Consider the following 72089-nt stretch of genomic DNA (forward strand, 5'->3'; position numbering starts at 1 on the left):
GTTTTCCATAGTAGCAAGTGACAATAAATTTCGGCATGTAATACAAAATTTTCCTTACGGATTTCCACTTACCAAGAGCGCTTACTCCCCAACAATGGCGCCAGAAAAGAGTCTTGATGACCCACAAGTATAGGTAATCAATTGTAGTCCTTTTGATAAGTAAGAGTGCTGAAACCAATGAGGAGCATAAGGAAATGACAAGTGGTTTTCAGCAAGGTATTTTCTGCAAGCACTGAAATTGTCGGTAACATGTAGTTTGATAGCAAGATAATTTGTAACGGACAAGTAACGATAACGGTAAATAAAGTTCAGCAAGGTAGCCCAATCCTTTTAGTAGCAATGGACAAGCCAAAACAGTCTCTTATAATAAGCAAAGTGTTCTTGAGGGTACACGGGAATTTCATCTAGTCACTTCATCATGTTGGTTTGATTCGCGTTCGCAACTTTGATAATTTGATATGTGGGTTGACTGGTGCTTGGATGCTGTTCTTACTTGAACAAGCCTCCCACTTATGATTAACCCCCTCGCAAGAATCCGCAACTATGAGAAAAGTATTAAGATAAAATCTAACCATAGCATTAAACATATGGATCCAAATCGGTCCCTTACGAAGTAGCGCATAAACTAGGGTTTAAGCTTCTGTCACTCTAGCAGCCCATCATCTAATTACTACTCCACAATGCATTCCCTTAGTCCCAAAGATGGTGAAGTGTCATGTAGTCGACGTTCACATGATACCACTTAGGGAATCACAATATACATATCATCAAAATATTGACACATATCAAATTCACATGATTACTTGCAACATGACTTCTCCCGTGACCTCAAGAACAAAAGTAACTACTGACAAATGATATTCATGCTCAAGGTCGGAGGGGTATTAAATAGCATAATTGATCTGAACATATAATCTTCCACAAAATAAACCATATAGTAATCAACTACAAGATGTAATCAACACTACTAGTCACCCACAGGTACCTATCTGAGGTTCCGGTACAAAGATTGAACACAAGAGATGAACTAGGGTTTGAGATGAGATGGTGTTATTGAAGATGTTGATGGAGATTGGCCTCCCAAGGATGAGAGTGTTGTTGGTGATGATGATGGCTTCAATTTCCCCCTCCGGGAGGGAAGTTCCCCCAGCGAAATCGCTCCACCGGAGGGCAAAAGTGCTCCTGCCCAAGTTTCGGCTCGAGACGGGGGCGCTCCAGCCCGAAAGTCGTCTCCTTATTTTTTCTAGGTCAAAATACCTTATATACCAAAAGATGGGCATCGAAGGTGGGCTGGGATACCCACCACCCACCAGGGCGTGCCTGGGGGGACTGGCGCGCCCTGGTGTCTCATGGGCACCAGGCAACCCCCTCTAGTAACACTTTTCTCTAGTATTTATTAGTTATTCCAAAATAATTCTCGTAAAATTTTAGCTCATTTGGAGAAGTGTGGAATAGTAACTTTGACGTAGCTTTTCCTGGTCCAGAATTCTAGCTGCCGGCATTCTCCCTCTTTGTGTAAACCTTGCATATTATGAGAGTAAAGGCACTATAATTACTCCATAAAACATTATTATGCATAAAAACATTATAAATAACATTAGTAAAACATGATGCAAAATGTACGTATCAACTTCCCCAAGCTTAGACCTCGCTTGTCCTCAAGCGAAAGCCGATATCGAAAATCATGTCCACATGTTGAGAGAGAGAGAGGTGTCGATGATAACAAAATACAGACATAGTAGCATCATGCATATTATTATAACAGCAACAAACTTTATCATAAAGCTCTTTCATATAACTTCTCATGAACAAGTAACAATTCATCACAACATTGAAGTAAAAAGCATAAACTTTATTGAAAACCAACAAACTATGTTCTTAGTCAATTTGACGACAATTCATCATATTTTCAGGCAAAGTCACGTATCGGAGCCTTTTGGCAATTCCAGATACTCAACCATCATTTAATCTTCTATGATTGTTAACACTCACAACATACAAGCAAAAAGTTTCAACCGGACACATAGAAAGATAGGGGCTTATAGTTTTTCCTCCCAACTTATTCACCTCAAGGGTGATGTCAACAATAATAACTCATGCTCACCAATATCCAACTGGATATATGTGCCTAGATCTTTCCCCACCACATGATGCTTACCACAGAGAAAATAAAAAGGAACAGAGAAGAATACTTTGACTCTTGAATAAAAGTAAATACATATAAGTAAAAGATAGGCCCTTCGCTGAGGGAAGCAGAGGTTTTTATTCGCTTTTTGGTTTGTATGCACAGTCTCTTAATGCAAAAGAACGTCACATTATACTGCCCCTTATGATAGCAACCTTTATTATGCAGTCCATCGCTTTTATTACTTTGCCATCACAAGTTCGTACAATGCTTAATTTCTCTTACACTAAATGATCAAACACATTTGGAAACAATTTTTATTGCCTTATTGCACCGATGACAACTTACTTGAAGGATCTTGCTCAATCCATAGGTAGGTATGGTGGACTCTGAAAACAAGAGTTTGGGTTTAAGGTTTTCGGATGCAGAAGTAGTATGTCTACTTAGTGCGGAATTTTGGCTAGCAAAGATATTGGGCAAGCACCACATGTTGAAGGATCTATGACAATATAACTTCTATGTGAATATGAACAAACATAAATCATTACATTGTCTTCCTTGTCCAACATCAACAATTGGCATAAGATATTTAGTGGGGGCTCACAATCATAAAATATGTCCAAGATAGTGTATTTTCATGTGAATCTTCCCTTCCCTTATTAATTCTTTCATCAGTTGCATCATTAACCAATGCTATTGGAACACCCATTATGCGGCTATATCTCCCACGTGTCGGAGCACGACTTAGAGGCATAACTGCATTGTAGGCAATGTCGCAAGAGGGGTAATCTTTACACATCCCATGTACTGAATAAGAAAGAGGTTCATAGTTGGCTTACAATCGCCACTTCACACAATAACATAAATAGCATGACAATCATCCAGATACAATCAAGGTCCGACTACGGAACCAAAATAAAGAAAACCCCAAATGCATAATGTCCCCGATTGCCCCAACTGGGCTCCACTACTGATCATCTGGAAAGGAAACATAGTATCGTCCTAAGTCCTCATCAAACTCCCACTTGAGCTCAGTCGCATCTCCTGGAATGGTATCATCGGTCCCTGCATCTGGTTTTGGAAGTAATCTGTGAGTCACGGGGACTCACTAATCTCACACCCTCACGATCAAGACTATTTAAACTTATGGGTAGGGAAAAGGTATGAGATGGAGCTGCAGCAAGCACTAGCATATATGGTGGCTAACATACACAAATGAGAGCGAGAAGAGAAGGCAAGGCACGGTCGAGAAACTGTGATCAAGAAGTGATCCTAGAACTACTTACGTTCAAGCATAACCCGAGACCGTGTTCTCTTCCCGGACTCCGCCGAAAAGAGACCATCACAGCCCCACACGTTGTTGATCCATTTTAATTAAGTTAAGTTTCAGGTTTTCTACAACCGGACATTAACAAATTCACATCTGCCCATAACCGCGGGCATGACTTTCGAAAGTTCAAAACCCTACAGGGGTGTCCCAACTTAGCCCATCACAACCTCTCACGGTCAACGAAGGATATTCCTTCTCCCAAGACGGCCCGATCAGACTCAGAATCTCGGTTACAAGACATCTCGACAATGGTAACACTAAACCAGCAAAGCCGCCCGAATGTGCCGAAAAATCCCGATAGGAGCTGCACATATCTCGTTCTCAGGGCACACCCGGATGAGACATCCTATGAGTAAAACGAACCCTCAAGTTGCCCCGATGTGGCCCCGTAGTCTACTCATTTCGGACCAACACTCAGAGGAGCACTGGCCCCGGGGGGGGGGGTTAAAATAAAGATGACCCTTGAGTCCGCGGAACCCAAGGGAAAAAGGCTAGGTGACAAATGGTAAAACCAAGGTTGGGCCTTGCTGGAGGAGTTTTATTCAAGGCGAACTGTCAAGGGGTTCCCATTATAACCCAACCGTGTAAGGAACGCAAAATCAAGGAACATAACACCGGTATGACGGAAACTAGGGCGGCAAGAGTGGAACAAAACACCAGGCATAAGGTCGAGCCTTCCACCCTTTACCAAGTATACAGATGCATTAAAGTAGACAATATATAGTAGTGATATCCCAACAATAAACATGTTCCAACAAGGAACCAACTCCAATCTTCACCTGCAACTAGCAACGCTATAAGAGGGGTTGAGCAAAGCGGTAACATAGCCAAACAACGGTTTGCTTGGACAAGGTGGGTTAGAGGTTTGACATGGCAATATGGAAGACATGATAAGCAAGTGGTAGGTATTGTAGCAGAGGCATAACAATAGAGCGAGCAACTAGCAAGCAAAGATAGAAGTGATTTCGAGGGTATGGTCATCTTGCCTGCAAAGTTCTCCGAGTTGACGTAAGCTTGATCCTCGTAAGCGTACTCAACTAGTTCCTCGATCACGTACTCGTCTCCCGGCTCTACCCAAAGCAATAACACAAGCAAAAGGAACCACGATCAACCACGATGCAATGCGCAAGCAACATGATGCAAAACATGGCATGATATGCGGGATGTGATATGCAATGCATATGCATGCTCCAGAAGGAAAAGATTGAACCAGGCCTCAACTTGGCAAACCAAGAGTGCCTCTAGAAAGATGAGTTGATTTCGGTCGAAATCGATATAAAGATCACCGAAATCGGATACACGGTTTGCAAATGGCAAGCAAAACAATAATGGCATAAATCTGCGATTAACAACACGAGGCCATCTAAATGCATCAAGAAAAATAAGCTACTGCACTCTAACATAGCAACAAATCACATGGCAGTGATCCACTCAAGATGCTTGTCAAAAGATGAACACTAAGCTACGGCTAAATCACACAATAGCAGGTTCAAACAAGCATGGCAAAAGAGCAAAAGATATCAGGTTCACAGACTTAGTGAGAATAACAAGGAGTCAGGATTTAACATTAGGAAGCAATGTTTAGAGCAAGAAAACAACATGCTACAGGAACATATCATGGCAAAGCAAGGCATGGCATGAAACTACACAAAGCATATAACAAAAGTCCCTTACTGACCATAAGCCAAAAGGGATCAGAAAATACAATGGCAACCATGTAAACATAGCAAGTTTCGTTAACAGATTGAGACTTAGCAGAAAACTAGAACATGACAAAAACAGAATTACGTAGGCATGTTTGTGAGCTCGATGCACTCACTACAAGGCATTGCATGACAAACTAAGCACACACCCAGCAAGAAGACATAATAAATAATCTAACCATGGCGAGAACACTCTCATAGCATGCATGGAACAACTACAACAACCTCGGCAAAATTTATTAACACGTAAACAATCTGCCAGGAACATTTTATAGCAAAAGTAGAGCAAGATTGAGTGATGCTAGGGTACTCCATTATTGCCAAAAAGACATGGATGGATAGAACATAACAATATCTCAATATCATCCTTACTGAACATGCTCAAAAGAGGCATGGATCACTTTGTAGCAACATGAATACATGTCATAAAAATATCATCAGGGAAATGACTTCGAAGAATTCTAAGTCCCTGAAATCAGCAACATCACGAGAGCTACTTTGCATGCTTGTGCTAGTCACCACAATGATTACAAAAATACATGGCATACACCCCTGTAAAGAAGGCATGGCATACAACAGAACACATGTAGGGCTCAAGTTCATAGGAGGCACACATTAAACATGGCAAAAATGACAAATGTCCATAATCTGTTAAGAATCTGAAATAAACATAACATAGCACTCTTGCAACAACATTTAGGGCATCAAGATGAACTCAAATGAACATGGTGCAATGGAATGAAACGAAGTACACATCCAGACGAACAATTTGATATGCTACACGCCCAAAACGGAGCCACGGATGCAAAGATATGACATGATGAAATATGCTAAAAATACTGGGGACCTAGGGTTTACTGTAGCCGATCTAGATCGGGCACGCCTCCCAAGGTTCGTCAGGGAGCTCGCCGGAGTTACTGTAAACGGCCAGAGAGGAAGGTGCACCGGCGAGGAGCGGTGATGGAGCTTGACGGGGCGGCGCCGGACTTCGGGAGCGGAGGCGGCGGGCGAGGCGACGCCGGCGAGGAGAGGCGACGGCGCGAGGCGGCCGGCGGGCGCGTGGGCTCGGCCGCGGCGGCGAATGGCGCCAGCGAAGGGGAGGCGGCGAGCGAAGGCAGCGCGAGGCACAGGCACTGGCGGCGGACGGCGGCCCGGCTTGGGCCCGGCGGGGGCCAGATGTAACGCCCTCGATGCGGCTATATCTCCCACATGTCGAAGCACGACTTAGAGGCATAACCGCATTGAAAGCAATGTCGCAAGTGAGGTAATCTTCACACAACCCATGTAATACATAAGGGAAAGAGATACATAGTTGGCTTACAATTGCCACTTCACACAATTACATGAATAAAGCATTACATCAACCGGATACAATCAAGGTCCGACTACGGAACCAAAATAAAAGAAGACTACCCCAAATGCTACACAGACCCCGATCGTCCCGACTGGGCTCCACTACTGATCAACTGGAAAACGGAACAACATAAAGAACAAGATCTTCAACGAGCTCCTCCTTGAGCTCGGTTGCGTCATCTGCACGGTATCCTCGGCACCGAACGTTAACAAATTCCCATCTACCCATAACCGCGGGCACGGCTTTCGAAAGTTCAAATCCCTGCAGGGGTGTCCCAACTTAGCCCATGACAAGCTCTCACGGTCAACGAAGGAATAGACCTCCTCCCGAGACATTCCGATCAGACTCGGTATCCCGGTTCTACAAGACATCCTCGACAATGGTAAAACAAGTCCAGCAAAGTCGCCCGATGCACCGACATCCTGATGGGAGCTGCACATATCTCATTCTCAGGGCAACACCGCATGAGACATCCTATGAGTAAAACCAGCCCTCAAGTTTCCTCGAGGTGGCCCCGCAGTCTACTCAGTTCGGACCAACACTTAGACCAGCACTGGCCCGGGGGGGTTAAAATGAGATGACCCTTGGGCTGGCCTAACCCAAGGGAAAAAGGCTAGGTGGCGAATGATAAAACCAAGGTTGGGCCTTGCTGGAGGAGTTCTATACAAAGCGAATTGTCAAGGGGTTCCCATTATACCCAACCGCGTAAGGAACGCAAAATCCGGGAACATAACACCGATATGACGGAAACTAGGGCAGCAAGAGTGGAACAAAACACCAGGCATAAGGCCGAGCCTTCCACCCTTTACCAAGTATATAGATGCATTAATTAAATAAGATATATTGTGATATCCCAACAAGTAAACATGTTCCAACAAGGAACAACATCTCCATGTTCCAACAAGGAACAAACTTCAATCTTCACCTGCAACTAACAACGCTATAAGAGGGGCTAAGCAAAAGCGGTAACATAGCCAAACAATGGTTTGCTAGGGACAAGGTGGGTTAGATGCTTGGTTCAACAATATGGGAGGCATGATAAGCAAGTGGTAGGTATCGCAGCATAGGCATAGAAAAAGAGCGAGCAACTAAGCAAGCAAAGATAGAAGTGATTTCGAGGGTACGGTCATCTTGCCTGAAATCCCGCAAGGAAGAAGAACGAGTCCATGAAGAAGACAAACGAACGTAGACGAACGGGTCCTCACAAACGCGACATTACCGGAATCAACCCGAAGAAGCAACACCAGAAAGAAGCACACAACATAGTAAACAACCAACACATGAACATGGTATGATATGCGGGATGCGGTATGCGATGCTTATGCATGATTTGCAAGGGAATGAAAGAACCTGGCCTCAACTTAGAAATCCAAGTGTGCCACTGGAAAGATGAGATGAAATTGCTTGAAAACTATATAAAGAACGCCAGAATCGGAGTTACGGTTTGGAAATGGCAAGCGATTCAAATATGGCACCGGTCTGCGATTTACAGCAAGTAGCCATCTAAATGCGACAAGATGAACATGCTACAGCACCCAAACATGACAACAAAATACATGGCAGGGATCCATTCATGATGCTTAACAAAAGACTAGCACTGAGCTACGGCCAATTCATCCATTAACAGGTTCAAACAAGCATGGCAAAAATGCATATGGTAAACAGATTTCAGACTTAGTGAAATTAACACTTGTCTGGAATTTCAGATCAGATAGCACTCTTTGGAGCAACAAAACTACATGCTACAGGACCTGAACATGGCAAAGTAAAACATGGCATGGAGCTACTCAAAAAGCTTAACAAAAGTCCCTTAGTGACCTTGAGCCAAAAGGGATCAGAAAACACATTTGCAAGCATGTGAACATGGCAAAACGTAATCAGTTTCCAGACTTAGTGAAAACTGGAGCATGCTGAAAACATATATCAAGTAGGCATGTTTACGAGCTCGATGCACTCACTACGGAGCAAGTCATGATAATCTAAGCATACACCCATCAATAATACACAAAATGCAAGCTAGACATGGCAAGAACAATAACATAGCATGCACGGATCAACTACAACATCCTCGGCAAAATCGCTAACATGTAGACAATCTGCCCAGATTCATGAAATGACAAAAGTAGAGCTCGATTGACTCAAGCTAGGGTGCTCCATAATTGCAAAAAAAAGATATGGATGGATAGAGAACTACAAGATTAACAAAACATCCTTACTAATCATCCTCAAAAGAGGCACGGGTCACTAGGAAACAACATGAACATATGGCATAATGAGATAAACAGATCAAGGACTTAGTGGAAATGCTAAGTCCCTGAAATCAGCATTACCAAGTGCCTCACTTGGCAAGCTTGTGCTAGTCACCACACACATCACAAAAATACATGGGTTGCACCTCAGGATAGATGGCAAAACATATAACAAAACACATGTAGAACTCATGGGCATATCATGCACACAATAATCATGGCAAAAATGACAAATATCTAAATGGAGCAGCAGATCTGACAATTATCTCAAGTAGCACTCTTCTAACAGCATTTCCGGCATCAAGATGAGTTCAAATGAAAATGACGCAATGGAATGAAATGATGTGCTCTCTGAGGCGAACATTTTGATATGTTATATGCTCAAATCGGAGTTACGGATGCGGAGTTACGACATGATGAATATGGGCATATGAAACATGGGAAACTCAGGGACTTGGTAGAAATTTAGACCTCGCGAAAAAAATATAAACCGGGCCGGAGGGAGTGGGCCAGTGGGGACGGAGCTGGGCCGGCTTGGCGCTGCGCTGGGCCTTGGCCCACCTGGCCGGTGACGAGGTGGCCCTCCTCCTCCTCGATCCCGCCTGGATCGAGGGAGACAGGGGGTGGCGGCGCACGTCGGCGGGACGCCGACGTCGGTGCGCGGCATGGGGTCGTCGGAGGGAGCGAGGGAGGAGGCGAGCCCGGCGCGGGACGGAGGGGCGGCCGGCGCCGGCGCGAGGAGCGGCGACCCGAGGCGGAGAACGGACGGGCGGCGACGCGGAAAGGCGGGGCGGCGCGCGGAGGCGAACGGCAGCGAAGGGCGGCGCCGGTGGGATGCGGCGAGCACGACGGCGGCGGAGCTAGGCACGGGAGACCCGCAGCGATGGCGGCGCAGATCCGGGTCCGGGTGGGCCCGTGATGGGCTCGGCGGGCCGCAGGGAGAGAGAGAGGCCAGCGGGGTGAGGTGGCAGCGTGTGAGTGGATGAGAGGGGCGGCCGAGCTGACGTGGCAGCCTCTGGTTGGCCGAAGTGATGTGGCGCCGGGGTGGACATGTCCGGCCGGCGCGGGAGGAAGTGTCCGGCGGCGCGCGGAGGAGTTTTTAGGGTTTGGACTGCGGGATTTTCGGAAGGGATCACATATTTATAGGTAGAAGGAGCTAGGAGAGTCCAAATGAGGTGCGGTTTTCGGCCACGCGATCGTGATCGAACGACCAAGATGATGGAGGAGGTCTAGGTGGGTTTTGGACAAAAATGGAGGGGTGTTGGGCTGCAACACACACGAGGCCTTCTCGGTCCCTCAGTTAATCGTTGGAGCATCAAACGAAGTCCAAATGGTACGAAACTTGATAGGCGGTCTAACGGTAGTAAACCAAGGCCGCTTGGCAAGTCTCGGTCCAATCCGGAAATGTTTAACCCCCACACATGAAAGAAAGGTAGAAATGACCACCGGAGGAGAACGGAGCGCCGGAATGCAAAACGGACAACGGGGTAAATGCTCGGACGCACGAGACGAACATGTATGCAAATGAAATGCACATGATGACATGATATGCAATGCATGACACGCAAGCAATGACAAGGCAACAACAGTGAATAACTGAACGACACCTGGCACATCGGTCTCGGGGCGTTACACCATATCAGGGCTCACGGGCCCCGCGGTTGGCGGCGAAGTGGGCACAGGCGCGGGCGAACCGGCGGGCGACACGTGGTGGCGGTGGGCGGCGGGATTTCTGTCCAGCAGCAGGCGGACACGTCCGGCCGCGCGGAGGGGAGAGGGAGCTAGGGTTTGATCCGGAATTTTCGGGGGAGGCACCTATTTATACATAGAAGGAGCTAGGAGACTCCAAATTGAGCATGGTTTTCGACCACGCGATCATGATCGAAGGACCGAGGTGATGGAGGGGGTTTAGGTGGGCTTTCGGCCACTTTGGAGAGGTGTTGGGCTGCAACACACACGAGGCCTTCACGGTTCCTCGGTTAGCCGTTGGAGTATCAAACGAAGTCCAAATGGCACGAAACTTGACAGGCAATCTACCGGTAGTAAACCAAGGCCGCTTGGAAAGTCTCGGTCCAATTCGAGAATGTTTAACACCCGCACACAAAAAGAGGCAAAAGGGGACACCGGAGGACATAGGAGTGCCGGAATACAAAACGGACAACGGGGAAAATGCTCGGATGCATGAGACAAACACGTATGCAAATGCGATGCACATGATGACATGATATGAGATGCATGACAAAAGACAAAAGAAACACGAAGACAAAACCCAACAATGAGGAAATATCATAACTTAGTGCCGAAAATGGCAAGAGTTGGAATAAAAATATGGCAAGTTACATATGGGGCATTACAACACTCCACCACTACGAAAGGATCTCGTCCCGAGATCTAGGACTGGAAAAACTCCGGATATTCGAAACGGAGGTGGTCCTCGCGTTCCCAGGTGGCTTCATGGTCGGAATGATGTGACCACTTCACTTTCAGGAATTTGATAGACTTGTTGTGAGTCTTGCGCTCATTTTCTTCAAGAATAGCAACATGATGCTCATGTTAAGACAGGTCTTCTTGCAGATCAATCTCTTCGAAGTTGATGGTGCGATCAGGAGTCTTGAAACACTTGCGAAGCTGAGACACGTGAAACACGTCGTGCACGTTTGCAAAGTTGGACGGAAGCTCAAGTTGATAGGCGAGATCTCCTCTTTCGCCAATGATCTTGAAAGGACCCACGTATCTAGGGGCAAGCTTCCCTTTGATACCGAAGCGATGAGTACCTTTCATTGGAGAGACGCGGAGGTAGACATGGTCTCCGATCTCGAAAGCCAAGTCACGATGCTTGCTATCATAGTAACTCTTCTGGCGCGATTGCGCGGCTTTGAGATTTTCATGAATGACTTTGCACATTTTTTCAGCCTCTGTTATCAAGTCATTGCCAAGAAGTTGGCGTTCACCAGTCTCTGACCAGTTAAGAGGAGTACGACACTTCCTGCCATAGAGAATCTCGAGTGGGGCCTTGCCCGAACTCGCTTGGAAGCTGTTGTTGTAGGAGAACTCGGCATATGGAAGACAATATTCCCACTTCATACCGAAAGAAATGACACATGCCCTGAGCATATCTTCAAGAATTTGATTAACTCGCTCGACTTGTCCACTAGTTTGAGGATGAAAAGATGTTCTAAAGCGAATGTTGGTGCCCATGGCCTTCTGGAAGGATCCCAAAACTTAGAGGTAAAAATGCTTCCACGATCTGAAGATATCAACTTTGGAATGCCGTGTAGAGAGACAATCCTGGAGGTATATAGCTCTGCCAACTGAGCTATTGTGATAGATTCTTTGATAGGAAGAAAATGAGTCACTTTAGTGAGCTTGTCGATGACAAAGAAGATAACATCATTGCCACGCTTGTACTTGGGAAATCCAGTCACGAAGTCCATGTCAATATGGTCAAACTTCCATTCTAGAATGGCAAGAGGTTTGAGGACACCAGCTGGCCGTTGGTGTTCTGCTTTCACTCTTCTGCAGACATCACATTCATTCACGAACTGAGCAATATCGCGCTTCATTCGAGTCCACCAATACGACTGCTTGAGGTCATGGTACATCTTTGTACTACCAAGGTGAATAGAGAGGAGTGAATTGTGAGCCTCATTCATAATGACTTTACGAAGGTCACCCTTAGGATCAATAATGCGATCCTCGAAGAATAGAGTATCCCTCTCATCAAGACAATAGCACTTGTACTTGGGTTGGCTCTTGGCAATCCCAATCTTCACCTTCTTCACCATAGTATCAAGAAGTTGAGCCTCACGAATCTGATCTTCCAAAGTAGGAGAGACTTGGAGGTTGGCAAGGAATCCTTGAGGAACAACTTGGAGATTAAGTTTGCGGAAAGCTTCACAAAGCTCTGGTTGGTAGGGCTTGAGAATCAAACTGTTGTAGTAAGCCTTTCTGCTCAATGCATCAGCAATGACATTGGCCTTGCCTGGAGTATATTAAATACTCGGATTATACTCTTGAATCATCTCGACCCAATGAGTCTGCCTAAGGTTGAGGTTGGGCTGAGTGAAGATGTACTTGAGACTCTTATGATCAGTGAAGATGTCCACTTTTCTTCCCAACAAGAGATGTCTCCACGTTAAAAGAGTATGCACAACTACCGCCAACTCGAGGTCATGAGTGGGGTAGTTCTTTTCGTTGGGCTTCAACTGGGGAGAGGTATAGGCCACAACTTTCTTCTCTTGCATCAACACTGCACCGAGACCTTGAAGGGAAGCATCACAGAAAATCTCAAACGGTTTGGATTCATCAGGAGGAGTCAGAACTGGAGCTGTGACTAACTTCTCTTTGAGGGTGTTGAAAGTGATGTCACATTCAGGCGACCAGATATACTTCACATGCTTCTGGAGGAGGTTGGAAAGAGGCTTCGCGATCTTAGAGAAATTCTCAACGAACCTTCGGCAATAGCTTGCGATCCCGAGGAAGCTGCGGAGTTGCTTCACATTCTGAGGCGGTTCCCAATTCACAATTGCAGACACCTTCCCAAGATTAATAGCTATGCCCTTGGCGGAGATGATATGCCCAAGGTAGAGAACCTCATCGAGCCAAAACTCGCACTTTGAAAACTTCGCATAGAATTGATGTTCTCTGAGTTTGTCCAGCACCAATCTCAAGTGCTTGGCATGATCCTCCTTGTTCTTGGAAAAGACCAAAATGTCATTTTGGTGTAAGGGGTTGAAGATGAAGTTCATCATGCGGGATGTAAGTGCATCTAGTGCCCCTTAGTGATTTTGGTGTATTGAAGACTTATAGGTTAAGGGACTAATGTGTTTGTGAGTGTACACAGGTCTATAAGTCTATGAGGAGTTTGATATTTACAGAGAAAGTCGACCCCTAAAAATGAAGTTCTTTGACTGAAGACTTTGGATTTCTGAAGACTTTGAAAGTGAAGAAATTGGTGTGACCTTGAAGACTTGGTATTCATTCGAGGAACATGAAGCGTGAAGACTTTTGTTTTCGTAGTTTCATTTTCTCTTTCTTGAGTCATAGGAAACACTGTACAGTTAAAGGGGGTCGAGGAAATACTAAGAAAAAATTTCCATGTGATGCTCAACTCAAAATCCTACACCTACCAATCCCTTCGAGTGATGCCATTGGAAATCTCATACAGTCCAGTCATATTCTTTAGTGACAGAGACGAAGTTCTTCTGGTCTCTGAGGAATCTGTTCTGGCTGAGGAGTTAGGAATTCGCCAGTGTGGATTGCCTACACAGTGAGGAACATGATAGCCCTGAGGATTTTGCTACTCAAAATTCCGACCGTTGCTGTGCTATGCGCTAGCTGTCCCAAAATATCTATCCACCTAACAGTCATATCATTGAAGGGCATTTATGTCTTATCATGTCGGGCTGCTCCCTAGGCTATAAATAGCCGCCCCCTACAACCACTAGCTGGTTGGCTGCTCCGAGAGAAACTAACACTTGTCATTTGAGAGCAACCCATCCTCCGAGGACTTTGAGCGAAAATCATCGAGTGAGGAAAAACCCAAACCCAAACACCTACAAACCCCAAGTGATTGAGCATCACTGAAGAGATTGATCCTGCGTGGATCCGACGCTTGTTACCTTTGAAGACAGTGCTTCTTCCAGACGGTTAGGCATCATGGTCTAGAGCATCTAAGAGAAATTGTGGATCGCCGAGTGACAAAGTTTGTGAAGGTTTGGAAGTTGCGTGAAGACTTACCACGAGTGATTGGGCGAGGTCTGCGTGACCTTAGCTCAAGGAGAATACGGTGAGGACTTGGTGTCCTGAGCTGTGTGCTCAGGACCGGGTGTCCGGGACCGTGTGTCCTCGAGTTTAAATACTCAGCCGCTCCAACCAGACGTACAACTGAGATAGCAGTTGGAACTGGTCTACCAAATCATTGTCTTCACCAAGCTTACTGGTTCTATTCCCTCAAATCTTTCATTCCTCATAACTGTGTTGTGTGCTTGTTCATATCTGTGTTTGAAGACTTTGACTGAAGACTTTCTCAATTTCCTCAGTTCAATTTCTTCGGTCTGTTTGTCTTCATCCTGTGTTATCCTGTGCTTACGCTTCCTGTACTCTGTGCCTGTCTTCATTTCATCATGATGACTATGCTTGTATTCTGTTATGTTTACTTTTGAGTACTCATTCCGCTGCTAGTAGTTCTTCGCCAAGGAATTTCCTCACCGGCAAATTCCTCAGTGAAGAATTTCATAAAAATCGCCTATTCACCCCCCTCTAGTCGATATAACGCACTTTCAATTGGTATCAGAGCAAGGTACTCCCTTGTTCTGTGTGATTTTGGTTTAATCGCCTGCAGTTTAGTTATGTCGACCGCAGGTATGAAGAAAGTGACATGCCCCATCTTTGACGGTCACGAGTTTCCCAAGTGGAAGGCCATGATGAAGAAGCGCATCATGGTGATGAACAGCCAGCTGTGGACCGTCACTGAGATTGGTCTGACCGATCTGTGCAAGATGGCGGAAGCTGATGACATTCACAAGTACACTCTTCTCAACCTCACGGCGAAGGATGCCATCTGCTCCTGTCTGTCTCAAAATCAGTTCAGGAATATCATGCATCTCGATCATGCAAAGCTCATCCGGGACCGTCTCTCTGAGGTCTATGAAGGTCATTGAACCTGTCATGATCCTTGGTTTGAGGACTTCAAGGAATCTCTCAAAGCGGTGACATTCGAACCAGAATCATCATCTTTTGCATCATGCCTTATGGCAAAAGATGCTGAGGTAACTGAATGCTACCTATCCGAGTCTAGTGATGATGAATCTGATGATGAATTTGGACCCAGCTATGTCAAACTTTCTTCCCTTGCCACTAAACAACAAAGAGCTTTGGAAAAAGTTTACTACATGGTAAATAAGAGCGATGATATGTTGTGTGAAGAAATGGATCAGTCAAAAGCTTTGGCTGAAAGTCTTCAGAGACTTCATACTAAGTATGACACCCTTCAAGATCAACATAACACTCTTTTATCTGATCAAGAGAAGCTTTCTTATGAATTTGTTCAAAGAAAGCAAGACCTTGAGAAGCTAAGAGTGAGTTATGAAGATCTTCAGAAGGAGCGTGATTCATTACTTGCTCAACAAATTAGTGCTTCTCAGGAAGAATTTCTTCCTCCATGCTTTAAGTGCATTGAACATGAATCTGCTAATTCTTCACCTGAATGTTCAAATGCTGCTAATGTTTCAAATTCTTCACATGCCTCTGCTATCACTAATTCCGCATCTGAGGACATTGCTAGTATCACTGATGATGCAGAGTTGAAGGAATTTTACATGACAGACATGTACAAAAGCATCAAAGGGCATCAGACTCTTTGTGATGTGCTTAAAAAGAAAATCCTCAACAGGAACCCTAGGAAAGAGGGTATTGCCTTTGAGAGGAAACTCAATGCTGATGGTACATATTGGAAGCGTGAGCAGTACACCAAAACAACATGGGTTGCTGCAAAGGGACCTCCAGTTGATCCATCTAACTTATCTGGATTTGCATGTGAATCTCCTTGTTCTGATGATGAGTCATTTGACTCCAACTATATACTGTTCAAAAATCAGAATGGTGAAGTATTTGCTAGATATGTTGGCACTAACTACAGGAACGGTTCCCCTATGAAGAAAATCTGGGTTCCCAAAAGATGCCTTGAAAATCTTCAGGTGAATGTCATAATGACGCCACCTATGAAGAATAGGAACCCTAGATCAAATTCTTCATATGGATCAAAGTCCTCATATGTACATCATCGTGCTAACCCGTCTGTTTCATAGGGAAGATCTAAGGATTATGGATATGTGCATTATTCTTCAAATCATTATGTCCATAAATCCTCAAATAATTTCTCTGCTTACTCTTATGCTTACTCTAACCCCTCTTATGTGAAACGAAATGGACTGGCTTCTATGCCATCCTTCTCGTATGGAGCTCGCAGAATGATGAACTCTTTGCCACCCCTTCAGATGTGGGTGGTGAAGAAAAAGAACTAATCTCTTCTGCAGGGTCAGGACTCCAGATGTACGTAATCGTCTGAAGAATTTGCTGGAGACCTGAGTATGCATGATAGGACGCAGGCTAATCATGAAGAAATGAACTTTCATTTCTCACGTCCTCATATTGCTTTATCTGTTCTGTTGCTTGATGACATTGATCTAATGAATTGGTGTCATATTCTTCACTGATGAAGTATATGAGTTTGTAAGATGCACTAATTCATCTGCAGGATGATCAACCCAAAGCCACTGAGTGGGTCCTCGGTAGTGGATGTACAAATCACATGACCGGTGACAAGAATCTATTGATGGATGCTCCATTATCTCTGTCGCATCTGAAGCATATCATCTTTGCTGACAAAGGCAAAAGTCAGGTATTGGGTCTAGGTAAAGTTGCGATCATCAAGGATCGACACATGGACAAAGTCATGCTTGTTGAGTCCTTAGGATACAACCTTATGTCTATCTCAATGCTTTGTGATCTTGATATGGTTGTTGCCTTTGGCAAATACCGTTTTGTTGTGGTTATGGAAGCTGACAATTCCAAAGTCTTCGAAGGCTTTAGGAGAGGTGACCTGTATATTGTTGATTTCTCTACAGGACCACAACTAGCCATGTGCCTACTTGCAAAAGCTTCAGAAGGCTGGCTCTGGCATCGATGACTTGGTCATGCAGGCATGAGGAATTTGCACACGCTTGCGAAGAAGAAGCATGTCATTGGCATCGAGAATGTCAAATTCCTCAAGGATCACCTATGCGGAGCCTGTGAAGCTGGGAAGATGACAAAGGCCAAGCATCCAGCGAAGACTATCATGACCACTACTCGCCCATTTGAATTCCTTCACATGGATCTCTTTGGTCCTAATCATTATTCTGCTATTTCAAATGAAGCATCTCAATATGGCTTTGTTATTGTTGATGATTACTCTCGTTATACATGGGTACACCTTGTTACTTACAAACATGAAGTGCAGGAAGTCTTCAAATGATTTTCCTCGAGGGCTTCAACCAACTTTGGTGTGAAGATCAAGCACATCAGAAGTGACAATGGCACTGAGTTCAAGAATTCTGGTCTCGATGACTATCTTGATGAACTTGGTATTACTCATGAGTTATCTGCTCCTTATACTCATCAGCAGAACGGCGTCGTGGAGCGCAAGAACAGGACTCTTGCTGAGATGGCTCGCACTATGCTTGATGAATACAAAATGCCTCGTCGTTTCTGGACTGAGGCAATTGATACTGCGTGCCACATCATCAACAGAGTATATCTTCACAAATTCTTCAAGAAGACTTCCAATGAACTCCTCACTGATAAGAAACCCAATGTAAGTTATTTCAAAGTCTTCGGTGCTAAATGTTGGATAAGAGATCCTCATCACAACTCAAAATTTGCACCGAAAGCACATGAAGGTTTTATGCTTGGTTACGGAAAGGACTCACACACCTACAGAGTCTTCAACAACGTTCTTCACAAGGTTGTTGAAACTGTAGATGTGCGGTTCGATGAAACTAATGGCTCGCAAAGACAGCACCTACCTACTGTGATAGATTAACTAGCACCTGAGGAAACTATCAAGTTCAAGGCTACTGAGGATGTCATTCCCACTGAAGAATCTGCTGAAGAATTCATTCCAGAACATGAAGAACGTCGAGCTAATGCACCTGAAGAAAATACTGAAGAAAATGGTGTTGAAGAGAATGCTGATCAAATTCTTCAACGGCAACCAGCTCATCCTCGCATTGCAAAAGAAGTGCAAGTTGAAAAGATCATCAATGACATCAAAGCGCCAGGTCCTCTCACACGCTCAAAAGCTTCACATTTATCTAACTTTTGTGGGCACTATGCTTTTCTCTCTATTACAGAGCCCACCAAGGTAGATGAAGCATTTCTGGAGCCTGAGTGGATTCAGGCCATGCAAGAAGATTTGGGAACTGGTCAAATGTCCAGATCCTCGCAAGCACAATATCATTGGCACAAAGTGGATCTACCACAACAAGCAAGATGAAAACGGCCTTGTGGTGAGGAATAAGGCACGGCTTGTAGCTCAAGGCTACACACAGGTTGAAGGAATTGATTTTGATGAAACTTTTGCACCTGTTGCTAGATTTGAGGCTATTCGCATATTATTTGCTTATGCTAACCATCATGATATCACTTTATATCAAATGGATGTGAAAAGTGCATTGCTCAATGGTAAGCTTGAGGAAGAAGTATATGTTGCTCAACCCCCAGGTTTTGAAGATCCAAAGAATCCTGACAAAGTCTTCAGACTCAACAAGGCCCTCTATGGCCTCAAGCAGGCCCCACGGGCGAGGTATGATACCTTGAAGGAATTCCTCATGAAGAAAGGCTTCAAACCCGGTTCACTCGACCCTACTCTTTTCACTAAATCTTATGATGGTGAATTGTTTGTGTGCCAGATATATGTTGATGATATTATCTTTGGCTGTACTGACCAACGTTATAGTGATGAATTTGCCTATATGATGAGTGAAGAATATCAAATGTCTATGATGGGAGAGTTGAAATTCTTCTTAGGTCTTCAAATTCGTCAACAACGCAATGGCATATTCATATCTTAGGAGAAATACCTCAAGGATGTACTGAGGAAATTCGGCATGCAAGATTGCAAAGGCATCAAAATTCCTATGCCCACAAATGGCCATCTGTGCACTGATGAAAATGGTATTGACTTCGATCATAAGGTATACCGCTCCATGATTGGCTCTTTATTGTACCTATGTGCATCTAGGCCAGACATAATGCTTAGTGTTTGCATGTGTGTCCGATTTTAAGCTACACCGAAGAAATCACACCATAAGGTTGTGAAGCATATTCTTCGATATCTAGCTCACACACCAACACTTGGATTATGGTACCCCAAGGGCTCGCTTTTGATCTCATTGGATATTCTGACTCTGACTATGTTGGTGATCATGTGGACCGCAAGTCAACATCTGGTACATGTCATTTCCTCTGATGATCCTTGGTCTGTTGGTCCTCGAAGAAACAGAATTGTGTATCACTATCTACTGCCGAAGCTGAGTACATTGCCACTGGTTCTTGCTGTGCTCAATTGCGATGGATGAAGCAAACTCTCAAGGACTACGGCGTCAACATGAAGAATGTGCCTCTCTTCTTTGACAATGAGAATGCCATCAAGATTGCTCACAACCCAGTTCAGCACTCGAACACAAAGCACATTCATATTCGTCATCATTTTCTTCGTGATCATGTGTTGAAGGGCGAAATTTCTATTGAGCATGTGAAGACTGAGAATATCTAGCCGATATCTTCACAAAGCCCTTGGATGAGAAGAGATTTAGCAAGTTGTGGTGTCCAGCTAAATATCCTAGAATCTTTGAATGTTCTTTGAAAAGGACACTCATCCTAACACTTATGCAAAATTGATGACTTAGATGTGCAACACATGAAGAAGCGTTTTTCTTCAATCAATGAAGAATAACACTCTTAGTGTGAAGAAATTAACGAAGAATTTGATTCTCAGAACCCTACGATAATTCGACGCGGTGTCTGAAATCATCATTCTTATACGGTGGGTCACGCCACCACCAAAAGTTGAAATTCCTCAATTGATCATATTCTTCAACTTTGCACTGTCTTCACTGTTTCCGTCGTTTTTCTTCATTTGCTATATATATATATATATATATATATATATATATATATATATATATATATAAGTTTATGTCCTCTACAACATTCACTTATTGCTAATTCTTCAAGTTGGTTTTTCTGCTAAGTGAATGTGATCGGACCCTTCCCCTCTATGCTATACTCAACCCAATCTGTTCACAAATTCTTCATGTGCGCTCTATTAGAAACTCGTTCAAAATCTTCACTGTGTCCTTGTCAGCTGAAGAAATTGTGAACGGAACTTTAAAACCTATCTTATCTAAATTTTCGGCTTTGCCGCTCAAACCGTTCCGCATCCGATGATACACTTATCCATTCACCCACGATCGCACATGATCTCCACCTCTCAGTACGTGGGTGACACATGTCAAGCGAATGAGAAGGGTTGGGGGCACGTTCGTCCAATTTCTTCGAGTGAACAGTTTTTCACCATGGCTATAAATACCCCTCCTTCCCTTCCTCACTTCTTTTACTCCGCTCGACCTCTCTCCAGCTCGAGCTTCTCAAACCCTAGCGCCGCCGCTACTTCATCGTCGCCGGTGAGGAAGAGCTTCACTGCCTCGACCTTGTCGCCGACGTACTCGCGCCGACCACGGAAATCTTCACTCCACCGCCATCGTAGCCGTCTTCCTCCGCCAATTTAGGGCGTGGAAGATCTACACAGACGAACTTCACCTCTCCACTTCACTGTTCGTTGTGTTCTTCGTTCAGGGCAATTAAAAGTTACTTTTACTGCCCTCATTGATTCGAATAATTATCTTCAAAATCTTCAAAGGTGTTTTTCTTCATACCTTCACACACTAAACACCTCACAAGTCATCTGTTCTTGATTCGTTTCTCTAAGCATCATTTTTCTTCAAGATTCCTCAATTGCGTGGATCTTCGATCTATACAACTCTGGAACCTAAGACAAAGAACGCTTAGTGAAATTCTTCCAGACTCATCTGGTCAAATTCCTCAAACTTGTTCTTTTTTGAAAAACCTTCTGAGAACGCATATGACCTCTCCAAATTCCTCGCAACTATACTCTGTTCATAGGTACTCATGTCAGCTGCTGAATCACTAGGTTCTCATCAACTTAGCTCATTTGCAGCATTCCTCGAAGAAAATTTGCATACTTCTTCAGAGAATTCAATTGTCCAAATTCCTCAACTGAAGAAAATGGCTGACGGTAAGAAGCCACAAAAAGAAGGAAAGAGGCCTGAAGTCAATACAACGTTTGAGATCCCTGATGAAATATATGCTGGGTACTGCACACCTACTGAGGAAACCAAGAATGAGCGCAAGGTGCGCATTTAGAAGATAGAGAGGAGATGGGCTAGAGAGTGGAGGGGGTACAAATATGTCACTCCCAAGTACATGAAGAAATTCACACTCAATCCTCCATGCCCAAGACCTGCATTGGCACCTGGCCAAATAGCTGATCCGACCAGCCTCAACTGCGGTGAGGACTATCCTGACGAATGGGCCAAGCGCCAAGCCAAGTTGGCTAAGCAAGCCAGAGAAGCAGTGAGGAAATTCAATGAAGACTCTGCTGCTCCTGCTGCCTCTACTGAGGCCTCTTCTGTCAAGCCGAAGAAGGCTATGTCAAAGAAGCCTGCGTGCAAGACAAGTGCTTCACCAATAATGCCCTCAAGGCCAAGCTCATCAGCAATGCCCTCACGGCCAGAATCCTCAAAGCCCTCACGGCCAATTCCTCATGATGCTCCTGCTCCCTCAAAATCCTCAGCTCCTCCAAAGTCCTCAGTTGTTCCAACAAAGTCCTTAGCACCTGTGCATCTTGCCTCATGCCAAAGGACTGCAGGCATGTCCATTGCCTCAGGTGTCTCAGCTAGTTCCTCGGCTGCACAAACTTCCTCAACGGGACCCTCTCTACTAAATACGAAGGCCACTGCTGGACGAGGTCCTCGCCCTATTCCTCAGAAGAAGCAAGTCGCCTTCCAAGAGCCGTCTGATGAAGACGAAGCTGATGATGATGAACTTGCATAAATCATCAGAGATAGGCAAGTCAAGGCCGCTAGAGCCAAGGGAATAGATGTGCCACTGCTTTTGTATCCCAAGTTGATCCTCGAATACATTGATGTTTGGCACAAGGACCCCAACACTCCCATGCCTGATTTCAAGCTGACTCCTGGCCAACGTCACATGCTGACTCACTTCATACAAGAAGAGAAATGGAAATTTGAACAGGGGAGGAGAGTGAAGAAAGCGCAGTACAAGAAAGAGCGCTTTCTGAAGCAAAACGTTCTGAAGCTTTCACCTGAAGAACTTGTTGCTCTCCAATCAGAAATCAAGAAACGGAGTGATGAATTCGATCGCTATTATGCTGATTGGCTGGGAGCCAAAGTCAGATTTGTACAGATAACAGAACAGTTCACCTCCAATGTTGCAGCCCCAACGCAACAGGAAATTCCTCAGGCTGAAGCATATGCTCAGCCTACTGAAGAAAATGCCAGCACCACTGATGACAATCAGGCTGCTGAAGAAAATGTGAGTTCCAGGGCTGATGACTGCATTCCAGCCGCTGAAGAAATTGTCAGGGCACCCACTAGTGGTGCGCCTGAAGAAAATGAAGAAAATCAACCAGATTCCTCTGCTCCTCCTGCGCCTACACCAACTCCAATCCTTCCATCTGCATCAGATGTGAAGAAGACCAAGGTTGTGGAGCGTGCAGCAGTGAAGAAAAGGAAAGCATCAGCTGCTTCAGATTCTTCATCTCCGAAGAAGATGAAGCCTATGACAAGTTCATTTGCTAATCCCATTGATGTTGTTATCATCTCAACCAGGCCATCAAAGGACCTTGTTCCTTTTGGTGAAGAATATGAGATCCCTAGCGGATCTGATGAAGAAAATCATTCTGCTGCTTCTCAGAGTAGATTGATGAAGAAATTGAAGTGGATACGATCCCTTCAACACCTGTCATCTCCTCGCTCATGCCTCAGTTCACAGCTGAAGACGCCGGTGTTGAAGAAATGGAAGATGAAGATGTGTACGTTGGCTTCTCCACACTAGTAATAAGTGATGAATTCTGGGAAAGTCAGCATCCAAACTCTCCAATGTTCACACCGTTGCAGCAAATACCTCAGTCGCCTGCACAAACTGTTCAAATGGGCTCTAAAGAAACTCACCCCACTTCATTTGTACATGAGGAAATTCCAGCCACTAGCGCTGAAGAAACTGCTGCTGCTGAACATATGAAGACACAGACTGCCACTGAAGAGGAACCAGAAATTCCTCAGCCTGACGAACCTGAGATTGTGATACCTAAAGTCGTGATGCAAATCACTGACACTCCTCTGCCCAAGCCAAAGGATCCATTCTCACGCAAGCAAAATTTCAAGGCTGATGATTTCTTCGGCGAGCATGTATTCTTCGAAGACTACAACCCTTATAACTCTGCTCGCATTAGGAAGAGGCGTTTCTGGACTGCTAGTCAAGCCAATTTCTATTCCTTAGTGCTGTTCAACAAAGAGAAAATCTTCTACCATGAGCATATTCCTCGCGTGGATATGGAATCTCTGCCGTGCTTCGCACCAGTCCTCAGCGTTCTTCACGACGCTGGACTGTTAAACTTTTGTTCTGACATCTGCGATTGGAATGAAGAACTGATTCTTCAATTCTATGCAACGCTGCACATCACAGGAGATTCTAAAGATGTGAATTCATGGGTGCTGGACTGGATGTCTGAAAACACTCACTACACTGCACCAGCTTCTGAATTGCTTTGTGCCTTACCACTCAGTCCTCCCCTTGAAGAAGCTCGTTGCATCTATAGTGAACCTAAGCTTACAAATCACTACATGCAGGTGCTGATGAAACCTTTGAAGTCAGGTCAGGCACCAAGAACCAAATTCCTCGTGAAGGAATTGCTTTATGTGCCCAGAACTGTCTATCATATTCTTACGAGGACAATGAGTCCTATCAAAGGCCACGACTCATCTGATGAGGAAATTGTTGGCATCATGAAGAATCTGGTATTCAACGTCATTCATAGCATTCCTGTCAATTATCACGATTTCTTCATGAGGACTCTGGCAAATGTTGCACTATCTCTGTTTGAGCTGAAGCCTTATGCACCTTGGATTATGAGATTCCTCAGGACAAGGTCTTCACTCAACTACAAAGCTGATTTTCAGAATCACCTCAGCTACTTGCCCCCAATTGAAGTCCTCAAGCAGACATATTCCTCAGTTGATGGAGAGGGCAAGGAACCAGCTGTTATATCTGAAGGCATTCGTCCATTGGTTGGTCAATTTCGCAAAGCTGCCTCTTATTCCACCAATGATGACTCTGCCAATGCACCCAAATCTACTCCTCAAGCCACTGCTCCTCGTGTGATGACTGATCGTGAGCTTCTGCTTAGTCTTCAACAGAAGGTGTATCGAAATCATAAATGGGTTAAGCGTCAGTTTGGTTCATTTCTTCACAACATGACTGCTACACACAATGCAGTGAAGAAAAACAACTACTACCTCCATCAAGTCTTCGGTTGCACCTGGGCAATCCTGTCACATCTGTATGGTGAAGACGATCTGAAGAAAATGGGTCTCAAGGAAGATTTTGACTGGTCTGCACCTCCACCGAAGAAATTCAAGAAGGTCAAGGTTCCTTCTTTGGTGGCCAACTCATATTCTTCATCGCGCGACACTGATGAAAATGAAGACTTGGACGACACTGCGGCAGGCCCTACTACAACAAACGACCCCAACAATGCTGGCGCTCCTTCTTCAACTTGATATTCTTCAGGGGCGTTACTCCTCATATTCGATCCTTTTGGTCATTTGATGACAAAGGGGGAGAATTTTGAGTTAGTCTTCAAGCGGGTCTTTCTATATGGGCGTTTTTTTCAAGTTACAACTCTCGTTCTTCTAAGACTTTATTGGATCGAGTTGTAAACTTAAACCCGATGGTGCTCTGATACTCTTGATACATTTTTCTGCATGCTTATTCCTCGTTGATATTATTGCACGCATGTTGAATTACATCAGTCACCATATTTCATCATGCATTTCAAATTCTTCACTGTTATATGTCAAATGCGTGTATGAATTACAAGATATAGGTGGAGATCTCCATGATTCAACTCTTCAAGTGTGCATTGCTCTCAAAATCAAATTCCCCACTATGCACATCTTCAGGGGGTGTTCTTCTATATCTTGCAATCAAATTCCTCAATATCAGTATTTACACTTCATATGTTTATCCCAGTTGAAAACTTAACCTATATTGTCATCAATCACCAAAAAGGGGGAGATTGTAAGTGCATCTAGTGCCCCTTAGTGATGTTGGTGTATTGAAGACTTATAGGTTAAGGGACTAATGCGTTTGTGAGTGTACACAGGTCTATAAGTCTATGAGGAGTTTGATATTTACAGAGAAAGTCGGCCCCTAAAATGAAGTTCTTCGACTGAAGACTTTGGATTTCTGAAGACTTTCTGAAGACTTTGAAAGTGAAGAAATTGGTGTGACCTTGAAGACTTGGTATTCATTCGAGGAACATGAAGCGTGAAGACTTTTGTTTTCGTAGTTTCATTTTCTCTTTCTTGAGTCATAGGAAACACCATACTGTTAAAGGGGGTCGAGGAAATACTAAGGAAAAATTTCCATGTGATGCTCAACTCAAAATCCTACACCTACCAATCCCTTCGAGTGAAGCCATTGGAAATCTCATACAGTCCAGTCATATTCTTAAGTGACAGACACGAAGTTCTTCTGGTCTCTGAGGAATCTGTTCTCACTGAGGATTAGGAATTCGCCAGTGTGGATTGCCTACATAGTGAGGAACATGATAGCCCTGAGGATTTTGCTACTCAAAATTCCGACCGTTGTTGTGCTATGCGCCAGCTGTCCCAAAATATCTATCCACCTAACGGTCATATCATTGAAGGGCATTATGTCTTATCATGTCGGGCTGCTCCCTAGGCTATAAATAGCCGCCCCCCTACAACCACTAGCTGGTTGGCTGCTCCAAGAGAAACTAACACTTGTCATTTGAGAGCAACCCATCCTCCGAGGACTTTGAGCGAAAATCATCGAGTGAGGAAAAACCCAAACCCAAACACCTAAAAACCCCAAGTGATTGAGCATCACTGAAGAGATTGATCCTGCGTGTATCCGACGGTTGTTACCTTTGAAGGCTGTGCTTCTTCCAGACGGTTAGGCGTCATGGTCTAGAGCATCCAAGAAAAATTGTGGATCGCCGAGTGACCAAGTTTGTGAAGGCTTGGAAGTCGCCCGAAGACTTACCACGAGTGATTGGGCGAGGTCTGTGTGACCTTAGCTCAAGGAGAATACGGTGAGGACTTGGTGTCCTGAGCTGTGTGCTCAGGACCGGGTGTCCGGGACTATGTGTCCTCGAGTTTAAATAATCGGCCGCTCCAACCAGACGTACAACTGACACAGCAGTTGGAACTGGTCTACCAAATCATTGTCTTCACCAAGCTTACTGGTTCTATTCCCTCAACTCTTTCATTCCTCATAACTGTGTTGTGTGCTTGTTCATATCTGTGTTTGAAGACATTGACTGAAGACTTTCTCAATTTCCTCAGTTCAATTTCTTCGGTCTGTTTGTCTTCATCTTGTGTTATCCTGTGCTTACGCTTCCTGTACTCTGTGCCTGTCTTCATTTCATCATGATGACTATGCTTGTATTCTGTTATGTTTACTTTTGAGTACTCATTCCGCTGCTAGTAGTTCTTCGCTAAGGAATTTCCTCACTGGCAAATTCCTCAGTGAAGAATTTCATAAAAATCGCCTATTCACCCCCCCTCTAGTCGATATAACGCACTTTCACGGGAGAATGTTGGAGGAGCATTGACAAGGCCGAAAGACATGACAGTGTATTCATATGAACCATAGCTTGTTCTGAATGCTATCTTGGGGATATCTTGTTCACGAATGCGAATCTGATGATAGCCCATACGGAGGTCAAGCTCAGAGAATACTTGAGCACCTTTGAGTTGTTCGAAAAGCTCATTGATGTTGGGAAGTGGGTACTTGTTCTTTATGGTCTTCTTGTTCAATGGACGGTAGTCGACACAAAGTCGGTCCGTTCCATCCTTCTTCTTGACAAAAAGAACACCACAACCCCATGGAGAAGAACTTGGTCGGATGAGACCCATACGCTCTTGAATATTGAGTTGCTTCTTCAGCTCCTTCAACTCTTTAGGTCCAAGCTTGTAAGGACGTTTGCAAACAGGTTCCGTGCCAGGCTCAAGATCGATGACGAATTCAACTGGCCGGTGAGGAGGCATTCCTGGAAGCTCTTCTGGAAAGACGTCTTGATATTCACAAATGACTGGAATCTGAGAGATGGCATCCAACTCGCCCTTCTCATTGAAAGAAAACAGTCGAATGGTATCGTCACGAGCGGCAAAGACAATCACATCCTCAGACAAGTGTGTCAATTGAATCTGCCTGGCAGCACAATCAAGTTGAGCCTTGTGCTTAGAAAGCCAGTCCATTCCAAGAATAAGATCAATATCCGAGTTACCAAGGACCACTGGAGAGGACAGAAATTTATAGTTTCCAAACTGAACAAAGACATCGGGAGCAACCAAACTAGAAGTCATAAGCTTTCCGGGAGAAACAACTTGCATGACTTTGGGCAAAACCTCTGTGTCAACATTGTGCTTCGATGCAAAAGGGAATGACAAGAAAGAATGCGATGCACCAGTATCAAAAAGAACTCTTGCAGGAATATCTTTAACAGGAAGGTTACCCATGATCACTTTTGACGAGTCCTCTGCCTGAGCTGCGTTCATCATGTTGACCTTTGCAAACTTGGGATTATGCTTGACCACTGCATTGCTGGCAGATCTCACAGGAGGAGGAAGACGCCTTTGGTTGAAGCATTTGTTTGCATACTGACCCTTCTGCTGACACTTGTTGCACGTAACCTCTGAAAGCGGACGGTGATACGGAGCACTTGATCTTGGAGCATGAGACAAAGTCTTGTTCTGAAAGCCTGGGTTGGGTGGGTGGGAAGATCCATTGCCACCTTTGCTCTTCTGCTGATAAGGCTGACGGAACAGAGGAGGAGGAGGCAACCAATACTTTTGCTGCTTAGCTACCACTTGACTTGAGGAAGAAGGAGTTGCATCCCTGACTCTCTTCCTGGAAGCATCACACTTGAGTTGAGCAGCTTCTTGCTTCAGTGCCATGTTGTAGAATTCATCGTACTTCTTCGGCTCAAAAAGCACAAGAGCTAGTTGCAGATCTTCTCTGGGGCCACCTCTGAACTGATAAATCATGCTCTTCTCGTCAGGGACGTCTTGCTTAGAGAAACGAGCGAGCTTCTGGAACATGATGTTGTACTGGTAAACAGACAAGCTACCTTGCTTCAGATTGCGGAACTCCTCATGCTTGCTCTCAACAACACTCCAATCCTCTAATCCCGTGTCCCGATGTTTCGATGAGATGGTGGCTATCGTTTTCTGGGGGAGTCGACCTTGACGATCCGACTACGAACGTGCGAGACGTCGCGCCTTAGCAATCGCTAAACCATCTTCCGAGGGTTATTGACCACGCCGGAGCATGATCAACCTGACCACGAGGGTCTGTTTCTTGCAAGCAAACGAAGAACAAGCAAGAAACTGAGATTGCAATCGGGATATTGCGAATATAAGATGAAAGCTTCATTGATCAATGTGGGGTTCTGTGACGCCTTGGTCTGGTCGTTGAACACAAACGAAGTACGCGAAGTTGCAGCTATCGAGAACTTTTAATCTAAACAAAACCCAAAGCCTAAACGATGCCCTAAGGACTGTATATATGGAGGAGAGAGGGGGAATTTCGTGGCCCTTGGTGGAGGGGTCCGAAACCAACCCTAACTCTTGTTTCCCCACACATACGGACTCTAAAAACAGCCTATACTTAAGTACTTCGAAAATACATGGGCCTGGCCCACTAATAAGGTGACGCGGCACCTAAAATAGCCTCTGGACAAAATTTATGAAGTGGCATCTTGTATATTTCGTCCCATGCTTCATGCACTCATGATGGACTGATACATTGTCCTAGAACTCTCTCGGAGATCAAGAAGTGCCAGAAGAGCTCTCTTCCTGAGATAGGGCCTCGACCATGGCGAATGGGGCTCGCCATTGAGGCTAGGGCCCAAGAGCTTCTGGCGGAGGCAAACAGGAAGTCTAAGCAGAGGGAGAGGGAGTTGGAGGAGAGGATGGCTAGTCTGTTGGAGGCGGAGAGGAACCGGAATGACGTGTCTCACTGGGCCCTATACGAGCTCCTCGTGGTGAGTTTCTCCTACATATTCGCCAAATCATGCATGTAATGTTCGTTTCATTACTAACTAATATGACTGACTCGTGAAAAAAATGTGCAGTCCGTGTGCGAGAAAAATGGTCAGAGCCCTCTGCTGATGCCCAGATTGGTATAGGGGACACTTTGAGTTTCATTTGAATGGTCATTAGTTACTAGTATTCACATTTTAGTTGCATCATGCTAACGAGACATTGCAAATGATCTTTGGTGCAGCGTGCGACCCAACAAGCATCGACCTATCCTTCTCCGTCTCGCACTGGCGCAACCCCGACCCCGTCCGGTCCTTCTCCGTCTGGCACTGGCGCAAACCCGACCGGTCCTTCACCTCCTTGATGACGGTAAGTTTTCCCAAGTATTTTGCTTACGAAATGCATAAAGACCTAGCCTTAGCTTTATTTCCTCCAAAATGCTTACCATAATGACCTAGACTTAGCTTATCTTCCTCCAAAATGACATAATTAGCTTACTTAGCTCCAAAATGATCTATACTTAGCTTTGTTTCCTCCGAAATGACCTAATTTAGCTCTAATATGCTAAGTTAACTCTAATATGCTTAGTTACCTAGGTTTGCTCAATAATGACATACACTTAGCTTACTTTTGTAAAAAATGGCGTAATTAGCTTACTTAGGTTTGAAATGGCATAACAATCTTGGTAACCTCATATATGTCATATAGTTAGCTTATTTTCCTCGAAAATGACATAATAAGCCTAATTAGCTCCAAAATGATCAATTTTACCTAAGTTAGCTCTAAGTTATCTCTAAAATGCTAAATTAGCTCTAATATGCTTAGTTACCTAGGTTAGCTCAATAAAGAACTATAATTAGCTTACTTATGTCAAAAATTGGCATAATATGCTTAGTTAACTCAAAAATGACATAATTAGCTAGGTTAGATCCAAAATGACCAAGTTTACCTGGGTTAGCTTCAATATGATCCATTTTACCTAGGTTAGCTCCAAAATGACCTATTGACCTAGCTTAGCTCTAAAATGACCTACACACTTAGCATTTTTACCTAGATTAGCTAAAAATGGCATTTTTACCTACCTTAGTTAGAAGAAGAAGAAGAAGATAAAGAAGAGGAGAGGAGAAAAACAAAGAGAAGATAAATTCTTCTTCTTCCTCCTCTTCTTCTAGCTAGTCTTCTTCTTCTTCTTCCAACTTTCATCTTTCCCAATTTGCAGATTTGCTTTTGATGAGGAAGCTTGCATGATGGAGTGACTCTTCTCCTTGTGCTTCCTTTTAGTTTATGGAAACTTGTTGGAAACTTGCTTTGGATATGTATGTATGGATATGTTGTTGGAAACCATTATATATGTTGGATATGTTATTCGAAACTTGTATGTTGGATATGTTGAGTGGAAACTTATTGTTTGTATGCTTGTTGAAATTATTTTCAAATGTATATATATGTGAAATTCTGTCAAATTGAATGAATTAAAGAAAAAACAGAAAAAATAGGGGCTATACAGGCATTTTGCCATCAGGCAGCAGACGGCAAAGCTGCCATGTGGCAACTACCTGTGCAACCTGGGGTGCACCGGGCTAGCCTATTTGGCGGCTTTGTTGTGTGCTAGCAGACGTCAAAGACCTTTGCATCTTTGCCGTCTACCAGCAGACAACATAGCATGCCATGTGGCAGCTACCTGGCCTAGCCTATATGGGCACTTTGCCGTCTGTTGGCAGATGGGAAAGATGCAAAGGTCTTTGCCTTCTGCCAACAGACGTCAAAGAATGTCGTTAACCCCTTAACGGAGCTAAGCTGCCACATGTGCCGTCCAGGATCTTTGCCATCTGCCAACCGACGGCAAAGGCCTTTGCGTCTTTGCCATCTACCAACAGACGGCAATGAGTCCTTTGCCGTAGCTTATTCAGCCGAACCTGTCGTTGTTTGCTGGCTAACGGCAAAGGCCTTTGTCGTTCGCCAGGCATGCCTTTGCCGTCAGCCATGGAGGACAACAAAGTGCCGAATTCCTGTAGTGATTCATTACTCGCCCAACAGATCAGTTCCGCTAAGGAAGATTTTGAGCCACCATGTGTTAAAATGCCTTGAGCGAGATAATGATGTCTCCATTGCTGAATGTTCTACTACTGCTGATGTTGCAATATCTTAAACCGCCAATGAGGAAACTAACCCCTCTTCTGAGGAAACCACTACTATTGCTGAAGAGAATGCCAGGTTGAAGACATTGCTTGAAAGAGGCATGTATGAAAGCCTCAATGGGCATCATACACTATGTGATGTCCTCAAGAAATAGATTCTGAACCAAAACCCTAGGAAAGAGGGTGTTGGGTTCGAGAGGAAAATGAATGCTGATGGTTCTTACTGGAAGCCTGAGCAGTACCCCAAAATTTCAAAGGTTGCTGCGAAGGGCCCTTCAGTGGACCCATGCACCTTATCTGCTTCACTTGTTGTTGGGGATATACCCTGTGGTATGACCCGGCTGGAATGTTAAACCGGCTGGGACTTGGTAAACCGGCGGATGGTAAACCGGCGGATGGTAAACCGGCGGAGAGTTAAGACAGAGAGTCAAGACAGATGGCTAAGACAGACGGTAAACCGGCTGGTGTTAAACCGGCAGACAATGTTAAACCCGCAGACAATGTTAAACTGGCAGAACCATGTTAAACCGGCAGATCAATGTTAAACCGACAGACGTTAAGAAGCCCAGGAAGGGAAGTCAAAATAGTTTAAGTTAAAGTCCGAGTTGAACTCCACATGTAACCCGCTCCTTCAACATATATAAGGAGGGGCAGGGCACCCCAAGAGGGACAAGTTCCACAAGTTGGACAAGTTAGGTTTAGACAATAGCTATCGAGATAGAGCACTTTTGTAACCGTGATCATCATCATCAATATCAATGAAGCAGGATGTAGGCTTTTACCTCCACCGTGATGGGCCGAACATGGGTAAAACATCGCGTCTCTCGTCCCGCTCAACCCCTCTCAATCTACCACATAGATGCGTTGGCCTCGCGACTAAGTCCTGACACCTAGGACATCTGTCGTGACAATTCCACGACACTTGTGCTAATCCCATTATCATTGATGAATCTTTTGACGCCAATTATAAGCAATTTAAGAATCAAAATGGTGAAGTGTTTGTCAGGTTCATTGGTACTAACTGCAAGAACGAGCCACATTTGAAGAAGATCTAGGTGCCCAAAAGTTGTCTTGAGAAGCTTCCCATGAATGTCATCATGACACCGCCTGGGAAGAAGACAAACCCCAGATCAAAGGCTTCATATGGCCCAAAGGCTTCATACAGACAGAGCACCTCACAAGGTCACCCTAACGCCAATGTTTTGCAGGGAAACCATACTCAAACTTATGAATATGAGTGTGCTTATTCAAACCACTATGTTCATGAAACAAAGAACTTTTCTACTTATTCTTATGAGTATTATTCACCTCCTGCAAGGCTATTTGCTAGGGCTCCAAAGCCAAAGTTCTCAGAAATTGCACTAAGACTCATTGCTTCTAAGCCACCCCTGAAGATGTGGATGGTTAAGAAGAATTAAGTTTCTGTTACAGGGAAAGGTCTCCAGCCGAAAATCAAAGTATTCTGATGCTAATGCTAGGGACCTAAAAACATCTTGTGGGATGCAAGATAAAATGCCAGAATGGTCTTACCATTTATTTCATCCCAGGATTTCTTGGTAAGCATCCTATCTTACTTAACAAGAATCTCAACTTCGATAATATGCTTGTTCATTACATGTTTGTGCTTCACTATACTCTTGGTGAAGCCTATCCCACTAACTGCACTATAGGGTATGACTCTGAAAGCTACTGAGTGGATCATGGATAGTGGATGCACTAACCACATGACTGGTGATCGAAGTCTTCTCATGGATTCAACCCTACGACCATCTACTAAAAGTCACATCATGTTCGCTGACACTAGTAAAACCAAGGTATTGGTCCTAGGTAGAGTTGCAATCTCAAAGGATCAGCACATGGATAAAGTGATGCTTGTTGTATCCCTTGGATTCAACTTAATGTCTGTCTCAATGCATTGTGATCTGAACATGATTGTGATATTTGGAAAATATTGTTGCCTTGTGCTTATGGAATCTGACAAATCTCTAGTCTTCGATGGGTATCGAAGAGATGATCTGTATATGGTAGATTTCTCTGCAGGACCAGAGCTTACCGTATGTCTTCTAGCAAAAGCTTCAGAGTGTTGACTCTGGCATCAAAGGCTAGGGCATGCAGGCATGAGGAACTTGCACACTCTCGTGAAGAAGAAGCATATCATTGCCATTGAGGGCGTCAAGTTTAAGAAGGATCATCTATGTGGTCCTTGTGAAGCTAGGAACATGACAAGGGCGAAGCATCCCTCGAAGACAATCATGACTACATCACGCCCCTTCTAGCTGCTTCACATGGACTTATTTGTCCCTACTCATTACTCCACCCTTACTACCACTACATGTCTTTATGGCTTCGTTATTGTTGATGATTATTCAAGATACACATGGGTGCACATAATTCTCTACAAGACTGAAGTGCAGGATGTCTTCAGACGTTTCACCAATCGTGCCATGACCAACTATGGCATCACGATCAAGCACATCAGAACTGACAATGGCACAGAATTCAAGAACACCGGCCTCAAAAATTATATTGATACATTAAGCATCACACATGATTTCTCTGCTCCTTACACACCTCAACAAAATGGCATCATGGAGCGCAAGAATAGAACCCTCATTGAGATGGCACGCACGATGCTTGATGAGTACAAGACTCCAAGGAAGTTCTGGCCTAAAGCCATTGATACTATTTTCCACATCATCAATAGAGTTTATCTTCATAAGTTCTTCAAGAAGACATCCTATGAACTTCTGACTGGTAAGAAGCCAAATGTCAGCTACTTCAAGGTCTTTGGTGCTAGGTGCTGGATCAAGGATCCGCATCACACTTCAAAATTTGCACCGAAAGCACATGAAGGTTTTATGATTGATTACAGAAAGGATTCGCTCACCTACAGAGTCTTCAACCTCTTTCACTATAAAGTGGTTGAAACTATGGATTTTCGGTTCGATGAGACTAATGGCTCGCAAAGAGAGCACCTGCCAGATGTGCTAGATGAAGCTTCACCAAGTGAATCTATCAAGCTAATGGGTATTGGAGAAATCATACCCACTGAGGAACAGACTGAAGAGGAAATCATCTTTTCTGCACCTAATCAGCATGAAGACAATGCTCAGCCTAAATCCAATGCTGAAGATGAAGACACTGACCAGCGAGAGCAAAGTCTTAGTCCTGCCCATCCTCGGGTTGGTAATGAAGTCCAGATTGAGAAGATAATTGATAGTATCAATGCACCTGGTCCACTCACTTGTTCAAGTGCAACACAGCTAGCAAACTTCCGTGGGCACTTTGCATTTGTCTCTATATCTAAACCCAAGAAATTGATGAAGCCTTCATCAAACCTGAATAGATTCAAGCTATGCAAGAACAACTTCAATATTTTGAGCTGAATAATGTATGTGAGCTAGTAAAGCGTCCTGATCCTCGCAAGCACAATATCATCAGCACCAAGTGGATCTATCGCAACAAACAAGATGAGCATGGTCAAGTTGTCAGAAACAAGGCTCGTCTCATTGCCCAAGGTTACACGCAAGTGGAAGGGATTGACTTCGGCGAAACCATTGCTCTTGTGGCAAGGCTTGAAGCCATTCACATACTGCTAGCCTATGCCAACCACAATAACATTCTTTTGTACCAAATGGATGTAAAGAGTGCCTTCCTCAATGGAAAAATTGAAGAAGAAGTGTATGTTGCACAACCACCTGGTTTTGAAGACCCAAAGCATCCTGATATGGTGTTCAAGCTGAACAAGGCACTGTATGGCCTCAAACAAGAACCGCGTGCTTGGTACAACACGCTCAAAGACTTCCTGAAGAGAAAAGGCTTCAAATGTGACGCCATCAATTTAATCATACACTAGTCATACACGCAAATGTGTACGATCAAGATCAAGGACTCACGGGAAGATATCAAAACACAACTCTAGACACGAATAAAATAATACAAGCTTTATATTACAAAGCAGGGGCCTCAAGGTACATTAGCTCGAAAACACATGAGTCAGCAGAAGCAACAATATCTGAGTACAAACATAAGTTAAACAAGTTTCCATAAGATGGTAGTACAAACTGGGATACATATCGAAAGAGGCATAGGCCTCCTGTCAGGGATCCTCCTAAACTACTCCAGGTCGACGGCGGCGGCCTGCATGTAGTAGTAGGCACCTCTGGTGTAGTAGCAGTCGTCATCGACGGTGGCGTCTGGCTCCTGGGCTCCAGCATCTGGTTGCGACAACCAAGGGGAAAGGAAAGGGGGGAAATAGTGAGTAAAGTGTAACACCCACAATGCGGCTATATCTCCCACGTGTCGGGGCACGACTTAGAGGCATAGCCGCATGGTAGTTTAGTCGCAAGTGCGGTAACCTTCACACAATCCCACGTATTGAATACGGAAGGGATAAAGAGTTGGCTTACAATCGCCACTTCACACAAATAACAAGTTAAACATACATCATCCAGAATACAATCAAGGTCCGTCTACGGAACCAAAATAAGAGAAGACAACCCCAAAAGCTAGATCCCCGATCATCTCAACTGGGCTCCACTACTAATCAACCGGAAAAGACACAAAACAACGATCAAGATCTTCATCGAGCTCCCACTTGAACTCGGTTGCGTCACCTGCACTGGTATCATCGGCACCTGCAACTGTTTGGAAGTATCTGTGAGTCACGAGGACTCAGCAATCTCAAACCCGTGAGATGAAGACTATTTAAGCTTATGGGTAGGAGAAGGTAGTGAGGTGGAGCTGAAGCAAGCACTAAGCATATATGGTGGCTAACATACGCAAATAAGAGAGAGAAGATAAGCAATGCAACGGTCGAGAAGCTAGAAGTGATCAAGAAGTGATCCTGAAACTACTTACGTTCAAGCATAACACAAGAACCGTGTTCACTTCCCGGACTCCGCCGAAAAGAGACCATCACGGATACACACAGGGTTGATGCATTTTAATTAAGTTAAGTGTCAAGTTCTCTACAACCGGGCATTAACAAATTCCCAACTGCCACATAACCGCGGGCAGGGCTCTCGAAAGTTTTCTACCCTGCAGGGGTGTCCCAACTTAGCCCATCACAAGCTCTCACAGTCAACGAAGGATATTCCTTCTCCCGGGAAGACCCGATCAGGCTCGGAATCCCGGTTACAAGACCTTTCGACAATGGTAAAACACGACCAGCAAAGCCGCCCGAATGTGCCGACAAATCCCGATTGGAGCTGCATATATCTCGTTCTCAGGGCACACCGGATTGTCCAAACTTCCGGTAGGCCAGCCTAGAGTTTCCCCTAGTGGCCACCGGCGGTTGACAGGTTGGACCAACACTCAGAGGAGCACTAGCCTGGGGGGGTTAAAATAAAGATGACCCTCAGGCTCTGGAAACCCAAGGGAAAAAGGCTTAGGTTGTTAGGCAAATGTAAAACCAAGGTTGGGCCTTGCTGGAAGAGTTTTATTCAAAGCGAACTATCAAGGAGTTCCCATAACACCCAACCGCATAAGGAACGCAAAATCAAGGAACATAACACCGGTACGACAGAAACTAGGGCAGAAAGAGTGGAACAAAACACCAGGCATAAGGCCGAGCCTTCCACCCTTTACCAAGTATATAGATGCATTAAATTAAGTAAGAGATATTGTGATATCCCAACATAACCATGTTCCAACATGGAAGAAACTTCAACTTCACCTGCAACTAGCAATGCGGTAACAGAGCCAAACAACGGTTTGCTAGGAAGGTGGGTTAGAGGCTTGACATGGCAATATGGGAGGCATTATAAACAAGTGGTAGGTAGCGCGACATAGCGATAGAGCGAACAACTATCAAGCAAAGATAGAAGTGATTTCAAGGGTATGGTCATCTTGCCTAAGATCCCGCAAGGAAGAAGAACGAGTCCATGAAGAAGACAAACAGACATAGTCGAATGGATCCTCACAACTCCGGAACGAAACCGAAGCTAACGAGAGAAGCAACCCGGAAAGAAGCAAGCAACATAGTAAACACCCAACACATAAACATGGCATGATGCACAACCAAGTATGATGCATGTCCGGTTTAAAGAGGCATGGCATGGCAAAGTGCACAACCAAAACTACAAAAAATGGAGCTCAATATGCAACGAGTTGCATATTGACGAAACACCACATCAATTATTTAGTTTGCTCTCGTTTATGTACCCAACAATATTAAATGTTGTTAAACATGGCAAGATATGAAACATAAGTAAGCTACACAGTTGGGCATTCTAAATGAGGCCGGAAAAAACAACAATAATTCCAGAAAATTCCCATGTGCATTAGCAATTTAATGCAACAACAATTTTAAACATTTTAAATTCTATTATCATGATGTGAACGACAGGTGCAAGTTTAATGCAATTTTTGTTAAAAGTTGACATGAGCATATTATTAAGAATTTGTCACCATCATGGAAAGAAAGGGTGCCACGGCGACGATAACGAAAATGGTGCCACGACAACGTTCCGGTTCCGGTAACTCGATTGAGATGCCAGTGAAAAAGAACAAGTGTGTGGAACATGCAAGAGTGACGGGGAGTGATCCCGGATACCGGGTTCTCACGGGTCGACGACGGTACCAATCGAGGGACACAACTAACGTGCACGGGAGGATACAACATCCAAACATGCATCTCATACAACACATGCATTCGTTCATGGGCGGTCGTCGGCTCGACGGTTATACCTTCAGAACGTGCATTCGGGATGGTTCGGGTTCGACGGAAGAGGTAGACGTGTCGAAGAGGAAGTAGTTGTACTCGCGATCTTCGGGAACGGTAGTCGGAAGTAGTGGTACACATCTCGGAGAGGGACTTGACGAATCCAACGTCTTCGGGGGTCGTCGTTGAACTTGTTGAATCCCACGGCGAGGGTAGTGGACGTCATGGAAGTAGTCGTTCACGGACGTACTCGAACTTGACGAATCTGAACTCTTCGAGGGTCGTCGTGGTGCTCATTCATGTAGTAGTCGTACACGTGTCTTCGGCGAGATTCTTCGGCAGAGGTACTTGATGTTCCGGTGTGGTAGTCGTCCGGGTGGTCCTGCCGTCTTGACTACAGCAGGTCATGTAGTCGATCTTAGCGTCAATAGCAAGGCGGGAGGATGCCAGTGGAGCAGGGTCGGCCTAGGCGTGAAGCAGCGGCAGAAGCAGGGAGCAGGGAGGCCGGAAGGAGCAGTCGTCGTCGCTCGTTGATGTCTGGGAGGAGGCAGAGAGAGGCGCAGCCTGCTCGGGCTCCAAGCAGCTGGGCGGCGTCCTCCGACAAGGATGGCGAGGCCGATACGAGGCCGAGGACAGGAAGGCCGGAGGGTGGCGCTCGGGAAGGCACGGTGCAGGTAGTCGGCGAGGGCGACGGAGAGGTCTGGCTTGCCGGGCCGGCAGACGGCAGGGCAAGGGACGGCACGAAGCAAGGGCTCGAGCGCTTGCGGTACAGGAGAGAAAGGGAGGCAGGCACCAATGTGGGGCCTTGCTAGTGGCCGGCCAGCGAGGGTGGAGTTGGTCGGCGAGGGGGGTTGCATGGGATCGAGAGGAAGGCGTCGAGGGGGCTCCCGACGGAAGAGAAGGATGAGGGGATCGGGTCAAAGCCCTGGTGGCACGAGCGAGGGAGAGAGGATTGAGTGATGGGAGGAGGAGGAGGGACCGAGCGAGGGTGCGGCTAGGGTTAACAATGTCGGCTGGGCCTGCGAGTATGGGTGAGCTGTTGGTTGGGCGTCGCTTGAGCCCAGTTCGGCTAGGCTCCCTCTCTCTACTCTGTTCTCATAACCATTAAGAGAAAAGAAATTAGATAGAAGAAAAAATAGAAAGAGAGGGTTAGGGATGGAATTTGGGCATGGGGGTTATTTTGCCGGAAAAAATGAAGTGGCAAGATTGCAAGAATTCAATTCAAATTCATTTGAATTTAATTCAAATGGATTTGAATAGGAATGGAGTTTTTGAGAAGTCCAAAATGTTGGGAATTTTGGTGGAGATTGGAAAAGTGATGAAAGAAATTATGGACAACGTTTGAGGTCAAGATGTGAGATAACAAGGGCCTGGGGAATTACTTGCGAGTGTGTTTTGGTGATTCCAAATTAATGGAATATTTATAATAGCTCCCTAAATATTAGGAGGATATGTTATAAAGAGCAGTCACTCTTCTCTTGATTTAAATGGATCGAAGATCCAAACAATTTATTTAGTTGAGATGCAAAAGATTTATGACATGATTGCATGATGACATGATGCAATGCAAAAATAAATAGAGCAAGCAAAAATGAAACACACGGCAAAACCCGGAAAACATGGAAGGCATCTGAAGCTCCGGTGTTGGGGCGTTACAATACACCACCACTACAAGAGGATCTCGTCCCGAGATCTAAAGATGGCACCGGAGAGAAAACGGAAGAGGAAGAGAAGAGGTAAAACTAAGTTGCTTCTATGATAAACGACTGAAACCAACCGACCTTGAGAGGTCGAAAACTTGAAAGAGGAACACAACATAGTTGCACGAAATTGAGAGCACACAGGGAGAAAAGAGAAACAAGGAACATCTTGTGAACCTATGAGGTTGCAAAGCTATTGAATGACGGAACAATGTACAAGAGGGAATCGAAAACACTCTGGTTGAAACGAGATAAACAAGAAACAAGGAAGAACAAATTCAGACAGCACTCCCATTAGAAAATAAGAACATGGGCACGACGAGAACCAAGAGGTTAAGTGACAAGATATATATTGAAACCACTCCGATTAAAACAAGATAGAGAAGGAATAAGAATGATTTAATTTGGGCAGCACTCCGACTGTAAATGGAAGGAATTGAACTTGATCTTGACAAACAAGATGATGAGTCGAAGAGAGCAACATCACAATACCTCCGGAACAAAACAATAAAAGATAGAACATTGGAATAACAGAACGGAGAAGAAAATGCCAGTTTCTGCCACAATTGAGCTTGGAAAGCACCCTTCCAAGAATGTTATAGTGGAGTTGTAGGGCAACCAAAAATGAAAACAACAAGCTTGTAGTGGGCTTATGGAGAACATCTCAAAACTATGAGGTGAAATTCTGCCACTAACGGAAACAATAGATTGGATTGATATGAACAAGGAGACGAGAAACTTATTTCACCAGGGGATAAATGAAGAACTTGGGTCATTTATGAGCACCATTAATAGCAAAATCCTTAGGGAAATCTTTAGGTGAAATATAACCCAAGATAATTCCAATGAAGAGATTGATCGGTTGAAAAGATGTCTTGAGCGAAGAGAAAATGATGGGTTTAAAATATGTCATTCCAGACAACTTGTGAATCATGAAACACAAAGAGAAATTATCAAGAATGACACAATACCACCTCAAAAGATAAGTGAGAAGGGATTGAACTTTGGTATGCAAGATGAAGAATACTTGAGCTCCTCTAAAAAGAATCTCGATGAACACTTCGTGAAGGAATTAAATCCTTGATGAACCATCATGTAGAGCCTCGATGAAGAACTCCGGTAATAAAATGATGATCAAGCGAAAGGGGGAGTTGAAAAGAACTCCGGGAGAAGCCATGCAAAGATTAGATGAAGCTTTGAAATGATATAATTGAAATAACTTGGAGCTCCATAAAAGAAAGATGAACAACTCTGAAAGAAGAAATTAGATCCCTTGGATGAAACAATAATAAGAATTACGTTATGTGTATCCTTCACCAATTTAAATTGATGACAAGCAACGGATTTGGCATACTACTTATTCTCATTGAACGGATTAAGATAGATATGCCGCAAACTTGGGAAGGTCTTCAACGAACCACCGGTAGGATTGAAACAACGAATAAATTGATGTCACAACGTATGAAGAGAAATCTTGATGGGACCACCGTAAGGGTTGAAAATGAAAAAATAAAAGATAGTGAAACACCGGGAAAAATTACAAAATGAACGAAGATACTTGAGAGAATTTAGATGCAAGTGAACGAAGTGATCCTGAGCTGATTAGAGAATACTTGATGATGCACCGGTATAATTTGGAGAACGAGAGCTGAAGGCTGGAATGAATAATTCTGAGATGATGGACTCCGGAGAATCAAACTTAAAGACTCGTGAATTGCTCCGGATGGGTGAAAGGAATTCTCACAATCAAAAAAAATTATGAGAGGATGGCATCAAGCTTGAACTACACATCTTCAAGAGAATGGACAAGATTTAAGAGAAAATCTTCTTTGGTCTTCAGATGTTGAGAATGACAATGAGAAACACCACCATGATTATTGAGGCACTCCGGAACAATGAAGGATAGGAAGGTTGAACCAATGATGAAAGAATTTGAAAGATCTTGGAGAAAGACATTTGACTGATGACAAATCATTCTTACGTCAAACTTTGAAATGAATTTGAGAGTTACACCGGCAAAATAGAAGAGTCAGGGCCCACTCAAAAGATACACAATTGAACAATTTAAAAGAGAGATTACACCAGTTGAATTAAATGACTTGAATGAGATAACAGCCTCGAGATAGCTTAAACGAATTAGCAATGGAAACGCGAATCTTCTGAGATATCTTCAGCACTCCAGAACAAATGAATAGCGAGAGGTGAATAAATAAGAGAGTCTTCGATAAGAACTTCCAACATGGAAAGCATGTGAACAAATGAAAATGATATGATCAACACTGAAAGCTTGATTTGAATCCACAAGAGAAGATAAAAGAATGAAGAATAATAAACTCTAAGATTCCTTAGTATCTTCCTGAGAATCACCGGATAAAAAAGTTGACGGAAAAGAATGGAGAGACTTCCCATCAATAAAAGGGTACTTGAATAAGAAATCTGAGTCCTTGAAGATAAAGGGTGGGAGGGCGGGAAAACAAAGGCAACTTGGGCAGATGGAATGGATGCCATTGAGAAACCTTATAATTGATCTAGCGGAAGGGAAAATGATAGCATCATCTTGAAGAGAAAAGCACTGGTTGGAATGAATTGACATGACAATCTTGATGATCAAGAAGGATTAGTACTCCCATCGAAATATGAGAACACCGCTTAGGGAAGGTATGCAATCAACACTTGACATTGGTGCAACTCGAATACCACAAACCAAAATAAAACAAAGGATTGGTTTAGGAAATAAGCCGGAAACAAACATATGATAGATCCCATATCGTATGTCTATTCGAAAGATATCCTACGAGATACTTGAATTCCCACTTATAAACTCTCGAAACTTTCTGGTCATGCAATCAGGTGTTGGGGATACAGGGGAAGCATAATATCTCACCCAAACTAATAATACCTACATCCAGTTGTATCCATCCTTCAACACATAACCAAGAAACCTTCAGAAATTGTGTACCTCAACCTTCGAAAAGCATCCATTGTACGAGTTATGGCAATACTCCTGAACTCCCTCCCCAGTACTGGGTGGTGTCGAGGTTATGTCACCAACAACTGCATAAAGGAGATTTTCGATGTTGGAGAAACTCGGGTATTCCAGAACTGCAACGATAAAATTGTGATGACAACACCTCGGAGCTCAACTCCCCGGGACACTGCCACAACCCCTAAATGTCAGGAGGCACCAAGAACAATGTTCTCTTCACAAGACTATCGGAACGATTCCAAGATACCCGCGTGATCCTAATTTTTTAGTGAAATTTGAGGAGAGGAGAGTCAAAACTTCTACGTTAGGAGGCCTCACCAAAGCGACGAAGGGACTTAGGAGTAAAAATAATCCTACTCTCCGATATATGTAATCCTAAGACTCAAAACATTTTGTTCTAGACTCAACAATGTCAGCGATTCGATCAAGCAGGGGGCTCCTAAGTCGGGGATGGCTCTGATTACCAACTTGTAACACCCACAACGCGGTTATATCTCCCATGTGTCGGGGCACGACTTAGAGGCATAGCCGCATGGTAGTTTAGTCGCAAGTGGGGTAATCTTCACACAATCCCATGTATAGAATAAGAAAGGGATAAAGAGTTGGCTTACAATCGCCACTTCACACAAATAACAAGTTAAACATACATCATCTAGAATACAATCAAGGTCCGTCTATGGAACCAAAATAAGAGAAGACAACCCCAAAAGCTAGATCCCCGGTCGTCCCAACTGGGCTCCACTACTGATCAATCGGAAAAGACACAAAACAACATTCAAAATATTCATCGAGCTCCCACATGAACTCGGTTGCGTCACCTACATTGGTATCATCGGCACCTGCAACTGTTTGAAGTATCTGTGAGTCACGAGGACTCAGCAATCTCACACCCGCGAGATCAAGACTATTTAAGCTCATGGGTAGGAGAAGGTAGTGAGGTGGAGCTGCCACAAGCACTAAGCATATATGGTGGCTAACATACGCAAATAAGAGCGAGAAGCGAAGCAACGCAACAGTCGAGAAGCTAGAAGTGATCCTGAAACTACTTACGTTCAAGCATAACACAAGAATCGTGTTCACTTCCCGGACTCCGTCGAAAAGAGACCATCACGGCCACACACGCGGTTGATGCATTTTAATTAAGTTAGGTGTCAAGTTCTCTTCTACCGGACATTAACAAATTCCCATCTGCCACATAACCGCGGGCACGGCTCTCAAAATTTTTATACCCTGCAGGGGTGTCCCAACTTAGCCCATCACAAGCTCTCACGGTCAACGAAGGATATTCCTTCTCCTAGGAAGACCGATCAGGCTCGGAATCCCGGTTAAAAGACTTTTCGACAATGGTAAAACACGACCAGCAAAGCCGCCTGAATGTGCCGACAAATCCCGATAGGAGCTGCACATATCTCGTTCTCAGGGCATACCGGATTGTCCAAACTTCCGGTACGCCAGCCCAGAGTTTCCCCTGGTGGCCACCGGCGGTTAACATGTTGGACCAACACTCAGAGGGGCACTGGCCCGGGGGAGGGTTAAAATAAAGATGACCCTCGGGCTCCGGAAACCATAGGGAAAAAGGCTTAGGTTGTTAGGCAAATGTAAAACCAAGGTTGGGCCTTGCTGGAGGAGTTTTATTCAAAGCGAACTGTCAAGGGGTTCCCATAACACCCAACCGCGTAAGTAAAGCAAAATCAAGGAACATAACACCGGTATGACGGAAATTAGGGCGGCAAGAGTGGAACAAAACACCAGGCATAAGGCCAAGACTTCCACCCTTTAGCAAGTATATAGATGCATTAAATTAAATAAGAGATATTGTGATATCCCAACATAACCATGTTCCAACATGGAACAAACTTCAACTTCACCTGCAACTAACAACGCTATAAGAGGGGCCGAGCAAAGCGGTAACATAGCCAAACAACGGTTTGCTAGGAAGGTGGGTTATAGGCTTGACATGGCAATATGGAAGGCTTAATAAACAAGTGGTAGGTAGCGCGACATAGCGATAGAGCGAACAACTAGCAAGCAAAGATAGAAGTGATTTCGAGAGTATGGTCATCTTGCCTGAGATCCCGCAAGGAAGAAGAACGAGTCCATGAAGAAGACAAACAGATGTAGTTGAACGGATCCTCACAACTCCGAAACAAAACCAAAGCTAACGAGAGAAGCAACCCGAAAAGAAGCAATCAACATAGTAAACACCCAACACATAAACATGGCATGATGCACAACCAAGTATGATGCATGTACGGTTTAAAGAGGCATGGCATGGCAAAGTGCACAACCAAAACTACAAATTAAATAGAGCTCAATATGCAACGAGTTGCATATTGACGAAACACCACATCAATTATTTAGTTCGCTCTCATTTATGTACCCAACAATAATAAATGTTGTTAAACATGGCAAGAGATGAAACATAAGTAAGCTAAGCAGTTGGGCATTCTAAATGAGGCCGGAAACAACAACAATAATTCCGGAAAATTCCCATGTGCATTAGCAATTTAATGCAACAACAATTTTAAACATTTTAAATGCTATTATCATGATGTGAATGACATGTGCAAGTTTAATGCAATTTTTGTTAAAAGTTGACATGAGCATATTATTAAGCATTTGTCACCATCATGGAAAGAAAGGGTGCCACAGTGACGATAACGAAAACGGTGCCACGACAACGTTCCGGTTTCGGTAACTCGATTGAGATGCCGGTGAAAAAGAACAAGTGTGTGGAACATGCAAGAGTGACGGGGAGTGATCCCGGATACCGGGTTCTCACGGGTCGACGACGGTGCCAAGCAAGGGAAACAACTAACGTTCACGGGACGATACAACATCCAAACATGCATCTCATACAACACATGCATTCGTTCACGGGCGATCGTCGGCTCGATGGTTATACCTTCGAAACATGCATTCGGGATGGTTCGGGTTCTACGGAAGAGGTACACGTGTCAAAGAGGAAGTAGTTGTACTCGCGATCTTCGACAACGGCAGTCGGAAGTAGTGGTACACGTCTCGGAGAGGGACTTGACGAATCCAACGTCTTCAGGGGTCGTCATTGAACTTGTCGAATCCCACGACGAGTGTAGTGGACGTCATGGAAGTAGTCTATCACGGACTTAGTCAAACTTGACGAATCCAAAGTCTCTGAGGGTCGTCATGGTGCTCGTTCATGTAGTAGTCGTCCACGTGTCTTCGACGAGAGTCTTCGGCAGAGGTACTTGATGTTCCAGTGAGGTAGTCATCCAGGTGGTCCCGCGGTCTTGACTACAGTAGGTCGTGTAGTCGATCTTAGCATCAACAGCAAGGCGGAAGGATGCCGGTGGAGTAGGGTCGGGCTAGGCGTGAAGCAGCGGCTGGAGCAGGGAGGCCGGAAGACGCGGTCGGCATCGCTCGTCGGTGTCCGTGACGAGGCGCAGAGAGGCGCGGCCTGCTCGGGCTCCAAGCAGCTGGGCGGCGTCCTCCGGCGAGGATGGCGAGGACGAGACAAGGCCGGGGACAGGAATGCCAGAGGGTGGCGCTCGGGGAGGCGGAGTGCAGGTAGTCGGCGAGGGCGACGGAGAGGTCCGGCTCGCCGAGCCGGCGGACGGCAGGGCAAGGGCCGGCGCGGAGTGGGGGCTCTAGCGCTTGCCGCACTCAAGAGAAAGGGAGGAGGGCACCAATGTGGGGCCTCGCTGGTGGCCGGCCGGCGAGGGTGGAGTTGGTCGGCGAGGGGGGTTGTGTGGGATCGGGAGGAAGGGGTTGAGGGGGCTCGTGAGAGAAGAGAAGGAGGAGGGGACCGGGTCAAAGCCCTGGCGGCGCGAGCGAGGGAGAGAGGATTCAGCGGACGGGAGGAGGAGGAGGGACCGAGAGAGGGTGCGGCTAGGGTTAGCAGCGTCTGCTGGGCCTGCGGGTATGGGTGAGCTGTTGGTTGGGCCTCGCTTGAGCCCGGTTCGGCTAGGCTCTCTCTCTATACCAAAGACACTGGGATGTGTGTGGAGAGGAGGTAACAAAAATTATCTTGAGTATTGTCCGGAGGGAGGAGAGTCCGGAATGCATCAATGATACGGTTTTGGTGCTCATACCCAAGGTAACAAGCCCCACTGCTTTATCTCAGTATAGACCTATCAGTTTGTGCAATGTGTTATACAAGATAGCATCCAAGGTAATTGCAAATAGACTGAAACTCATTCTGCCAGACATTATCTCTGAGGAGCAGTCCGCTTTTGTCCCCGGAAGGTTAATTACTGACAATATAATTTCAGCTTATGAGTGTCTGCACTTTATGAAGCGGTCTAGATCAAAATCAAATAATTTTTGTGCACTGAAATTGGACATGATGAAGGCCTATGATCGGGTAGAGTGGACATATCTGAGGGCTATCATAACTAAACTTGGGTTTGCAGGACAGTGGATTGATACTGTGATGAGCATGGTGTCTTCGGTATCTTTCTCGGTAATGTTCAACGGAGAGAAGCTCGAATCGTTCCAACCATCGAGAGGAATCCGACAAGGAGATCCAATCTCCCCCTACTTATTCTTGATTGCAGCAGAGGGCCTTTCGTGCCTCCTTAAATCAAGTTCTTCGTCATCGTTTGCAGGTATTCAAGTGGCCCCAACGGCTCCCACCGTTAACCACTTGTTGTTTGCAGATGATAGCCTGTTGCTATTCAAGGCCAACGTAGAGGGTGCAGGTGTGGCATCAAACTTGCTCGAGACCTACTGCGCAGCTTCGGGGCAGAGAATCAATCATGAGAAGTCTTCAATTTTCTTCAGTAAGTCGTGTCAGGCCACGTTGAAGGAATCAATAAAAAACACCTTGCATGTGCACAAGGAGACTTTGAATGAACGCTATCTAGGCATGCCAACCGATGTGGGACGTTCGAAAAATGGCACGTTCAAATACTTGAGAGACCGGGTGTGGGAGAAGATCAAAGGATGGATGGAGAAGCTGTTGTCCTCAGCAGGTAAAGAAGTGTTAATCAAGGCTGTGGCCCAAGCGATACCAGTCTATTCTATGTCCTGTTTCAGGTTGCCAAGAGGCCTTTGTGAAAATATAACCTCAATCATACGGCAGTTTTGGTGGGGAAGCAAGCAGGGGAGAAGAAAGCCCGCATGGGTGGCTTGGGATATTATGACAAGCCCGAAAAGTTTGGGAGGGTTGGGATTTCGGGATATGGAGATCTTCAACTTAGCTCTACTAGCACGGCAAGCGTGGAGGCTGCTAACGGGGGAACTGAGCTTAAGTGCCAGGATTTTAAAAGCTGTTTATTTCCCGGAGGTTTCTATTCTTGAGGCGGAGCTTGGGTCACACCCTTCTCAGGTTTGGCGCTCGATCATTGACGGTCGGGATGTTTTGATACAGGGTACTGTGAAGAGGATTGGAGATGGCGAGTCCACTTATATCTGGAGACACAATTGGATACCGAGGGAGGGAGTAAGAAGACCTATCACATCGCTAACGCAAAACCCTCCGATCATGGTCTCCGAGCTTATAGATAGTACCACGGCATCGTGGAAAGAGGAGCTGATTCGAGCAACCTTTGCTCGGTTTGATGCCGACGATATTCTGAAGATACCACTGTGTACTCGCAAGGTTGCGGACTTTTGGGCTTGGCAGGAAGAACCAAGAGGAAATTTCAGTGTTCGGTCCTGTTACCGCATGATCCTCAGAACAAAGCATGAGCGGGAGGCCTGGCTGAGCGGAGAAGCGGGAACTTCTATTGTGCAGCAGGAGGCGGACAAGTGGAGTACTATTTGGCACATGCAGGTTCCATCGAAACTACGCATGTTCGTTTGGAGATTGGCGAGAAACTCCATGCCCACTATTGATTTACTCAAACACCGCAATATGGCCACCGAGGACAAATGCCCTTTGTGCGGGGCGATTGACTCTTGGAGACATGCACTCTTTATGTGTCCGATGTCAAGCAGCGTTTGGGCCTTAGCTCCGGAGGAGTTGGTTCATCATCTCGTGGACAGAGTGGAAGAACACCCCAAGGATTGGCTTTTTGCTATGAGTGGAGTGTTGAACGGAGATATGTTTGCACACATGATTGTTATTATGTGGGCAATTTGGCGAGCACGAAGGAAAGCGATCTATGAGGACATCTTCCAATCACCGCAATCTACTTATGGATTTATCACAAGCTTTCTTGATGACTTGAGATATATTAAGGCAAGTGAACCTCGGAGGACCGTAGTCAAAGCTGCAAGACCAACCCAGTGGCAGGCTCCGGCCACGGGATGCGTGAAGATCAATGTGGACGCGGCCGCACCAAGGCAAGCCCGTTTCGGGGCTGTGGGTGCAATCTACAGAAGTTCAGATGGTCTGTTTTTGGGAGCTTCGGCGCTGATCATAGAGCATATTGGGGACCCGGAAACGCTGGAGGCCATGGCGATCAGAGAAGGCCTTGCACTTGCGGAGGACTTGTACCAAAGGCGCATTCATGTTGCATCGGATTGCAAGAAGGCAGTAGACTCTCTGAAAAAGGAGGACGCATCTCCATATGGTGCTATTGTGCATGAAATATTAAGCCATTCTGCAACTTTTGATATGTATAGGTTTAGCCATGAGTTTAGGAGCTCAAATTATGAAGCTCACAACTTAGCGAAGCATGCTTTATCTCTCGGGGGTGGCCGCCGTGTATGGTTAGGCCATCCCGGAGATCTTTCTTTCGTCCCTGTAAACATTGTGACGAATCAATAAAAAGCTTCGTGTGTTGTCTCAAAAAAAAATTAAGAGAAAAGAAATTAGATAGATGAAAAAAATATAAAGAGAGGGTTAGGGATGGAATTTGGGCATGGGGGTTATTTTCCCGGAAAAAATGAAGTGGCAAGATTGCAAGAATTGAATTCAAATTCATTTGAATTTAATTCAAATGGATTTGAATAGGAATGGGGTTTTTGAGAAGTCCAAAATGTTGGTAATTTTGGTGGAGATTGGAAAAGTGATGAAAGAATTTATGGACAACGTTTGAGGTCAAGATGTGAGATAACAAAGGCCTGGGGAATTACTTGCAACTGTGTTTTAGTGATTCCAAATTAATGGAACATTTATAATAGCTCCCTTAATATTAGGAGGATATGTTATAAAGAGAAGTCTCTCTTCCCTTGATTTAAATGGATTGAAGATCCACGCAATTTATTTAGTTGAGATGCAAAAGATTTATGACATGATGGCATGATGACATGATGCAAGCAAAAATAAATAGAGCAAGCAAAAATGAAACACGCGGTGAAACCCGGAAAACATGGAAGGCATCTGAAGCTCCGGTCTTGGGACGTCACACAAAGCAACCATGAGTACTCATCCAAAGTACTCGCAAGCAATGATCTACACTACATATGCATTGGTTTCAATGAAATGGATAGTATTTGTGGACTAAACTGCAGAATGCCAGAATAAGTGGGGATGGCTATTCTTATCAAAGACTACGCTTCTGGCAGCCTCCATCTCGAAGCAGTAGAAGAGAGTAGATGGTAAGTTAACCAAGTATCATCGCATAGCATAATCCTACCCGGTGATCCTCTCCTTGTCGCCCTGTTAGAGAGCGATATCGAGTTGTATCTGGCACTTGAAAGAGTGTGTGTTATTAAGTATCCAGTTCTAGTTGTCATAAGGTCGAGGTACAACTCCGGATCATCCTTTTACCGTGGAACACGGCTATTCGAATCCCTCTGGCCGGACACACTTCCCTGGGTCATGCCCGGCCTCGGAAGATCAACACGTCGCAACCCCACCTAGGCACAACAGAGACGTCAGCACGCCGGTCTAAATCCTAAGCACACAGGGGTCTGGGTCATCGCCCATTGCACACCTGCATGTTGCGTGGGCGGCCGGAACAAGACCTAGCCTCCCTAATACAAGATCAGGCATTCCAGTCCAATCCGGTGCGTGTCGCTCAGTCGCTGGCGTCAAGAAGGCTTCGGCTGATACCACAATGTCGAGTGCCCATAACCGTTCCCGCGTAGTTGGTTAGTGCATATAGGTCATTGGCCAGACTCAGATCAAATACCAAGATCTCATTAAGCGTGTGAATTGAAGTATCCACGGATGCCGACCAGGGCCAGGCTCACCTCTCACCTAGGTGGTGTAACACCCACGATGCGGCTATATCTCCCACGTGTCGAGGCACGACTTAGAGGCATAACCACAATCCCAAGTACTGAATAAGAAACGGATAAAGAGTTGGCTTACAATCGCCACTTCACACAAATAACAAGTAAACATACATCATCGATGGCACAATCGAGATCTGACTATGGAACCAAAATAAAAGAAGACAACCCCAAATGCTAGATCCCTGATCGTCCCAACTGGGCTCCACTACTAATCAACAGGAAACGAAACAAAACAACGATCAAGAACTTCATTGAGCTCCCACTTGAGCTAGGTTGCGTCACCTGCACTGGAATCATTGGCACCTGCAACTTTTTGGAAGTATCTATGAGTCATGAGGACTCAGCAATCTCACACCCACGAGATCAAGACTATTTAAGCTTATGGGTAGGATAGGGTAATGAGGTGGAGCTGCAACAAGCACTAAGCATATATGGTGGCTAACATACGCAAATAAGAGCGAGAAGAGAAGCAACGCAACGGTCGAGAACCTAGAAGTGATCAAGAAGTGATCCTGAAGCTACTTACGCTCAAGCATAACACAAGACTGTGTTCACTTACCGGACTCCACCGAGAAGATACCATCACGGCTACACACGCGTTTGATGCATTTTAAATAAGTCAAGTGTCAAGTTCTCTACTACCAGACATTAACAAATTCCCATCTGTCACATAACCGCGGGCACGGCTTTCGAAAGTTTATACCCTGCAGGGGTGTCCCAACTTAGCACATCACAAGCTCTCACGGTCAACGAAGGATATTCCTTCTCCCGGGAAGACTCGATCAGTCTTGGAATCTCGGTTACAAGACATTTCGACAATGGTAAAACAAGACCAGCAAAGCCACCCGAATGTGCCGACAAATCCCGTTAGGAGCTGCACATATCTCGTTCTCAGGGCACACCGTATTGTCCAAACTTCTGGCGGGCCATCCCAGAGTAGCCCCTGGGGGCCACCAGCGGTTGACAGGTTGGACCAACACTCAGAGGAGCACTGGCCCAGGGGTTAAAATAAAGATGACCCTTGAGTCTTCAGAACCCAAGGGAAAATGGCTTAGGTGGCAAATGTTAAAACCAACATTGGGCCTTGCTGTAGGTGTTTTATTGAAAGCAAACTGTCAAGGGGTTCCCATAACACCCAACCGCATAAGGAACACAAAATCAAGGAACATAACACCGGTATGACGGAAACTAGGGCACCAAGAGTGGAACAAAACACCAGGCATAAGGCCAATCCTTCCACCCTTTACCAAGTATATAGATGCATTTATTAAATAAGAGATATTGTGATATCCCAACATATGCATGTTCCAACATGGAACAAATTTCAGCTTCACCTGCAACTAGCAACACTATAAGAGGGGCTGAGCAAAAGCGGTAACATAGCCAAACAACGGTTTGCTAGGAAGGTGGGTTAGAGGCTTGACATGGCAATATGGGAGGCCTGATAAATAAGTGATAGGTAATGCGACATAGAGATAGAGCGAGCAACTAGAAAGCAAAGATAGAAGTGATTTAGAGGGTATGGTCATCTTGCCTGAGATCCCGCAAGGAAGAAGAACGAGTCCATGAAGAAGACAAACGGACGTAGTCGAACGGATCCTCACAAATGCGACGTTACCGAAACTAACAAGAAGAAGCAGCAACCCGAAAGGAGCAAACAACATGGTAAACCAACAAGCATAAACATGGCATGATGCGCAATCAAGTATGATGCATGTCCGGTTTAAATATGCTTGGCATGGCAAAGTGCACAAACAAAACTACAAGTTAAGTGGAGCCCAATATACAACGAGATGCATATTGACGAAACACCACATTCTATTATTTAGTTCACTCACGATTAGGCTACTCAACAATATTAAATGTTGTTAAACATGGCAAGAGGTGAGGAAAACTAAACTAGAAATTCTAAACAATATAAATGGGCCTGGAAACATCAAACAACACTTCCGGTTAATCCCATATGCATTTAGCAATTTAATGCAACAACAATTTTAAACATTTTAAATGTTATTATCAAGATGCGGATGACATGTGCAAGTTTTATGCAACTTTGTTAAAAGTTGACATGAGCATGTTAGAGCATTTGTCACCATGGCGGAACAAAAGGGTGACATGGCGGCTAACCGGGAATGGTGCCACGGCGGTGAAAATGGACATGGCGCCACGGTAACATCTCGGTTCCGATAACTCCGTCCAAGGAACAAGTGGGGTGATGGAAACGTGCAAGAGCAACGGGAAGTGATCCCGGATACCCGGTGTCCCACATGATGATGGCAAGGAAACGAGTGACGATGTGCGACGAACAAGTCGGGAACGGTGCAAACACGGGCATCTCGTACAACACACATGCATTCATTCCATGGCGTCGTTTCGGGGATATACCTTTGAAGTGTGCGATTATCGGAGCAGACCGGGTTCGATGCGGTGTAGGGGAAGTAGACGTTCTCGGGACGTTCGTAGTGGAAGTAGTCGTTCTATCGTTCATCGGCGATCATCGGGACGGTAGTGGAAGCAGAGGCTCACGACGTCTTGGCGAAAATCACGGCGGTGATAGTCGTAGACAGGTTATAGTCGAACTTGATGGAACCAATGTCCTCGAGGGTAGTCGTGGTACTTGAGGTCTTTGGGCTAACGGTCTCGGTTCTTGCAACGGTAGTGGTACAAGGTCGTCGTGGGATGTAATCGTACTCACGAACTTGTCGGATCCACGGTTACGGTAGTGGGACTTCACGAATCTGTGGTCTCCGGGCATAATGGTACTTGGCGAATCCCGAAACGTTCTTGACGATCCAAAATGGCACAAGTGAGATGCACATCCACAGAGTTTTCCGACTTGGGCTCCGGGTACAGGATTTGACGAGCTCAGGGAGACGATGGAGAAAGCAAATATTGGAGCATCAACAGACACGAGGCCACGGACATGACTTGGGGCTCACTGAACCCATGGAAATGGCCGGTAGCAGGAGGCTGCTAGTGGAGGCAGGGCCACGCCGAGGTCGAAAGTGACAGGGCGAGCTCGACAGAAGTCGTCCACTGTCGGACGAAGCTGCAACTGCAAGGCACGGCAGCGCGCGTGAAGCTACAGGCCAGCACGGTGGCCTCCATGGCCGGCGGCCATGCGGGTCACGTGTGGCAAGGCGGGCAAGCAAAAGGGCGGCCGCGTGGGGTCCTGTGGAGCTCGGCGGCAGCGGTAGCAGGCTGGTGTGGTCACGCGCGCAGGGCGGCGCAGTCCAACAAGACACAGCGGGGCGGCGTCCAAGCGACGAGGAGGAGGCAACGGGCGAGGGGAAGGTAGAGATGGTGCAGGTCAGGTCGGGTCACCGGCGCGGGCGCCATGGCCAGAGGCGGGGAGGGAGCGGCGAGGTCTTCTGGGCGTTCATGGCGGGGCAAGGCAGGGACGCGAGGTAGGAGAGGGCACAACGCGAGGAGGACGAGGGGGACCGAGCGGGACTCCTCCCTGGTGCGTGTGGGTGCTGGCGGTAGCGTCACAGGGAATGAGAGGGAGATGGGATCGGGCACGTGGAGCTCTTTGTCTGTAGGTGCGGCGCAGGAGGAGGACGAAGGGAGATGGGGTCGAGAGGAGATGAGGCTAGGGTTAGGGAGGGAGTGGGCCTTGGAGGCCGGCCCAGTATAGAGGGGGGGCTGCACCTAGGGGGAGGGCGCCAGCTGGGCCTTGGGCCATCTTGATGGAGGAAAGAAAAAAAACCATGAGGCCTAGCAGGCTGGATTAAAAGAAAATAAGGAAAAAATATTTTCCTTTACTATTTACAGAAAGGACATAGAAGCAAAATATTTATTTGGAGGGCTAAATAAATACAAGTTGAGTTGGAAACTTGTATGGAGCTACTTTGACAAGTTTCAAAGTGCCACAACTGGAATTGAAGTATTTGGAGTAGGATCAAGGTCTTAGAATATTTGAAAACGAGAGAGATTTGAAATGCAAGTTTGTTTGGGTTGATTCCGTAAGAATGGAATATTTATTGTAGCTCCCTAATATATTGGGAGGATATGTTCTAAAGAGAAATCACCATTGTGAATATCCCTCGATTTAAGTGGACCGAAGATCCATACGATTTATTTAGTTGAGTTACAAAAGAATTAATGATATGATACAGGATGGCATGATGCAATGCAAAATATGCAATGATGAATGCAACAAGCAAAACAAATCACATGACGATACTCGGAAGCCATGGAAGGCATCTGGAGCGCCGTTCTTGGGGCGTCACAACACTCCACCACTACAAGAGGATCTCGTCCCGAGATCTAGGATGGCACCGGAGAGAAACGGAAGAGGAAAAGAAGAGGTAAAACTAAGTTGCTTCTTAACAAAAGAGTGAAACCATCAACCTTGAGAGGTTGAACAACTTGAAAGAAAGAATACAACGAAGATGAACAAAGTTGAAAACACTCCGACAAAAAAGAGGAACAAGGAACATTACGGGAACCTTGTAGGTTGAAAGACATAAGAAAAGGGTTGCAATGGGCAAGAAGTACATGCAAGCACTCCGGTTGAAACGAGATGTACAAGGAACAAGGAAGAACAAATTCGAACATCACTCTAGTTGAAAAGAGATGCAAGACTTGATAAGATTAAAAGAACTAGAGCAAAGGACACAACACTCCGGTTAAATGGATAAGCATGAAAAGAACACGATCCTAACAACTCGAGATGACGAGAGAAGAGAGCAACATCACAATGCCTCCGGAAGAAAAGGTAGAATGGACTGAAAGTAACGAAGAAGAAAAACAACATCTTTTGCCTCGAATGAATTTGAAAGCATCCTTCCGTAGAGGATTGGACGGAGTTGTAGGGAGATGAACAATGAAAAGAATAAACTTGTAGTTGGCTTATGGAAACATCTCAACATTATGAGGTGACAAACAGCCACTAAAGGAAGCCATTGATTTGAGTGAGAGCAGCAAGGCGATGAAAAACTTCTTTCACCAAGAGGATAGGAGAAAACTTGGATCATTTATAAGAACCATAATAGCAACATTCCTTAGGGAAGGCTTTAGGTGAAACATGACACAAGATAACTCCAACGAAGAGATTGGTGGATTTAAAATATCTCATCTTGACAACATGTGAATCATGAAACACGAACTCAAATTGTCAAGAATGATATAACACCACCTCAAATGATAAGGTAGAATAAATTGTACTTCAGAATGCAAGATGAAGAATGCTTGAACTCCTCAAAACAAAACATGTGTTGAGCACCCTGTTTGATTTTGAGTATAGCTTGGCGGAACTTAACTTCGAGAGAAATCTTGAAGAAAAATTAAAGAATGAAAACAATCGTTGATGAACCACCATGTTGGGCCTTCATGAAGAACTCCGGTAAAAAAATGATCAAAAAGAAAGAGAAGTTGAGATCATAAGGTGAATCCTTGCAATGATTTAGATGGAGCTTCGTGACGAGATAATGCGGTAAACTTGGAACTCCGGAAAAGAAAAGATGAAGCATCTTGAACCGAGAAATGTGACATGATGAACAACTCTGGAAAGAGAAAACTAGATCACTTGGATGAAACAATAATAAGAATTATGTTATGTGTATCCTTCATCAATTTAAATTGATGACAAGCAGCGGATTTGGCATACTACTTATTGTCATAGAAAGGATTAAGATAGATATGGCGCAAACTTGGGAAGGTATTGATGGAACCACCAGTGGGGTTTGGAAACAATGAGTGAATTGATATGATAACGAAGGAAGAGAATCTTGAACGAACTACCGTAAGAATTGAAAATAAAAGTAGCAAAGGCACAAATCACCATGAAGAATTAGAAAATGAATAAAGATACTTAACAGAATTTAGATACATGGGAACGAAGAGATAATGAACTGATTAGAGGATATTTGAATGATGCACTTATAAGATTTGGAGAACGAGAGCTGAAAGCTGGAATGAATAATTCTTAGATGATGGGCTCTGGAGAATTAAACTGAAAAGACTCCTGAATTTCTCCGGATGGGTGTAAAGAATTATCACAATAGAAAATAATTATGAGAGGGTGGCAACAAGGTTGAACTTCGCATCTTTGGAAGAATGTGTAAGATTTGGAGGAGAAACTCTTCTTCGGTCTTCAGATGCAGAGAATGACGATGAGAAACACCACCATGAATTGTTCAGGCACTCCGGAATGAAAAATAGAAAGGTTGAGCCAACAATGAAAAGAATGTGAAACATCTTAGAGAAAGACATATGACTGATGACAATTCATACGTACGTCATACTTCGAAAGGAATTCGAAAATAACTCCAAAAAAATTAGAGGAGTCAGGAAAGATCCTGGAAAAAACCATGTGGGTTAAGGCCCACTCAAAGAAACACCGTTGAACGATTACTTGAAAAGGAGATTGCACCGGTTGAATTAAATGGCTTGAATGAGATAACATCCTCGAAAGAGCTTGAACAAATGCAGAGTGGAAACATGAATCTTCGAGATATCTTCAGCACTCCAGAATAGTTGAATAGCAAGCAGGGAATGATTATGAGGTGCACCGGCATAGGAAAGCATTTGAAACGAGGAAAAGGATATGATCAACACCAAAATATTGCATTGAAACCACCGGAGAAGATAAGAGAACAAAGAATGATAAACTTGAAGCTTCCTTTAACATCTTCATGAGAATCACCGGATAAGAACATTAAAGCAAAATAATGAAGAGACTTCACACCAATAAAATGGATGCTTGATTAAGATATATGAGTCCTTGAATAAAAGGGTGGGAGGGCGGAAAAACTACGACAACTTGGGACGGATGAAACAAACACCGTTGAGAAGAATTGATAATTGATCTTACAGATGGGGAGAATGATGGGATCATCTCGAAGACAAACACGCCGGTTGAAAAGGATTGACATTACAATCTCGATTATCATGAAGAATTAGTATTCACATAGAAATATGAGAAAACCGCTTAGGAAAAGGTATGGAATCAACACTTGACATTGAAGCAACTCGAATACCACCACAGCAACAACAAAACGAAGGATTGGCTTGCAAAATAAGCCGGAAACAAACATATGATAGATCCCATATTGTATCATGTGTCTGTTGGAAAGATATCCTACATGATACTTGAATTCCCACTTATAGACTCCCAAAACTTTATGGTTATGCGATCAGGTGTTGGGGATACAGGGGAAGCATAATATCTCACCCAAACTAACAATCCCTACATCCAGCTATATCCATCCTTCAACACATAACCAAGAAACCTTCGGAAATCATGTACCTCAACCTTCGGAAAGCATCCGTTATACGAGTTATGGCAATACTCCCGAACTCCCGCCCCAGTACTGGGTGGCGTCGAGGTTATCTCACCAAAAACTGCATAAAAGAGATTTTCGATGTGGGCGAACTCAAGTATTCCAGAACTACAACAATAAAATTGTGACGGCAACACCTCGGAGCTCAACTCCCAGGGACACTGCCACAACCCCTAAATATCAGGAGGCACCAGGAACAATGTTCTCATCACAATACTATCAGAACGATTCCAAGATACCCGCGTGATCCTAAAAATAATTTCGTGAAATTTGAGGAGAGAAGAGTCAAAACTTCTACGCCAGGAGGCCTCACCAGGGCGACGAAGGGACTGAGGAGTAAAAAGAATCCTACTCTCCGATATATATAATCCTAAGACTCAAAACATTTTGTTCTAGACTCAACAACATCAGCGATTCGATCAAGCAGGGGGCTCCTAAGTTGGGGATGGCTCTGATTAACAACTTTTAACACCCACGATGCGGCTATATCTCGCACGTGTCGAGGCACGACTTAGAGGCATAACCGCACGGTGGTTTAGTCGCAAGTGGGGTAATCTTCACACAATCCCAAGTACTGAATAAGAAAGGGATAAAGAGTTGGCTTACAATCGCCACTTCACACAAATAATAAGTAAACATACATCATCCATAGCACAATCAAGGTCCGACTACGGTACCAAAATAAAAGAAGACAACCGCAAATGCTAGATCCCCGATCATCCCAACTGGGCTCCACTACTGATCAACATGAAACGAAACAAAACAACGATCAAGATCTTCATCGAGCTCCCACTTGAGCCGGGTTCCGTCACCTGCACTGGTATCATCGGCACCTACAACTGTTTGGAAGTATATGTGAGTCACGAGGACTCAGCAATCTCACACCCGCGAGATCAAGACTATTTAAGCTTATGGGTAGGATAGGGTAATGAGGTGGAGCTGCAGGAAGCACTAAGCATATATGGTGGCTAACATACACAAATAAGAGCGAGAACAGAAGCAACGCAACAGTCGAGAAGCTAGAAGTGATCAAGATGTGATCCTGAAGCTACTTACGTTCAAGCATAACACAAGACCGTGTTCACTTCCCGGACTCCGCCGAGAAGAGACCATCACGGCTACACACGTGGTTGATGCATTTTAATTAAGTCAACGAAAGATATTCCTTCTCCCGGGAAGACCCGATCAGTCTTGGATCCCGGTTACAAGACATTTCGACAATGGTAAAACAAGACCAGCAAAGTCGCCCGAATGTGCCGACAAATACTGATAGGAGCTGCACAAATACCGATAGGAGCTGCACACCGGATTGTCCAAACTTCCGGTAGGCCAGCCCAGAGTTGCCCCTGGTGGCCTCCGGCGGTTGACAAATTGGACCAACACTCAGAGGAGCACTGGCCCCGGGGTTAAAATAAAGATGTCCCTTGCGTCTGCTGAACCCAAGGGAAAAAGGCTTAGGTGGCAAATGTTAAAACCAAGGTTGGGCCTTGCTGGAGGAGTTTTATTCAAAGTGAACTATCAAGGGGTTCCCATAACACCCAACCGCGTAAGGAACACAAAATCAAGGAACATAACACCGGTATGACGAAAACTAGGGCAGCAAGAGTGGAACAAAAAACTAGGCATAAGGTCGAGCCTTCCACCCTTTAGCAAGTATATAGATGCATTAAATTAAATAAGAGATATTGTGATATCCCAACATATCCATGTTCCAACAAGGAACAAACTTCAGCTTCACCTACAACTAGTAACGCTATAAGAGGGGCTGAGAAAAAGCAGTAACATAGCCAAACAACGGTTTGCTAGGAAGGTGGGTTAGAGGCTTGACATGGCAATAGGGAGGCATGATAAACAAGTGATAGGTAACGCGACATAGTGATAGAGCGAACAACTAGCAACCAAAGATAGAACTGATTTCGAGGGTATGGTCATCTTGCCTGAGGTCCCGCAAGGAAGAAGAATGAGTCCATGAAGAAGACAAACGGACGTAGTCGAACGGATCCTCACAAATGCGACGTTACGGGAACTAACAAGAAGAAGCAGCAACCGGAAAGGAGCAAACAACATGGTAAACCAACAAGCATAAACATGGCATGATGCACAATCAAGTATGATACATGTCTTGTTTAAATATTCATGGCATGGCAAAGTGCACAAACAAAACTACAAGTTCAGTGGAGCCCAATATACAACGAGATGCATATTGACGAAACACCACATTCGATTATTTAGTTCACTCCCGGTTAGGCTACTCAACAATATTAAATGTTATTAAACATGGCAAGAGGTGAGGCAAAAGTAAACTACACAATCTAAACAATTTAAATGGGGCCGGAAACATCAGACAAAACTTCCGGCAAATCCCCATATGCATTTAGCAATTTAATGCAACAACAATTTTAAACATTTTAAATGTTATTATCATGATGCAGATGACATGTGCAAGATTTATGCAATTTTGTTAAAAGTTGACATGAGCATGTTAGAGCATTTGTAGCCATGGCGGAACAAAAGGGTGCCACGGCGGCAAAACGGGAATGGTGCCAGGGCGGTGAAAATGGACAAGGTGCCATGGCAACATCACGGTTCCGATAACTCGGTCCAAGGAACAAGTGGGGTGATGGAAACGTGCAAGAGCAACAGGGAGTGATCCCGGATACCGGGTAGCCCACATGACGGTGGCAAGGAAACGAGTGATGATGTGCGACGAACAAGTCAGGCACGGTGCAAACACGGGCATCTCGTACAACATAGATGCATTCGTTCCACGGCGTCGTTTCGGGGTTACACATTTGAAGCGTGCGTTTTTTGGAGCGAATCGGGTTCGATGCGGTGTAGGGGAAGTAAACGCTCTCGGGACGTTTGAAGTGGAAGTAGTCGTTCTATCGTTCATCGGCGATCATCGGGACGGTAGTGGAAGTAGAGGCTCATGAGGTCTTGTCGAAAATCACGGCGGTGGTAGTCGTACACATGTTGTAGTTGAACTTGATGGAACCAATGTCCTCGAGGGTAGTCATGGTACTTGAGGTCTTCGGACTACCGGTCTCGCTTCTTCGACGGTAGGGGTACAAGGTCATCGTGGGAAGTAGTCGTACTCACGAACTTGTCGGGTCCACGGCGACGGTAGTAGAACTTCACGAATCCGTGGTCTCCGGGTGTAATGGTACTTGGCGAATCCCGAAACGTTCTTGACGATCCGAAATGGCACAAGTGAGATGCACATCCACGGAGCCTTCCGACTTGGGCTCTTGGTACAGGATTTGATGAGCCCAGGGAGATGATGGAGAAAGCAAACAGCGGAGCATCAACAGACACGAGGCCACAGACATGACTTGGGGCTCCCCACACCCATGGAAACTACAGGCAGCAGGAGGCTGCTAGTGGAGGCAGGGCCACGCCGAGGTCGAAGGTGGCCGGGCGAGCTCGACGGAGGTCTTCCGCTGTCGGACGAAGTAGCAGCAGCAAGGCACGGTAGCGCTCGTAAAGCTGCAGGCCAGCACGGTGGCCTCCATAGCCGGCGGCCATGCGGGTCACGCGAGGCAAGGCGGGCGAGCAAAAGGGCGGTCGCACGGGGTCCTGTGGAGCTCGGCGGCGGCAGTCGCAATCCGGCGGAGAAACGACCACAAGGGAGGAGAGGCCGGCGTGGTCACGCGCACAGGACGGCGCAGTCCAACAAGACGCAGCGGGGCGGCGGCCAAGCGACAAGGAGGAGGCGAACGGGGAGGGGAAGGTAGAGATGGTGCAGGGCAGGTTGGGTCGCCGATGTGGGCGCCATGGCCGGAGGCGGGGAGGCAGCAGCGAGGTCTTGCGGGCATTCAGGGCGGGGCAAGGCAGGGACGCGAGGTAGGAGAGGGCACAGCGCGAGGAGGACGAGGGGGACCGAGCGGGACTCCTCCCTGTTGCGTGTGGGTGGCGGCTGTAGCGTCACAGGGAATGAGAGGGAGATGGGATCGGGCGCGTGGAGCTCTCTGTCTTTAGGTGCGGCGCAGGAGGAGGACGAAGGGAGATGGGGTCGAGAGGAGATGAGGCTAGGGTTCGGGAGGGTGTGGGCCTTGGAGGCCGGCCCAGTATAGAGGGGGCTGCGCCTAGGGGGAGGGCGCCGGCTGGGCCTTGGGCCATCTCGATGGAGGAAAGAAAAAAACTTGGAGGCCTATCAGGCTGGATTAAAAGAAAAGAAGTAAAAAACATTTTCCTTTACCATTTACAGAAAGGAGATAGAAGCAAAATATTTATTTGGAGGCCCAAATAAATACAAGTTGAGTTGAAAACTGGCATGGAGCTACTTTGACAAATTTCAAAGTGCCACAACTAGAATTGAATTATTTGGAGAAGGATCAAGGACATAGAATATTTGAAAACGAGAGAGATTTGAAATGCAAGTTTGTTTGGGTTGATTCCATGCGAATGGAATATTTATTGTAGCTCCCTAATATATTGGGAGGATATGTTCTAAAGAGAAATCACCATTGTGAATATCCCTCGATTTAAATGGACCGAAGATCCATATGATTTATTTAGTTGAGTTGCAAAAGAATTAAGGATATGATACATGATGACATGATGCAATGCAAAATATGCAATGATGAATGCAACAAGCAAAACAAATCACAAGACGATACTCGGAAGCCATGGAAGGCATCTATAGCGCCGGTCTTGGGGCATCACAGGTGGTCTCAACCTGCCCTATCGCTCCACCACAAAGATCCACCCAGAGGGCCGTCGAGACAAATGTCCTTTCAGCCCCCAATCCATGGATAACTCGCGGGTACTCTACAGGCCGACCCGACTTTAGCCACCACATGTATCATATATTATGTATATAAGTATATAACCATGATCACCTCCCAAGTGATCACAGCCCGATAGTATAGCATGGCAGACTGACAAGAATGTAGGACCACTGATGGAATACTAGCATCCTACACTAATCATTTAGGATTGCAGGTAAAGTTAATAATGATACTAACAAAGACAGGCTATGCAGCAGAATAGGATTAACCGAAAGCAGTAACATCCTACACTACTCTAATGCAAGCAGTAGAGAGAAGGAATAGGCGATATCGGGTTGATCAAGGGGGGCTTGCCTGGTTGCTCTGGCAAGGAGGGGTCGTCAACACCGTAGTCATACTGGATAGCAGTGGCGTCGGTCTCGATGTCTAACGAGAGAAGAGGGGAAGAAACAATAAATATAATGCAAACATGTGCATGACAATGCATGGCATGACAATGAGCGGTGCTAGGTGTGCCCTAATGCGGTATTAGGTGCTACTGGAGAAGGGGGGAAACATCCGGGAAAGTATTCCCGGTGTTTGGCATTTTCGGATAGACGGACCGGAGGGGGAAAGTTGCACCTTCGCTATGCTAGGGACGTGTGGCAGACGAATGGACTGGGTATTCGGATTCGTCTTGTCGTTCTAAGCAACTTTCATGTACAAATTATTTTCATTCGAGAAACGGTTTATTTTCTATGATTTTTCAAAGTTAAAATGGTTTTCTGAAATTCTGATGTTAATTTAATTCGGAATTATATTAAATACAAAATGCTATGGGTACACAGAAGTGTACCCAGAGATATGACTATTTGACTGGCAGGCGGGCCCTATTGACAGTTAACTTGCTGACTGGGTTGACTGGTCCAACTGACATGTGGGGTCCATGTGTCATAGGCCCATGTTTTATCAGATTGTTTTAATGTTTTGTTTAGTAGATGGGGTCCATAGTTAGCATAATGATTAGAACTAATACTGGTTTAAGGTTAATTAATCTAGGATTAATCCTAGTCTAATTGCCGGGCCCATTTGGCAGTGACACAAGCCAGCCTTTGTGATTGTGCACACACGCACACGAGCAGAGGTCTCGGCCATGGGCGCAGCGAGCGCGGAATGACCCGCAGCCAGCGGGCGGGCGAGTGCGGGGCGGGCAGAGGCAGCCGCCGGCGGCAGCGGCAGTGGCGCAGGCGGGGGTGTGCATTGGCGGACGCTGGAGCGGGGCGAGGAGGAGGCCACGAGCGGCAGCGAACGGCGAGCAGCAGAGTAAGTAGTAGGCGAGCGACGGCCCAAGGGGGCAGCGGATGGCAAGGTACAGCGGCACGAGGAAGGTGCTAGCGGCACGGGGTGTGCGGTCAGGGTACGTCCTGGTAGCCAAGGGCTCGCGGTGGTGCATCTATGTCATGCACGGAGCGGGGCACCGGGCCGGCAACGGGAGGACGTGGGCGGCGCTTACGGCAACGGATTGTGGGGGAAAGGTGGAGGGATCGTTGGACAGGCTCACGGTGGATCTCGTGGAAGGGGTCGGTGAAGCTGGGATGGTCGAGGGTGTGCAGTTTGATGGTGATGGCGAGGCGGAGTTTGGCGAGGGGAGTTGTTGCGAGCGACGTCGTGGGAGCTCGCCCGAATGGCTGTCGCTTGCAGCGGCGACGCCGCGAGGAAGGAGCTCGGGCGCGACGCTGGAGAAGAGTGGCGCGAGGTGGGGGTTGAGGGGATCGGGACGGGAGGAGCGAGGGTTTAGGGTTTGCGGGTGGGTTTCATTGGTGTTTGTAGGGGGCGGCTGGGCCGGCCTAGTCGGCCTAGTGGCCAACTGGGTCGTGGCCTGGGGGGTCCTTTTATTCGGTTTTTTTCGTCTTATCTTTTCGTTTTTATTTATATTCTTTTCTACTTTATTAAATTCTAGCTTTTATAAAATACAAAAGTTGGACCTAAAAGAGCATTAATAATTATGCCACTACCACAATTAGCTTCACACCTAAAATAAAATAGTTTGTAACTATTTATTATTTTAAAAACATTTAAATAATTCTTTTTGCCATTGTTTTAATTATAATAGTGCAATTGAAAACTTTACGGAAGTGTGGTTTCTTCACCAATAATTAGTATGGATTATTTTCCACAACTCGAACATATTAGTTTTAATATTTGAAAACTTTTATTGTTTGTCTGATTTTAAATTTGAGCGGTTTCGAACTAACGCGAGATTAACAACAGTAATCGAGGGGACGTGGCATCATTAACAATGGTTTACTGTAGCTTAATTACCCGGGTGTCACAAATCTCCTCCACTAAAAGAAATCTCGTCTCGAGATTTAAGTGGTAGAGTAAAGCGGAAAGAATTTGTTACTAAATTCTAACGATTCTTCTTGGTCTTGGTTGCTCTTCTCGAAGAGGTCGATCCACTACATTGATGTCTTCCTTTCTCTGCTTCAGGTCATCATGATGAAGTTTACATCCTTTCTTCAGGATCTCCATCATACTTAGGGAAAAGTTAAGTGGAAAAACTTAGGAAGGACGGAGTTCAACGCATGTTAGATACCTATGGGCTATCTCAGTGAACGAGGTATAGAGGCATCTCTCGAGTTCACATGCAAGAAAGTCATCAAGAGTAAAGTAATAAGATGTGATAAGAAGTTTCAAGCAGATAGGCAATCGTTCGTTGCCTGAAACATAATGTGAGAGTGGTTAAGACCAATGGGAGTAAGTGTTGTGTCTGATACCAGAATTGATGATCTCTCGGAAGGTGGCTCGTGAATTACATACGAAGCGACGTGTGAGGAATAATTTTGGAAATTAGGGATGTACATGAGAGTCAAGTTTCGATCATGTGGAACTGTGGGTTATGGGCCTACCATTTGGGTTAAAAGTAGGAGGAGCGGTGACATATTGCATGGTTATGATAGCAAGGCATGTCAGAGGATAGCCTATCAGTTATGTCGGCAACAACATTGGTACCAAGGGCGAGGGACGAAGAGAACCATTTTCCTACTCGTCGAAACAAGGCGGAGCAATAGGCAAAGTTCTCGTCCATCGGTGGTTATCAAATGTCATCAACAATAGTAACACGGTCTTACTGACCGAGTTGTACACCGATGCATTTACATAATCAGGGAGATATTATTGCTTATGTCATATAGATCACAAGAAAGGTTAAACAAAACAATGGAAAGGAAATTGTGATTATCATATTAAACAGAACAATGGAAAGGAAAATGTGTTTAAACACATATTTCAGGGGGTATATCCTTCCCAAGGACAAGGAGAGTACAATATCCATGACAGGATAGAAAATAGAAACCATTTAGGTAAGGGGAGAGGAATTTCATGGCATTACCCATACAACGGTGTTTGGATAATTGATAAAGAAAACTTAGCATTGTGCTTCAAATGTTCTTATTGAAGATCGTAGTACCGCATACGTGCTTCGAGATAGCATTGACAAGGTCTTCAAGCAAAGGTCAGACCTTGGATACACAAAGGATCCATCAGGAAAAACTTATTAAACACGTCACTCAATTTCCTCATGGACGAATGGTTAACCTTGTTAAAAAGAAGAAACTATAACACTAGGTCCTCCGGCCAAGTGTGGTAGGCATGCCATCACCTTACCGGGTCATAAGAGGACCAATGTTATAACTCTTGAAAATATGTTCCAACCATCGTGTCTGAGCGAGATTCAGATATGATTGGTGTCAGGATACCTCAGACTCAGGATTCATGGGAAGAAGGTGCAACACATATTGTCGAGATGACATTGTAAGATTCTCGGGAAATGAACTATGGAAGCGAGCTCCTAAACCAGAGTTCATCATTAGACCAAGGAGAGGAGGAGGAGGTGGCTGATGGACTCAACGACATATCTTCGATGTGACGCCCCAAGACCGATGCTCGAGAAGACTTCCATAGGTTCCAGGTTTCTCTGTGTGTTTCATTTTTGCTTGCTCCTTTTATTTTTGCATTGCATCATGTCATCATGCCATCATGTCATAAATCTTTTGCATCTCAACTAAATAAATTGTGTGGATCTTCGATCCATTTAAATCGAGGGAAGAGTGACTTCTCTTTATAAAATATCCTCCTAATATTTAGGGAGCTATTATAAATATTCCATTATTTTGGAATCACCAAAACACACTTGCAAGTAATTCCCCAGGCCTTTGTTATCTCACTTCTTGACCTCAAACTTTGCCCATATTTTTTTCTTTCATCGCTTTCCCGATCTCCACAAAATTCCGAACATTTTTGGACTCTCCCAAAATGTTTTGTTAATTCTAACTTACTTGAATCACATTCAAAAGTGTTTGAATGCAATCCTTCCAACCGGTTCCAAATGCATCTTCTCGGAACGAACTCATTTTTATGAGTCCGGGAGATTTAACCGCATGCCCAAATGTTTTCTCTAACCCCTCCTTTTCCATTTTTCTCCTCTCTTTGCTTTCTATTAAAGGAAATTGAGAGAGGTTAAGAGAGCAGAGCCCAGCGGCCAGGCGGCCTGCTTCCCAATAGCCCAGCTGGGTCTCCCAGCCATCTGCGCCTAGGCCCTTTTGGCCCAAGGCCATCCCACAGCCCAGCCGGCCCCTGCCTACCTAACCCTAGCCGATAGGGAGCCCGACCCCATCTCGTCATGATCTCCTCTCCCCTCACGCCGTCAGAGAGAGACCCGCAGCCCGACCCCTCTCCCCTCGTTCATCTTCTCCCTCCCGAGCACCGTGGAGAGGACAGCGCCAACCTCCCTCTTCCTCACGCTCCTCCTTCCTCCACCACCCTGGCCTGCTACCCCCCTCCTCGACCCGCCATCAGGGAGGAGTCCCGCTCGGTTCCCCTCGTCCGCCTCCTCGCCATGGCCCCTCGCAAGCTGCCTCCGATGCTGCGCCTCGCCTCCTGTCTCCTGTGCGCCTCCTCCTTGCTAAGTCACCGTCGCCCGAGCGCTCGAGGAGAGGAGCTCCTCGAGCACCCGCGCCCGCAGCCGTCGTCCTCTACGCCCAGCAGAAGTCCCCGCCGGGTCCCGTCGCCCCCGTCTGCACCCCTCGCGCCTCTGCCTCGCCATGGAGCTCCGCCACCCATCTCTCTTCCTGTAGCGCGCTGTCGCGTGGATGCTCGCCTCCGACCAGCGCCGTTACTCCTCTTGGTCCGTCCTCCTTCGTGTGGAGCAACACCATCACGGGCCCTCTTCCCGAGTTATTACTCACCATCGACCAACGCCAACCCAAGACAGGACCTTGCCAAGTCCACCCCGCTCCGGCCACGACACCAGCAAGATCACTGCTGCATCTATACACCACGTTGTTGCTCGTGGCATGTCAAAACCGTCTCTGTGGATTTACGTCAAGTACCACGACGCCCGGAGTCCTCGGATCCGTCAAGTTCCACTATGAGATGTACAACTACCGTCAACCTCGAAGACCTCGGATTCACCAAGTTCCCATGATGACAAGTGTGACCCTTCGGATGCGCCAAGTTCATATACACAAAAACGCCAAGTACCACTCATGTCGGCAAGACCCGCAAGTCGGACCCCGAACGATCGATGTCTTGTGGACCGTGTACAGCTACCATCGCAAGAACGGTACCGGAAAGTCCAAAGACCCCAAGTACCACGACACCAATGACATGAACGTCTACGGAAACTCGTGCAACGATAAACATGTACCCCTACCGTCGCCGAGATCGCGAGAACCTCTACCGTCGACCCTAGAGCGTGCGAGAATGACTACTTCCACTACTGCCGTCGCGAGAACGTCTACTTCTTCTACTTTGCACCGAACGAGAACTGTCCCGCTTGCACGCTCCAAAGGTATAACCTCGAGACGACGTCCGTGAACGAATGCTTGTGATGTTTGAGATTCTCGTGTTTGCATCGTGCCCAAATTGTCGCTTGTTTCCTTGTCGCCAAATCGTGGGACACCCGGAATCCAGTAGCGCCCCACCATCTTTTGCACGCATCCGCACACTTCTCCTTTGCATCGGTATCTCAATAGAGTTACCGGAACCGAAATGTTGCCGTGGCACCGTTTTCGTTATCGTTGTTGTGGCACCCCTTTTCCTTTCCACCACGGTGACAAATGCTTCATAATGCTCTTGTCAAACTTTTAATAAAAATTGCATAAACTTGCACATGTCATCCGCATCATGTTAACAACATCAAGAATGTTTAAAATTGTTGTTGGTATTAATTTGCTAAAGGCATATGGGGATTCACGGGATTCATTATTTGTTATATCCGGTCCCATTTAAATTGTTTAGATGGTGTAGTTTTGTTATGCCTCACTGAGGGAGTCCCGGATTAGGGGGTCCCCGGACAGCCGGACTATATCTTTCAGCCGAACTGTTAGACTATGAAGATACAAGATTGAAGACTTCGTCTCGTGTCCGAATGGGACTCTCCTTGGCGTGGAAGGCAAGCTAGGCAATACGGATATGTGTATCTCCTCCTTTGTAACCGACCTTGGGTAACCCTAACCCTCTCCGGTGTCTATATAAACCGGAGGGTTTTAGTCCATAGGAAAACATACAATCATACCATAGGCTAGCTTCTAGGGTTTAGCCTTTCTGATCTTGTGGTAGATCTACTCTTGTACTACCCATATCATCAATATTAGTCAAGAAGGACGTAGGGTTTTACCTCCATCAAGAGGGCCCAAACCTGGGTAAAACATCGTGTCCCCTGCCTCCTGTTACCATCCACCTTAGACGCACAGTTCGGGACCCCCTACCCGAGATCCGCCGGTTTTGACACCGACATTGGTGCTTTCATTGAGAGTTCCTCTGTGTCGTCGCCGTTACGCTTGATGGCTCCTACTATCATCGATAGCGATGCAGTCCAGGGTGAGACTTTTCTCCCCGGACAGATCTTTGTGTTCGGCGGCTTCGCACTACGGGCCAACTCGCTTGGTCGTCTGGAGCAGATCGAAAGTTACGCCCCTGGCCACCGGGTCAGGTTTGGAAGCTTAAACTACACAGCCGATGTCCGCGGAGACTTGATCTTCGACGGATTCGAGCCTCTGCCTTGTGCGTCACGCGGTCATGATGAGTACTATTTTGCTCTACCATCCAACAGTGTTCAGGAGATCGCACCGGCAGCTGCCCCGACCCTCAATTCAGAGCCAGTTGCGTAGTCCATGAATGGGTGGATGGACCCCGCCACGGAAGCCTTATCCTCATCGGCGATCGATCCGAACATTGACCTTACCCTGCACAAGAGTCGTGTTGTCAAATTGCCGGATCCTTCTCCGGCCACGGACTCCGAACCGCCTGCGCTCGTTCCTATCGAATCCGACTGGGCGCTGATCATGGAGTTTACCTCCGTGGATATCTTTCAACACTCGCCCTTTGGAGATACACTGAACTCATTAAGGTATCTCTCCTTGTCAGGAGGATCCTGGCCGAACTATGTCCGGCAGGACTGGGTTGCGGATGACGAAGAAATTCGTCGCCCACCCACCACCCACTTAGTAGCCACTCTCGATGATGATGCACGAGACGAACAGGAACCACTGCCCATAGGGCACTGGACGCCCACTCCATCACATGACGTCTACATGGTGGACACACCAAAAGAAGACGACGAGGAGGAGCGGAAGGACGCAACGAAGGGTTGTCCCCTCGAGAAGCAGTCAAAGCGGCGGCGTAAGCGCCGCCCGAAATCCCGCCTTGGGAAAAATAACAATCATACAGACCCAGCGTTAGAGCAGGGTGAACCACTGCCGGACCACGACAACACGGAGAATCAAACCGAACAACCCGATTCTGTTAAAGATAATAGCCTGGATGACATAACACCGGACAAACACCCTGAGCAACAGAATGCCCATCAAAGGCTTGTTGCCACCGCGAGGAGTCTAAAAAAGCAGAAGCAAAGGCTCAAGGCTCGGCAAGACACACTCCAAATCAGATGGAGTAAAGTACTCAGCACAGCAGCGAAGTATGGCGGTAATCGCCCCACCAAGAGCAACCCGAAGCGGAAGCTGCTACCTGAATTTGATGAGGAGGCCTTAGATCCCCCGCAACCAAAAATTAAAATGGCCACCTGGCCGGATAGACGACCTCATGGCCAACATAGAGCGGCAAGCAATGCCGCACATAAGCCAATGCGCGATCCACACGAGGGCTCACATAAAAAGGACGGTGCAACCAGATCCATCTATGGACCGCACAGGCGCGCTCCAGCATAGGATGCAACACACCAAACATCCGAACACCACGGTACACCCATGTACAGGGGTGCCGCACACCCCCTATGTTTCACCGATGAGGTGTTGGACCATGAATTTCCAGAGGGATTCAAACATGTAAACACAGAGGCATACGACGGAACAACAGACCCTGGGGTCTAGATTGAGGACTATATCCTCCACATCCATATGGCTCGAGGAGATGATCTCCACGCCATTAAGTTTTTACCCCTTAAACTCAAAGGGCCAGCTCGGCACTGGCTTAAAAGCCTCCCCGAAAGCTCCATTGGAAGCTGGGAAGAGCTCAAAGACGCTTTTCGGGCAAATTTTCAAGGGACTTATGTTCGACCTCCGGACGCGGACGATTTGAGTCACATAACTCAACAGCCCAGAGAGTCAGCCCGAAAGCTCTGGAACAGGTTTCTTACTAAAAAGAACCAAATAGTCGACTATCCGGATGTCGAAGCCTTGGCAGCTTTTAAGCATAGTGTTCGTGATGAATGGCTTGCCAGACACCTCGGCCAAGAAAAGCCGAGAACAATGGCAGCATTAACAAGCCTCATTACCCGCTT

Source organism: Triticum dicoccoides, chromosome 3A (assembly GCF_002162155.2).
Source record: "Triticum dicoccoides isolate Atlit2015 ecotype Zavitan chromosome 3A, WEW_v2.0, whole genome shotgun sequence".
Classification (NCBI taxonomy): domain Eukaryota; kingdom Viridiplantae; phylum Streptophyta; class Magnoliopsida; order Poales; family Poaceae; genus Triticum; species Triticum dicoccoides.